This window comes from Silene latifolia, chromosome 3, assembly GCF_048544455.1.
Source record: "Silene latifolia isolate original U9 population chromosome 3, ASM4854445v1, whole genome shotgun sequence".
Classification (NCBI taxonomy): Eukaryota; Viridiplantae; Streptophyta; class Magnoliopsida; order Caryophyllales; family Caryophyllaceae; genus Silene; species Silene latifolia.
This window is the reverse complement of record NC_133528.1, coordinates 62,869,844-62,941,932: the sequence shown is the minus strand read 5'-3', so window position 1 is coordinate 62,941,932 and position 72,089 is coordinate 62,869,844. Positions and strand designations below refer to the sequence as shown.

The following is a 72,089-nucleotide window of genomic DNA, read 5'->3' as shown; positions in this document are numbered from 1 at the left end:
TTGACTAAACTAGGATTTAAACCGACTAAGTATACACCCCCGCCATCTTTGTGTTCGACCCCGATTAAATACTACTTTTTAGTTGGGTTTTATAAATTACTTTTGATTCGGAAATGACGAAAAATCCGACTATCAAAATGGCGCCGTTGCCGGGGATAGCGTTAGGTTATACTTAGTTAGTTAGAGTCTTAGCTTTAGTCTTAGTGTAGTTGTTTGCTTGTTTGCGTAGTTTGTGTGCTTCTTGTAGAGTGTGTGTGATTTTTGCCTTACCCTAGTGTGTAAAAAGCACTAGGAGACTTACGGTTTGTCAAGTTGCATGCCTAGGAGGAACCATAAAGCTTTGCTCTTTGACTCCGACCCCGAAAGGCTTTTTAGAGCGTTAAGGAATAGGACCATTGCAAGGGTTAGAACCTCTTCTCAAGCAACCATAAACCAAGCAAATTCACCCATCCAACCTCTCATTGAAAACACAACATAACAACAACCAAACAACACCATTGATCCTCTACTAGAAAATCCTTTCCACAATTTCCAACTCTCAAATACTCCACCCCAAACACTCCCTCATATACCAAACCCACCACCACAAATGGCTTTACGTGATCACAATCGTCCTGACCATAATGATGCTTGTAATCCAATTAATTTCGGCACCTTGGCTCCAAACAATTTCGAGATGCATCCCGCCCAAGTGGGCTTGATCGGAAAGGATTGTTTTGGTGGGCATATTGATGAAGAGGCTTATGCCCACCTAAGGAAGTTCAAGAACTAGGTGGCCATGATGAAAAAGAGTGGAGTGTCCGAAGAAACTTTAAGATTGATGCTATTCCCATTTTCTCTAACGGACAAGGCGGATCGTTAGTTAAATGTGCACCCTCCGAACACATTCACTTCATGGTATGCCTTAGACAAGGCATTCCTAGCTAAGTATTACCCGTCATCGAAGACCATTGATGCGTGCATTTTATATATACTTTTTGTACCATATTTGCACGTATCTCTATGCATTTTGTGTAGTGTTTAGCTACTAATGTCCCCGAATTGTCTACTTTGGTTTCTCTTGTATTATTTGCAGGAATGAACCGGACAGAAGCATAATCAAGCTTAATACATGTCCCTATTCATGCATTTACGAGATGAGTTGAATTGGAGCTTGGACACTACTATTTTGAGATGCGCAAAGAAGTAAGATAGCTAGGTGAGCAAAGGAAGAGCTTCATATCACTAATGCCTACTTTGAAGAGCCATATCTCGATTTCTACAACATATTTTCAGGTGATACTAGTTGGAGATGAAAGCTTGTCCTGTTACCTTTCCAACGCCACCAGAAATGCTCTGTTTTCCAAAGTAACAAAGAAATGGCGACCGTTTGAAGTTCAGTGCGTGAAGCAGGAATTGTGCGCTGGAAAGTACTCGATCGAGTACTATCTTATTCGATCGAGTCATTTTTCTACTCGATCAAGTGGTGCCTTTTTTATATTGTTCGATCGAGTACCTAAAGTCCTCGATCGAGAGGTTTTAGCTTGGATTTTTTCGATCGAGTGTTATGAAAGTGCTCGATCGAGTAACTTGCTATGGACACGGTCTTTTTAGCTTAATTTCGTGTTTTAGGTTTAATAATTGTCTTTCCTATAAATAGGAAAGACTTCATTAGGTTTAAACTCTCTTTTCTCTCTCTTTTTCTCCTTTTTGTAACCTGATAGTCTGATACTATTGAACGTTGCTTTGCTCTTCCTTCCGGATCTGAACTTTTGTAATCTCTCTTTCCCTTTATTCTAAGTATTATTTCTCTTCCTTTGATCTTTATATTATGTTTGCCATTTCTCTATCTCTCTCTATAGTTTTAATTACTATTATGCTTAGCTAATTCTCTAATGCTAGGATTAGGAGAGTCATGGTAGTATAGCAATGATGCGGATAGTTGGCTTAGAAGGTTTTGTTATGAGAATTGTTTCATTAACAATTTAATTATAATCATTTAGTTGAATGCATGCAACAAAATTAGTTAATCTGGTTAAATTCAAACCTAGATCGGAAGATTGGAATGAATGAATAGACCTGTTACGAACAATAGATTACACTAGTGAGGGTGGAAGCTAAGCTAGTTGTATTTTAGGGCGGATAGCGGACCGGAAGGACCTTTCCTATACCCTTCTCACATTAAATCGACTTACACACCTTTAGCTGATTTGTGTATTACCATGATAACCCGACATCCTGTTATCTTTCTCTCCCTTTATTTTCTCTCGATCCTTGCTTTTATTAGTTTAGTTTAAATACTCAAACCCCCATCTTGTGACCTTAGACAGACTGAATTAATGAGTAGATAGTGACCGCCTCCCTGTGGAGATCGACCCTACTTCTACTAGCTTCTGTTAGTTGTTTTAGGTATTTATTTTTGGTACTAAACGACAGGTATCAAATTTTGGTGACGTTGCCGGGGAGGCAACTATTTTATTTGCTTGTTTATTTTTGTTTGTCTAAATTGCTTGAGGCAGTTCTCATCTTTTTCTCTAGTGTTGTTTTGATAGGCCCTACAGGTCCTACCTAGACAGTTCTAGGTAAAAGATCATCAAAGGGAAGGCTTAAGTACCTTTGATTTTCCACCTATCTTCCATCCTATGGCGCAACAGGTGGTCTACTGTGAGAGATGTGGTGCTGCGGGGCACAATGCTGTTATATGTCTAGCGGGAAACGATGAAGTCTATGCGTTTAGGCAGCGTAGGCAAGCCACTCATTCATTTGCATATGTGCCACCACATCCGCTTCAGCAACGAGGTTATCAAAAGTCTCCGTTTATCTGGCCCCCGCAACAACAAACCCTTCCTCCCGTTAAAGAGAATGAAGAGGTTGCTGAATTGAAGTCCTTGGTGAAGGCACTTTCACTTCTAGTGCAAGAATCTGATAAAGCTAGGAAAGCTCGTGTCAAGCTATTTGAATCTCAAATAGCTCAATTAGCTACCGAGATGGACTATAGGCATTCAGAGGAGGTACTTGCTATTTGTACCGAGAGCGGTCCTTCCTTTGAAGGACCTGAGCTGCCTATTGATGATGAAGATTTGTATGACTCGAAAATTGAAGAAGCTGTTGAAAACGAAGCATTTCTCAAGCACCTGACTACGGTTCAGCATCAAACACTCGATCGAATGGCCCACCTTGTTCGATCGAGTGAATTCTATGAGGGGGAATTCGATCGAGCAGAACTTACCACTCGATCGAACGGTTTGTATGAGGAAGACCTCGATCGAACACCCCACACTGTTCGATCGAGTACTGCTGTGGAAGAGGATGTCGATCGAACACCCTACCTTGTTCGATCTAGTGAATTGTATGAAGAAACTCATCGATCGAGCACTATTTTTGCTCGATCGAGCGCTCTGACCATGAGCACTTTGCTGATTCGTCATTCTCACCTATTTCGGATGACGATGCGAATGAAGACAGTGGTTATGGTGAATCCCCCATTTGGAAAGCCGAGCTGGATGCTTTAGAGGCTGCTATATATGGGATAGAGTCCACAAAGGAAGGGAACAAGGAGGTAGATGAGTCAGTAACTGTTCCTAGCACTGTAGAGGTAATATACTCTTTTGCCAATGATACCGACGTTAGGTGCGACCAACCTGAGGTAGATATTAATAATTTCTTTATTATTGGTGTTAATGGTACACTATCGCATATGACTCCTGCTTTTTATTTTGATACTCGACCCCCTCCCGGTTGGACGAATAAGATAATAATTTTTCACCATATCTGTCATAGGAAATTCGTTAGGCTTAAACGGTTGTACATATCAATTTCTTATATTATTATTATTATTATATTATGGTGCTACTTACAGTTTTGTGTAGCGCATGCGCAGTTATTTGATCGGCTGCTGCGTGCTTTGAGCTGTTTTGACTGGGCTCGATTAGAATGGCTGCTGAAGAAAAGATGGTCGAGTTGGGACCTGTCTGAAACTAGTGCTGTCCGGGAGGCAACCCGGAGTTTGAATTTTTAGTTGATTTCTATTTTAGTTTTTGTTGTGTGTGTAATAATTGGTTTTCAAACCATAGACTGTGAACGATTTAGAGCTGGTTTTTGGTCGTCTTTCGTCTGCAGGTACCACTCAATCGAGCATTCTTTTTACTCAATCGAGTGCTTGAGCATTTCGATCGAACACTCCTCTTCCTCGATCGAGCACGTACAGAGACAGATATTTCAATCGAGTAACCAGTTCTCCTCGATCGAACACATTAGCAGCCAATTGTACTCGATCGAATACTAAATCCTCTAGATCGAGTACCATCGGGTAGATTTGGTTGATTAATTTCCAATGGCGCTGTTCTGGAGTTATTAGCGACCTCCCATGTTGCTGGCTGGTTTGGGGAGGTCCCTATCTCGTGTATTCTTGTGAGTTTTCCGCATCTCCACTCTCTCCTTTTTAGTTTGCATTTCCTTTCCCTATTTTTGAGTACAATGCGGGCATTGTACGGTTTGGTTTGGGGAGGTTGTGCATCCATATCTGTGTCTGCATTTATGTTTTTATTGCATTTCTGTTATCACGTTTAATTTCCGTATGCATTGTTATTTATTTTCATAAAATTCAAAAATCTCATAAAAATTTAAAATTTCAAAAATTCTAAAAAAAAATCACGTTTATTTTAGCATATAGGTTGAGTCGGAACGGTAGATTTCGATGATGAAATTGCACTATTATTTGTCCTTTTGCTTAAGCCTTGCATAAATTAATATCTTTAGCTTTGTCTTCTGCATATCTACGAGTTTATGTTAAAATTCAGTTGAAAAAATAGACTTGACCTAATAATTTTGGCAAACTACTTATAAAATCTAAGTTTTAGAGCCTTATAAACTGGTGTCATTTGTGACCGGTTTCATGTAGGATTGTGAGTAGTATACTCCTCGCATAACATGTTCATTAATTTGCACGTATATGAAATTCAATTGCTTTTTGCCTACATACATTCGAGTTGGTGGTTGGTGTCACATGCAGGGAGGCGCTTACATTCCCTTTTTCTTTCATTTTTACCCATAAACTCCACATTTAGCCAAATTTGCCTTTTAACCCTTAACTACATCCAAATTTAGCCTGCCTTGTCAAGCTAGTTTAGTGATTGTTTTGCGGTATATAATTTATTGTACCAAGTTTGGTTTGTATTAAGTTATCGGAGTTGGTAATTTATGGAGAATGGAAGATATGAAATGAAAAAAAAAAAGTTGAACATGAAAAAAGAGAAAAAAAACCGTGGAAAAGAAAAAGAAAGAGAAAAAGAAAAAAAGAGTTTGATTGTTGATGGTTTCTCCTATGCATTATTTCTATCTTATGAGGAGTATATTGTTAGTTAGTGAGCTGTTGTGCCAATTTAAGGGCATTATGCTTGAATTTTGAGATGGCTAAGAATCGGATATTGTTTAGTTTGGTTTTGATTAGGTTGCTAGCTTGACTATTAACCTCACATTTCCAAAAATGTTTTGCCTTTTCTTACCCGTTGCCTCACTTTCCCATACAATGTAAGCCCTCGGTTGTGACGGACCTTGTTTGGTTGGAATGTATGTGTACGGTAGTCAGAATTGTCTATCATATTAGTTGCATGCATGTTTATGTGGGTCGTAGTTTAGGTGAGCGACTATTTTTCTCCTTCTCTTACACTCATATGCTTACCCTTTGCTTCATTAGAGAAGAGTGAACCGTGAGAGTCCATTTTTAAAGGTCTTGCAAGGTCGATGGTTCAACTTTATTATAAACATCTTACAACTCGTTTGCACTTGACTGTTTTGCTATAAGTATTAGTTGTTTGCATTAAATCGGTTTAAGTGGACAATTAGTAGCTAGCTCTGAGTTTTCTTTTCTGTTCTATTAGTTTTGCATATAGTTTTCTTGAGGACAAGCAAATGTTTGGTTTGGATAAGTTTGATGCGTGCATTTTATATAGACTTTTTGTACCATATTTGCACGCATCTCTATGCATTTTGTGTAGTGTTTAGCTACAAATGTCCCCGAATTGTCTACTTTGGTTTCTCTTGTATTATTTGCAGGAATGAACTGGAGAGGAGCATAATCAAGCTTAATACATGTCCGTATGCATGCATTTACGAGATGAGTTGAGTCAGAGCTTGGAGACTACTACTTTGAGATGCGCAAAGAAGTAAGATAGCTAGGCGAGCAAAGGAAGAGCTTCATATCACTAATGCCTACTTTGAAGAGCCATATCTCGAGTTCTACAACTGATTTTCAGGTGATACAAATGGAGATGAAAGCTTGTCCTGTTAGGTTTCCAACGCCACCGGAAAGGCTCTGGTTGCCCAAGTAACAAAGAAATGGCGGCCGTTTGAAGTTCAGTGCGCGAAGCAGGAATTGTGCGCTGGAAAGTACTCGATCGAGTACTATCTTGTTCGATCGAGTCCTTTTTCTACTCGATCGAATGGTGCCTTTTTAATAGTGTTCGATCGAGTACCTAAATTCCTCGATCGAGAGGTTTTAGCTTAGTTTTGTTCGATCGAGTGTTATGAAAGTGCTCGATCGAGTAACTTGCTATGGACACGGGCTTTTTAGCTTAATTTCGTGTTTTAGGTTTAATAATTGTCTTTCCTATAAATAGGAAAGACGTCATTAGGTTTACACTCTCTTTTCTCTCTCTTTTTCTCCCTTTTGTAACATGATAGTCTGATACTATTGAACGTTGCTTTGCTCTTCCTTCCGGATATGGACTTTTGTAATCTCTCTTTCCCTTTATTCTAAGTATTATTTCTCTTCCTTTGATCTTTATATTATGTTTGCCATTTCTCTATCTCTCTCTATGGATTTAATTACTATTATGCTTAGCTAATTCTCTAATGCTAGGATTAGGGGAGTCATGGTAGTATAGCAATGATGCGATAGTTGGGTAGAAGGTTTTGTTGTGAGAATTGTTTCATTAACAATTTAATTATAATCGTTTAGTTGAATGCATGCAACTGAATTAGTTAATCTGGTTAAATTCAAACCTAGATCGGAAGATTGGAATGAATGAATACACCTGTTACGAGCAATAGATTACACTAGTGAGGGTGGAAGCTAAGCTAGTTGTATTTTAGGGCGGATAGCGGACCGGAAGGACCTTTCCTATACCCTTCTCACATTAAATCGACTGACCCACCTTTAGCTGATTTGTGTATTACCATGATAACCCGACATCCTGACATCCCTCTCCCCCTTTATTTTCTATCGACCCTTGCTTTTATTAGTTTATTTTAAATACTCAAACCCCCATCTTGTGACCTTAGACAGACTGAATTAATGAGTAGATAGTGACCGCCTCCCTGTGGAGATCGACCCTACTTTCACTAGCTTCTGTTAGTTATTTTAGGTATTTAGTTTTGGTACTAAATGACAGGTATCAACCGCCATGCTCCGAAACGAGATCCATACATTCCAACAAGAGGATGGAGAGTCCTTGGGAGAGGCATGGGATAGGTATCAAGACTTGATTGCTAGTTGTCCTCACCATGGAATACCGGGTTGGTATATCACTTAAACATTTTTCCAAACTCTATTGCCAAGAACAAAAGAAATGGTGAATGCCTCCACGGGAGGGGGATTCGATCATTTGGGTGATGAAAAGGGCACGACTCTAATCAAGAAAATGGTAGACTCTGTGGTAAGTTATGGCACAAGAGGGATTACCTTGAGAAGAAGTAAGCACCCTCTCTAATTATTAGTGAATGTGGAGACCAATGCTAAGCTTGATATGATCACTAAGAAGCTTGATGAGTTGAGTAAGAATAAGCAAGTGAACCAAGTAAATCAAACTACCACTTCTCATGGACCATCCATGGAGGAAGTGACGCAAAGATCTACATGTGAGTCATGTGGAGGGATGGGTCACGCTTATGAAGTGTGTGCAAATAACAATATAACAACTTTAATGGGAACAATGTACAATAGGTGAATGCTTTCCAAGAATTTAACAATTTCTCAACCGTCTACCTAGGCCCTCATTTAAAAACAACCAAGCATCCAACCAAAACTTTGCCAACCAACCTCAAGCATACCAAGATTATGGGAGTAACCAAGGGAACCAAGGTAATCAAAACTTTTGCCAAGGAAACCAAGCCAACCAAGGGTTTGGTCAAGGGTTCAATCAAGAATACAACAATAACCAAAGGTACAACCAAGGGCAAAATAACGGGTTTAACCAAGGTTACCAAGGGAACAACCAAACTTCTAACTTTAGAGATCAAGGATATGGCTTTTCTCTTCCAATTTCCAACCAACCTTTCAACCAAGAGCCACCACCCCAAGCAAGTAATATCATGGAAGATGCTAAATATGACAACTTGGTGAAGTTGATAGGGGATTTGGGAAGTAATACCCAACAACAAATCAAGAATCTTGAAGCTAAGGTGGCTTCTCAAGCTCTCATAAATCCTCAAAGACCACCGGGTGGATTTCTAAGACAAGGGCAAAATCCAAGGGACCCTATGAAGGAAAAGGAAGTTAATGCTATCATGGTGGGAATTGAAGAGGAAAGAGAAGAGTCATATGGTTTGCCAAGTCAAGATGAGTTATCATACACTACTCCCTTTTCCATGGCTATGGAAACATTCCAAGAAGTTGACCATGAGCCCGAAAGAGATAGCATGGGAGGCTATGTGCTTGAGAAAATAATGAAAATTCATGGTAAAAGCTTGGATGTTGAAGTCAACACGGATAAGGGAGAGATGGTTATGACTACACCAACCACTATGAATGAAGAATTTATGCTTGAGGAAATTGTGGAAGCACCAAATGTGAGGGTAGAAGTTGAGAGGAACCCGGAAAAAGAAGAGATGATCATGGTGGAAGAACACTCTTTGGCCAAGCAATATGAGACCAATGATACTTCAAGATATGACAAGTTTATGAACTTGGTAATGAAAATGGAGACCTCCAATCCACCTTTGGTGGAGATGCCTCATTACTCCGAATTTCTAGAGGAAGTCATTTCAATACGAGTGGACATTGGTGGCCATGAGCTTGATGCTTCAATTGAGGAGTACAATGTGGTCAAATCTAAAGAAATCTCCGTCAAACTTGATGACCCTGGGAGTTTCTCAATTCCATGTACCGTTGGTGACCAAAACGTGGATAGTGCTTTGTGTGACTTAGGGGCAAGTGTGAGTGTCATACCACTTGCCCTTGTGAAGAGGTTAAATGTTACAAGACCATCTCGCACTTCTGTTACAATCAAACTTGCCGACGGGACAATCAAATCTCCGATTGGGATTCTCAAGGATATCATGTTCAAATTGGCAAGCTTTCAATTCCTACCGATTTTGTTGTGTTGGACATCCCTATGGGAAGACGCTCTCGTATCATTCTTGGTAGGCCATTCTTGGCCATGGGAGGAGCCGTCATAGATGTCAAAGAGGGACGATTATTATTCAAAGTTGGGGAGGAAAAAGTTGAATTCAAGCTACCACATGTTTCGAAGAAAACCGTGATTCAAAACATGTTTGCCGTGGAAACATTAGAACTCCATGAGAATGAAGATGATAACATGGAACTCTTGACTGATCATGAGCCGATAGTTGATGATGAGTCCCCGGCTAAGTTCCTTGAAGAAGAAGTGAATGCTAGATATAAATGTGGGGAAAAGGGCAAGACTTGGAAAATGGAAGTCGATGAATTTGAACTTGCCATATTTGAGGAGTTGAGGAGCGGTGAGAAAAACTATGATGTTCATGGTTTTGACATAAGCTTGGATGAAATCGAAAATCTTCTCTTGGGAAATGATTCCATCCATATGGAGGATCAAGAAAGCAAGGACAAAAATTACAACATCATGAACCTCAATGTTGAGATGCTTGATGACCTCCTAACCCAAGAGACCCCAAAGAAGATTGATGCAACGATGATGATTGACGATGACAAAGGTGAGAAGGAGTTGGACCTCGGGGTTGGAGATACTCACCCCGATATCCTCCCTCCCGGGTTTGTTCCATGCACCGATTTTCCCCCGAAGAAAGTGCCCAAATCCGAAAAGAAGAAACCAAAAAGATGGAGGAAGAGATCGAAAGGAAAGAGGGTATGTGACCCTAGTGTTGACAACGACAAGAAGAAGCTTGAGGAAGAGGTGGACCGAAAATGGCAAGAGGTTCAACATGCCATGTGTAGGTTACATGATTTGATAACAAGGGTGAAAGGCTCTTGTTTTGTTGGTGGTGAAAATGGTGGAAGGTTGGTGGGATTTCGGGATGGTGATCCCGGTTGATTGAAGCCTCCTTAATGAAGAGGTTTGGTGGAGTTACTTAAGAACCACTGCAATGTATATATTCTCCTTCCCTTTACTTAAGTTTTTACCGCATTTTGCATTTAGTGGCATGATCCAAATAGGAGTTAATCTAAATTAGCTCTCTTTGCATTCATATAGTATAGTTGCATCATATTTCAATTTCGCATATAGAATAGATCATGCATTACATACCTATTTGAAAATCACAAAAAAATTGAAAACTTTCAAAAATTTCAAAAATATGTATTTACTTTTCGAATATCCTCCACTCATTTTTTCCATCAAGAATTATGTAAATAAATAAGTGTGGGAAGGACATTCTCAAATTTTAAATAAAATACAAAAACATGTTATTTATTTTCAAATATTTAAAATCAAAAAAATATGTTCTTTTAATTTCCTATTCTCTCCCTATACTTTGTTCCATTGAGGACAATGTAAATTTTAAGTGTGGGGAGGAAAATATCCACTTTGTGCATATTGTTTATATATGTATATATTTTCTTGTTAATTTGAAAAAATTACAAAAATGCCTAAAAATTGAAAAATTTCAAAAATATTGCATTGTTTATATTATATATATTGCATTTGTCCTCATCATTTTGATAGGCAACACATGAATCATCGGAGAAAACGCCTGGTAAAATTCTTCCATTCCTTTCTCCTTTATCCTTACTTTTCTTTTTTGTATATATAAGCATGGAGGAGGACGGGATATGTGATGTGGGTGTTCCTTTTGAGAACCGTTTTGGATATTCTTGTGTTGATGGTGTGTTGTTAAGACTAGATATTGTGTGCATTTAGACTAGAAATGTATATATGTGTTCACTCTTGCATTCACGTAGCTTGTTCATATGCTTAGTTGCGTTTCATACAAGTTGCATCTTGTTTGTAAATAGTTTCTTAGAGGGTCTAAATGTGGAGGGTATATGTCCTTAATGATGATAATTGTTTTGTCCGTGTCATTTCCCTCTTAATAGCTCGTGCCACTTGATGACACATGGTTACGATTTTTGCTTGCAAAAACCCGGAAGTCTAGCTTAACAACCAAGTTGCGACCACCTTGTGAGACCGTATTAGGCCCGAGACTTGACCTAGGTTCGACATAGCTACTAAAATGTGAGGATAGAGCCTCCATATGGCCGGTCCATCAAACCAGTCCCGTTTAGGTCATGAGAGTAGTTCTCCTTACGTGGTATGTTATGTCAAAACGCATAAGTATGGTGCTCATTCCCGTAGAAGTGTCGATGTGCATGTTGAGATAATTTTGTTCAAATAAAGTAGCCTCTCATAGCCAAATAAGCTTATTTTTCACCCATTTGATCATCTTTCCCTTTTGTTTACCCAATTTGTTCCTAAGCCTTGTCATTTCATTTGCTAATAAAATAACTACATTCCATAAACATCTCACCTTTGTTGAGTAGTTCGTCTTTGTAGTTGTTTTGAGGAGTATAATTGGGTATGAAATTTGATTTTTATTGAGGAGAACGGTCCTATATATCACAAAAGTGAAATGAAGCTTGATGGTTGACCAATTTTTGCATACTTAAGAGGTTTACAAGAAAAAGAAGAAAAGAAAAAAAAATGAAGAAGAAAAACAAATAGAAAAAGAGAAAAATGAAATGAAAAACAAAAAGAAAAGAATGTATATTTTGTGTCAAATAAAGGGTTAGCAATTTGCAAATTGAGATTGTTTTGTAAAGAATTGAATAATTTTTGATGGAGGCAACCTTGCCATATTTTGTGAAAGAGTTCATTTGCATGGGTTGAGTTTAGTGGATTAGTTAGATGTGGCGACTACTCGATCCTTAGCCCCACATGTCCTAAAATGGTGCTTGCACCAAACCCTTTTCACCTTACCCAAGCCCCGTTATAACCCGGTTGTCTCTCTTGTATGTGCATTATTTTGACATTTCTCTAGCGGATATTGGATATGGTACTATATTAGATTGCCGGCATGCTCTGTAAGTCGAGTTAGGAGCGTGATTTTGGTTACTTTTTGTCACAAAAATCACCCCGTTTTTTCATTTGAGTGACTAGTGAAATCCGTGAGAGTTGGGCTTTGGTCTCCTTTTGGTCAAGGGTTTGATATAAGGTCGAATCTTGCGTGTCGCGTTATTCTTGGGAGTAAGCAAAGTACCTCCCCTTTCCCGCCTAGAATTTGTTTCTTAGGCACCCCGTGTTGTCAATTTAGGTTACTTGAGCTAGAGCCAGGGGATAGACACCTTGGTAAGACCTTAAGACGACATCCTCCACTAAAGACTTTCTTTGTTCAGTTTTTGTAACAAAACGGCCCCTTAGATGAGGAAAGCGGTTTGACTTTTTGTGATACATATTATGTGCTATTTCGTGCTTAAATGTTCGGATGTGTCAAAACTTTCCGCAAGGCCGCACTTGCCTCGCAAGGAAGCACATATCTCATTGTGTTTCGTTGTGAGTTAAAGGGACGGAGATGGCCCGTTAATTGCCTTTCATAGGATATTACTAGTTTAGATGGTTGTTTTGGTATTTTTCTATCGAATTAGGTTAAGTAAGGTCAAAGTGGTCGTATTCATTGTATGTAATTTATATTGTTTATGTGAATGCTGAATATGGAAACTGAAGACGTAAATAAAGATTGACACAAGAGATTTGGTGATGCGGAAAACCCAATGTGGAAAACGACCGCGGGAGGGGACGATACCCTTCTAATGATTGCACTAGCTTTGAATATGAGGACGAGTACAAGAGAGATGGCGCGATAATATAGCTAGCACATAGTGTAGTATTTGTATGACGGTTCTGGAATGATCTTTTCTCCTTCTTCTCCTTGATTATTTATAGGACCCAAACCCTAGCAAGATGCGGGTTACTTCTGCGGCAAGGAGGCCCGTCTTTGAGTCCTATTGGACTTCTTTCCATAATTCGCAATTGTGAATTCTATTCTCCCTGATCTTTGTGAAATCTCCCTGACCATCTTCAGCCCGCGGGCTTCTTGTGGCCGTTAGTTTCCCTGGCCCAATTCATCATACAAGCTCTAATAGACTTAATCCTCTATTGGCCCAATATGCAGAAATTGGCCCAAACAGTTTGCCCCTAATTCCTTGTGAGACACGCCTGGAGATGTCGAGAAAGGAATTACTAATTTTAAAACCCGCGCCGTCTTTTGCACAGCTTTCCAAACACTCATCATTGCCCCTACTTCTCCCCCTCATTTCCCGGACCCTATCTCTCTCTCTTCCTTTATAATCTCAACCACTCCACCCACTTATTCTATTAACTTCAAAATTTAAAACCCTTACTCTCTCCTAAACCCTTCCTCTTCCTTCTGCTTACCCGCCGGACTTCCGTCATTTCCACCGGAGCTTCACTTCATCAGGTACTCCCATCTTTCTTGAAATTTCTTTCCCTTTCTTCTTTAACCATGGGCAAAACTCGCCACGCCGCCTCATCCTCCTGTAACACCCCCCCCCCCCATTTATTCAGGAGTCTTTAGCTAGACATCCCAAGTAAATGAGAGCGTTACCGTTTTGGTTTCCCAAGGTAGTGAATAACAAAGTAAAACAAACCAAAGCACTTTAATTAAAACTTTAGCGATTACATGCTTATTACAACTTAACCAACTAAAACTTAATATAAAATAATTACAACTCGCAGCGGAAATAAATAAAGTGATTAAATATTCTATGTGGTCTAGACTTCTAGGTAGAAAGGCCAAGTCCTCACGCATCCCATAGCTCCTAAGTCAGCTAATCTTTAGTACCTGCAAATCTGCTCCCCATTTATGGTTCATCACAGGTGTTCACGAATACACAGTCTACCACGAGGTTGAGTAGGAATAAACTAAACAACAATATTAATCCAACCAAAATAGATGTCCTTCAAATTTCATCACCTCATCCGTAAAACTCACTTACATCACTGGCAGTAGCACAACTCCCTTAACACCGTGCTATGCTCAACTGGCAGTAGTACTTGCGTACCATGCTCACCTGGCAGTAGTACCCTCCGTACTATGCTCAACTATCTGGCAGTAACAATTACTTGTTATAACTGGCAGTAACAATCACTTGTTATGCACAACTGGCAGTAACACACTCCGTGTTATGCTCAACTGAACAACCATCGCACCACACTATACATAACCAACAACAATGAACAATAAAAATCCAGTTATACGGCTCCGTCCACAATTAGCATACACATATACTCCGTCTCCAATACTCATTCATAATATTAACATTAACCTCGTCATGCATCGCAATTCAATATAGGTTCACATAATTATAACATAAGAGTTGAGTAGGAAATTCCTACCTGACAAGCAAATACTCCGTATACAACAACCCAATAAGTAGAAATCCAAATAAAGCTTCTCAACAATTCCGTCACCTAACATAAATAATTATAATGTAATTATTAATTATTCGATTCTTTAAGTAATTAAGTTAATTATAGTTTAATTACTTTAATTATATTTTCCGTATAATTAATTACTAATTACTCATTAATTACAATAATTCATTTACTACGTAAATTACCCATTAAAAACTCGTCTCAAACCATTAGTTAAATCCCGTCTTACAACAACCCAAACTATTATTTTATTAATTATAAATTAATTGTACAACTAATATTGAGTCATTATATTAAAAACCCGACTTTCCAAAACCCGTGTCAACACCCAAATAAACCCGTCTTAAACAAATATGGAAACCCGACTAACAATTCACGTGTACTACCCAAACCACCCATGTCCACACCCCCTCTCCTACTCCAACCCCGTGTACCATATCCCCCATAATCAGCCCCTTCAAAAACCACCATGGTCAGCCACCAAGCTCACCCTACTTGCCACGGTACCACCAGCCCAGACCAACACCAACCAACCACCACCCGAGCCCCTTAATCACCTGCCCTAACCCCGCAAAATAGAATACGAAACTGTCGCAACTTAAACAACTCACGGTTTTTACCACTATTCACGGCCACCACCAACATCCGCCACTACTACCACCACCATACCTAGACCCTACCGTACCCAGCACCACCAACAACCCAGTCACGGCCACCATACTGTCGTTTCTTGCCACCCACGACTCAACCAACAACAACAAACACCAACAATCAACTAACGTAAACAATCCGCCATACCACGCAGCAACCACGAGACACCACCACCTCCCACACCACCCTATACCGAACACCAGGTCAGGTCAAGGTCTAGGTTGAGCATGTAGGTCCCAACACCCATCAATTACACGGTTTCAATTAACAACCAACGACTCCCCTGTTTTCTTCTGTTTTTTGCGAAATCCGGCCAACCACCATCACCAAGGTCCCACCTTTGGGTCACCAACCACCCTAACATGGTCGACTCCTCCCCCCACGATCAACCAACCCAAACCCAGGTTACGATGGTCAAAGCTACGGGTTCAAATCCCTGTTTTAATTATACGGTTACACCTACTCAAACACCACGAACACCACCTAAAAACACTCCCAAAACTCCCTTTAACCGTGGTCCCTGGTGGTCAATGGTGGGTCCTGGTCAATCCCTGATGTTCCACGGTTACGGTCACGGTCCTAGCTAGTCTAGAGATGGTCTAATTTATGAGTTATTGTAATTATAAGATGCATACATTATATTGTGAGACGGTTGTATAAACTTACCTTGAGACGATAATAAAAGATGACTTCCTCCTTTTCTCCCTTCTAAATCTCCTCCTCTCTCTCCCTCCCTCTCTCTCCCTCTCTCTCTCTCTCTCTCTCTCTCTCTCTCTCTCTCTCTCTCTCTCTCTCTCTCTCTCTCTCTCTCTCTCTCTCTCTCTCTCTTTCTTGTGAATTATTTTCAGATTTAATGAATAATAAAGACTACTGTTGAGGTTTACCATCTATTTATATTGGTAGGTTAATGTTATAAGGAACCAATTAGGAAATATAAAATATATTATTATTATTATTATTATTATTATTATTATTATTATTATTATTATTATTATTATTATTATTATTATTATTATTATTATTATTATTATTATTATTATTATTATTATTATTATTATTATTATTATTATTATTATTATTATTATTATTATTATTATTATTATTATTATTATTATTATTATTATTATTATTATTATTATTATTATTATTATTATTATTATTATTATTATTATTATTATTATTATTATTAATTATTCCATCCCGACAATTACTCTATTAATTTACGCAACATACATGGCCGGCCCAAGCCCTATAGTACACGGCCCAACTCCGATTCCGTCTTTCTTTATTTTATTATTATATCTATCCCGTCTTATTTTCAATTATTAAATATAAATGCCTTTAATTAATTATTCGAATTACATAATTTTTTCTTATAAATACTTATCAAATTACGGGGTATTACAGTCTTCCCCCCTTAAAATGAACTTCGTCCCGAAGTTCGCTCATAACCACTACCACAACACTTATAAGCATCCACATAACTGAGCGCCACCTAACTTATGATAACACAATCACCCATTTACTATTATCAACTACACCAAATATTATCACAAGACGTCACAATAATAATCCAAACATTTGTAGTATCACATTCCGCCCCCCTAAAAATAAACTTCGTCCTCGAAGTTCGGAATAACAAACAACAAGAATAAACAAACCATTTATTGTAACCTCTCAAGAACACGTAATACACATAAGAAAACTATTATCTTTAACACAACATCAATTGATGAATAAATAAATAACAACAATCTTCGAATTAATAACTCTTTTTTTATTACTTGTGCGTTTATTTCTTACTAACGAAGTCTAACTTAAACATGGATGCAATTAATGTCATTATATATATATATATATATATATATATATATATATATATATATATATATATATATATATATATATATATATATATATATATATATATATATATATAGAAATTGAATCATGTGAGGCACCCTTTTTAGAGTGAGGCGGCTGAACCCTTTCTAAACCATTGGATCTAAAAATTAGAGACACACCAGATGTTGACACATGTCTCCTTAAATACCTCCTAACACTAACCAGCATATTTCCCCTCATACAATCATTTACTCCTCTCATTTTCTCTCTCTTCAACCAGTCTTCATCCGAGCTCCGGCTTCCCAATTCACTCAGATTTCAACACCATTTTTCGCTGAGCTTTCATCTGCCATTATCACTAAGCTTTTCGACCTCCTTTATCATCCGCAATTTAGATAATATCTGTCACCTAATTTTTTATTCAATTCGCTAAGCTTTTCGACCTCTATTATCATTCCGTAATTTTTACCTAATTTTCAATCGACTTATTTAATTCGTTAAATTTTCGCTGTTCTTATGCAGGTTTTGATTCTTTTCTGAGCATAATCAAGCACAGTAGGAACACTTACAATCTATTTAAGTCGATTCTCCGTTTCTTCGTATGTTCCTTTCCGTTTCTTTACTAGATTTTAATTTTGTTTCTTATTTAGTTAAATTTTTAGTTATAAACTTATTTAATTACTTTAATTACTCTCGCAATTTTTAGTTATAAACTTATTTAATTCGTTAAATTATCGCTGCTCTTGTTTTTCTATCTTCCTTCACTCGAATTCCATTGATTTCTATGCTTTCCTTTTCTGCGCGATTACTCTCGCAATTGAAGTTTCATTATTATTGTTCACTATTAGTTATGACCGATTTCAGGTAACTTAGGTTTGTCCTTAAAACCACATGTCACAAGGATACAGTTCTGCGTACCCGACTCTCCGTACTCTCCTAACAGGCAGGAATCATTGTTCATTGTTGGTTAATGTGTTGTTTGGTTTCTTCAGTTAGTCTCAGCTTAAGAAACTGTGTGATCCTCCATACCTGACTCTTCCTTATAACCTCCATACCTGAGGTTATAAGGAAGAGAGGGAGCTTTAAGTACTTCAATATGTGGGGGAGTGAGCCTACTTTTGGAGATGTGGTTAAACAGGTATGAGATTATCAGATTGAAGGTCATACCATGTTCCAAGTTGTTAAGAAATTGAAGTTGTTAAAACAGCCTCTGAAAGCTCTGAATGCTGCCAGTTTTGCCAATATTAAGACTGCTGCAAATGTGGCCCTGATCCACCTACATGATGTTCAGTCCCAGTTACACCTGGATCCCTCCAATGTTCTGTTACAACAAAATGAGAAGGTGGCTGCAGAAGTCTATCGTGAGTTGGATAAGGCTAGGGTGAGTTTCCTTAGCCAAAAAGCTAAGACCCAATGTTGTAGTGAGGGGGATAAGAATACTAGCTATTTTCATAGTACTCTGAAAGCTAGGAGGTTGCAGAATAGAGTCTTTTGTATTCTGGACAGATATGGAGTGTTGCAGAATACTAATGCTGGTATTGAGAAGGCTTTTGAGGATTATTACAAGAGTCTCCTAGGGACTAGTAAGTGGGTTGGTAATGTTCACATTCCCACTGTGAGACATGGGGTGACGGTTTCTGAGACACAGGCTTCTGAGTTAATCAGGGATGTGACTGATGCTGAAATCTATGAAGTATTGTGTTCTATCCCTCCCAACAAATCCCCAGGCCCTGATGGATATACTTCTCAGTTTTACAAAGATGCATAGTCAATTGTTGGTAAAGATATCATTAAGGCTGTCAAGGAGTTCTTTATTACTGGTGAGCTTCTAAAACAAGTGAACTCTACTACCTTGACTTTGATCCCCAAAAAAGAGAGACCTCTGAGTGTGGCTGACTTCAGGCCTATTGCCTGTTGTAACGTCCTCTACAAGATTATTTCCAAAGTTATTTGTAACAGAATGGCTAATGTCCTCCCTGAGATCATTAGTGCTAATCAGAGTGCCTTTATCAAAGGCAGAGAGATAGTTGATAATATCTTAATTTGTCAAGATCTAGTGCGGCTATACAATAGGAAATCTTGCTCTCCAAGGTGCATTATGAAGATAGACCTCAAAAAAGCGTATGACTCCATAGAATGGCAGTTCATTGAGCAGATGTTATTGGCCCTAAAGTTTCCTGCTAAGATGGTACAGTGGATTATGAAGTGTGTGTCCTCCCCATGGTTTACTCTCTCACTAAATGGGTCTACATTTGGGTATTTTCAAGGGAAACGTGGGATTAGACAAGGTGATCCAATGTCACCCTTGGTTTTTACCATTTGCATGGACTATTTGAGTAGGATTCTAAGGGTGGTTACTGAGCAATTGGAATTCAATTATCATTCCCTCTGCAGAACCTTGAAGCTTAGTCATTTGTGCTTTGCAGATGACCTTCTTATGTTCTGTAGGGGGGACAGGGTCTCTATTAAAGTGTTGTTGAGAGCCTTTGCAACCTTCTCCTCTGTTTCTGGGCTTGAAATGAATTGTGACAAATCTGAAATTTATTTCAATGGCATTCCTCAAGGAGAGATTGATTATATACTCAGTATATCTGGGTTCAAGGAGGGGAGCTTCCCCTTAAGGTACCTAGGAATCCCCATTTCTTATAAACGTATGGCAATTGGAGATTGTACTAGACTTGTTGAGAAAGTGGTTAGTAAACTCAGGGGATGGGGGGCAAAGAAGCTCAGCTATTCTGGGAGACTGGTCCTGATTCAGTCTGTCTTATCTCAACTTCATGTTTATTGGGCTCGAATTTTTGTGATCCCTGTTACAGTTTTTGATAGGGTCACTGCAATTTGTAGGAATTACCTCTGGAGTAGTAGTGATCAGTATGGGAAAGCTCCTTCGTGGCATGGGATGCACTTTGTCTTGAGAAAAATTTGGTGGTCTTGGTATAGTGAATTGTAGATTATGGAATCAAGCTTTAATTGGTAAATATACTTGGTGGCTCGCTTGTAAAAGTGATCATTTATGGATCAAGTGGGTGGATCATGTGTATATGAAAGGTAGGAATTGGCAGGATTATGTTCCTTCATTGCAATCAAGTTGGACATGGAGAAATATTTGTGCTGTTAAGGACATCTTTAAACCTGGCTATAATCTGAATCAGTGGTGTGATGGGAAGTATACTGTGGCTGCTGGTTACAGATGGTTGCAGGGTCCTCTGACTAAAGCTCAATGGGATCCTGTGGTATGGAATAGGCTTAATGTACCAAAGCATTCCTTCATTGCTTGGCTGTTTGCTAAGGAGAGGCTACTGACTAAAGATAGATCGAGGGCCTTTGGTCTACCTATTGATGGGGTCTGTGATCTTTGTGCTTTGCATACTGAGAATCACCATCATTTGTTCTACCAGTGTGAGTTCAGCATAAGGTGTTGGGATATATTAAGGCATTGGTTGAGTGTCTCACTTCCTACACAGGATATTCTGCAATGGTGTGTTAAGTGGAGATGCAGATCGCTGCTCAAGAAGCATCTGGTTTTTGCTGTAGTGGTGGCTGTCTTATATAATATTTGGCGGGTCAGAAATCTCTGCAGGTTAGATATGGTTGTTCATTCCCCTATTCAGGTGATGAAGGAGGTGAAAACATCAGTTCAAGCTCGGTTTCAAAGCAGGGCATCGCCGTCCAAATATCAGTCTCCCTGGTTATTTTAAGGCATTCTGATAATTTTTGATAAGAAATTTTTGTAGGTTTCATATATAGTATGATACTCAAAATTTGTATGTAATGGTGGCACGTTTTTGATATTAATATATATTCACATTCTACCAAAAAAGAAACTGTGTGATGATTGTTATGTGTTGTTTGCGTGTTAAGCAACTGATGTATTCATGATTTGTCCTGGTGGATGGTGTTCTTATTAATATGAACACAATATTGTTTCCTTTGCTGCACAAATTAGCAGACAGTGTGGTCATTTTCTTTTTTTGGATTTGACAGTGAATGGAAGATTGTTGTTGATGAGTTGGTTGCATCGACCCGAGATCTTGCAGGTGTAGATCTTTTTATTTGTCATTATTATGTATCGAAGACATGTTGATTCCAGACTTTCAGTTTCAGAGCTTGTATTATGATTAATTCTTTTGATTTCTTAATTTCTTGTGTAGAAAAAGGTACACCTGATTCTGTTAATCCATCCACGGTCGATAAAGAAGAAGGGCTTCCATCTCCTCCAATGTTGCTCATGATTATGTTTGTGAGGATAAACCTCACTTTTGTTGTTGTTGTTTCATACTTAATTTTAGTAGTTTCGCCTCAATTTTTCGAGTTTTTGGATGCTTGAGTACAGTATTTTGTGACTATCTTGTCATTCTTTGGATGCGTGTTTCATTTTTGGAGAGTCAATTTCCGTAGCTACTGTGTGTTTTTAAATGTGTTGTTGCTTGCGTGTTCCGTAGCTACACCTCATTTGCATTGTTCCGCCTAGCATTTTGCAGCTGCTGTATATACGTCGAAATCTATTGTATATACTTCGAAAATTAAATGTGTAGGAGACTTTTTGTATTTTTTTTAGCAGGAACTTGTTTTAAAACTAGAGCCATTCAATTTTTTGTTTTTAGCAGAACCTATTTTAAAACTAGAGCCATTCAAATTAAACTATGTGATCTTACTTAACAAAAGCAACGCCTAAAAATAGTTATTTCAGTCGGACTGATGATAATTTTGTTCACTTCTATGAGTTCCACTTCAATGCAAGCTACGTTCCATAGAGAGTTTCTTCACTCTTTTTGGAGATGCAATATCCTGAAATTTACATTGAACAAATTTTCTTGATAAATCTATGTTATGTCTGGTTCCTTTCTCTTCTGGAAAGGGCTCCTAATGGCGGTGTGTATCCAGTATAAAGCTCTTTCTTCGGTGACTATTTTTTTATGCCAATGTGTTTGACCAAATTATTTGCAACACAGCTAACAACTTACCTATGGGATACCCGGTTCTACATCCACCTCCAATGCCGGCTACTGGTCGTCTTGATTCTATGAGTCATGGATTATCCAGCTGTCATGTCGTGAACGGAGTCCCTGCTCCCAGTAATTTCCAACCTATGATTATGAATTCTGGGAATGAGTGAGTGCCTTCTCCACAATTACACTTTTTCATATCAGTAAGTCTCATAATAAGCCTATCATAAGACCGGCCCGCATTATGTCTACTTATTTCTTAATTTTAGGTCTACGAGCCTTCTCTTAAGAGAGTAATTGACAATCAATACATACAATTACTCTCTCTTATACTATGACTATTGTTGCAGTATGATGATGGAGAGTAACTCATTGGATCCTACACCTGTCATCCCACCTAGTAATGTCATGTCAGACATGCCGATTAGTCCAACATCAGTGGCATCGAGTGGCCATTTTCCATTCACTGCTTCGGATATCCTAGGGATGGGAGTAGATACTTCTGCGCTTGATACAGCTTTCCAGATCGACGTGGATCTTCGATTGGATTGCGATTTCAACTTTGATGGCGGGGACGGACATTCTAAAGATTCTCTTCGGTCTTTAGCTCAAATTCCGTGGAATTTTAGCCTATCTGATCTAACCGCAGATTTATCAAACTTGGGAGGTGAGTTTTTGTCCCTCGTCTCTTTGCATGTATTTAAACTGGATTTGCTGATTCAACTAACCGGGAAGTGCTGATTAAATGTGATTTATTAAAACTTAGGGAGTCTTAGTCATATATTCCCTTTTCTTTTCATTCTTTTACCTGTCACCGACCCTAAATCATTTTTGGATCAAGCTTGTGTTGTTGAAAAGATGAAAGATTAAATTGTTAAGAAATGACGGATGTGACGGGTCTAATGTATGAGAAACTTGTAGCTATCTAGAAATTCTTATACAGCATTGGCCAATGTGGTACTAGTTCTCTAATTCTTTTCGGGCATAATACTAATGCCGTCTACTGATATCTTCAGATCTTGGAGCATTGGGAAATTATCCTGGCTCACCCTTTTTGCATTCTGATTCTGATATACTTCTTGATTCACCAGAGCAAAATGATATAGGTAAGCAGTTTCTATGTAAAATATAGCATGTTTATTCACGTTCGTGCATTTTTGTTCCAAATACCTTAGTGACTTTACAAGCTGACTACCTTTACTTGCTTTTCTGGTCAGAGATATGTAACTTTGTATCTCACGAAAACATGTATGAGATGGTCGTCTATATGAGACTAACCCATTAACCCTATAGGGATCCTTGAATCCCGTACAAGACCCACTGGTTGTTAATGTAATTCTAATTTCTCCTTGTTTCAGTTGAGGAGTTCTTTGTCGATCAAATCCCTAGTCCACCAACTCACTCCAATGACGAGAAGCTGTGAGACAATTTTCGTCTTCCTCGTACATGTCCGCGATGATATGCTTACAAGGGAGCATAGATCGCATCAATGAGAAAAGTAAAGACGATAGTTATTTTATTACTACAAATATTCAAGCGCGGCTCTGAATGTCCTTTAGAGTGGTGATGGCCTAGGCCCTAAGTTTAAAAGAAGCCCAATCTTCTAGGTTCCTGCTAAAAAATTGAATTGATCTATTGAGCCAACTGCCGACACATTTAATCTTCGAAAATTAAATGATATGCTCTGAATGTCCTTTAGAGTGGTGATGGCCTAGGCCCTAAGTTTATTGATCTATTGAGCGAACTGCCGACAAGGAGGTACATGGAATTGCTTTATCTTTTTCTTAATTTTTTGTTTTCTTTTAACCTCACATATAATTACCCAAATGTATGCAATTGGATTGAATGGTGGGAGTATTGGGAAAACTCAGGGACTTTAGATTGTTGAAGGCTGGAACTTGATAATAAATTGGAAAAGATTCCAATTGCATAATTCAAGTGGGTATACTCAGATGGGAAAGCTAATCGGCTGTATGTTATCAGTGCATCTGATTCCACTCATATGGACTTGGTTCAGGTACGTAGATTCAGTTTTGAGTTTTTCAACCTCTTAAGCTATTTTGGGGTATTTTGTTGTTCCCTGCATCAACTGACCAATTTCCAAAGATCAGGTCATTAACAATTCTTCAGTTCAGCCTGCATTTTAGTGTTGGCAGGCTCTTTGATCCAATAACATGTCATTCTTTTTGGTCCACTCCCCTCTTTTTTCCCTATAAATTGTTTGGAAAACCGACTACTCCGTATCATTTATGGAGCGTTCAATGCAGGTGATCTTGTTGAGCGAAGATTCTGAAAATGCGTAGGTCGACATTAATGATTCGTCCACAGTTTCTCTACTCAAACCTTGACTATGTTAGTGTATGTCAATAGTTTTTTTCACAGTTTCTGTCATTCTAAAGTTTGATTATGTGAAACCTGAACTTTATTTATGTGAAAATGCGTAGGCTTGTGATATTTCTAGCCTGATTACCAACATGGATATACAAGAATCCTGTAAACCGGTTCCTGAAATTTGGCTCATTCCTCCAACAAATATTACTTGTTTCTCTGGGACAAGAATATTGGAGCTAAAACAGAAGGTAATATTGTGAAATTTGGTCACAAAATGGTCGAAATCACCTATTTTGCTCTTTTTATTATTTTGTGAATCATAGACCTTGTTTCGTGAATCCTAGGCCTTATATTGTGAAACTTGGTCGTAAATGGTCAAAATCGTCTATTTTCCTCTTTTTCTTATTTTGTGAATCATATACCTTATTTTGTGAATCTTAGAGCTTGTTTTGTGAAACTAGAAGGTAATATTGTGAAATTTGGTCATAAAATGGTAGAAATCACCTATTTTGCTCTTTTTCTTATTTTGTGAATCATAGACCTTGTTTCGTGAATCCTAGGCTTTATATTGTGAAACTTGGTCATAAATGGTCAAAATCGCCTATTTTCCTCTTTTTCTTAGTTTGTGAATCATATACCTTATTTTGTGAATCTTAGAGCTTGTTTTGTGAAACTAGAAGGTAATATTGTGAAATTTGGTCATAAAATGGTCGAAATCACCTATTTTGCTCTTTTTCTTATTTCGTGAGTCATAGACCTTGTTTCGTGAATCCTAGGCCTTATATTGTGAAACTTGATCATAAATGGTCAAAATTACCTATTTTGCTCCTTTTCTTTTTTTGTGAATCATAGACCTTGTTTCGTGAATCCTAGGCCTTATATTGTGAAACTTGGTCATAAATGGGTTTATTATTTTGTGAATCCTATACCTTATTTTGTGAATCTTAGAGCTTGTTTTGTGAAAATAGAAGGTAATATTGTGAAATTTGGTCACAAAATGGTCGAAATCACCTATTTTGCTCTTTTTATTATTTTGTGAATCATAGACCTTGTTTCGTGAATCCTAGGCCTTATATTGTGAAACTTGGTCATAAATGGTCAAAATCGCCTATTTTCCTCTTTTTCTTATTTTGTGAATCATATACCTTATTTTGTGAATCTTAGAGCTTGTTTTGTGAAACTAGAAGGTAATATTGTGAAATTTGGTCATAAAATGGTCGAAATCACCTATTTTGCTCTTTTTCTTATTTTGTGAATCATAGATCTTGTTTCGTGACTTCTAGGCCTTATATTGTGAAACTTGGTCATAAATGGTCAAAATCACCTATTTTGCTCCTTTTATTATTTTGTGAATCCTATACCTTATTTTGTAAATCTTAGAGCTTGTTTTGTGAAAATAGAAGGTAATATTGTGAAATTTGGTCACAAAATGGTCGCCTATTTTGCTCTTTTTATTATTTTGTGAATCATAGACCTTGTTTCATGAATCCTAGGCCTTATATTGTGAAACTTGGTCATAAATGGTCAAAATCGCCTATTTTTCTCTTTTTCTTATTTTGTGAATCATATACCTTATTTTGTGAATCTTAGAGCTTGTTTTGTGAAACTAGAAGGTAATATTGTGAAATTTGGTCATAAAATGGTCGAAATCACCTATTTTGCTCTTTTTCTTATTTTGTGAATCATAGACCTTGTATTTTCAGTGTTTGTGAATATTGGAGCTAATATTGTGAACCTTGAAGCTAGTTTTGTAAACTTAGTACCTGATAATGTGAAATCTCGACTTGATTTGTGAAGAATGATTTTGTGAAACCTGGATTTCATTTTGTGAAATCTAGATCTGATTTTGTGAAACCCAGACATGATTATGTGAACTCTAGACCTAATTTTGTGAAACTTGTTTATGTGAAACCTGGACCTGATTTGTGAAGTTTGTACCTTATTATGTGAAATCTCGACTTTATTTTGTGAAACTTCATTTTGTGAAATCTGGATTTTATTTTGTGAAACCTAGATCTGATTTTTTGAAACCTAGACATGATTACGTGAACTTTAGACCTAATTTTGTGAAACTTGTTTTGTGAAACCTGGACCTGATTTTGTGAAGGTAGGACTTAAATTGGTTAGTTTCATAGTAAGAAATACTTGTATAAGCCAATGTGTCATGTTTCACATGTACATGAAGTTACTAATGTTTTCATGTCTTTGTTACTTGTTGATGCATAATTTAATTTTGGTACAATATCATCTATTAGCTCAAAAGGTAGAGCATTGTGCTATTGCGCAAGGTGTGGGTTCGAGATCCACATAGATGAACAAATATAATATACGATTATTATATAATAATTACCATTGCCAATGTATATCTAAAATCACCTATTCAAGTCTTAGATTCACAAAATAAGGTCCAAGATTCACAAAAACATGCATAGGGTTAACAAAATCAGGTCCAAGCTTAGATAAATCAAGTAGTCTCACAAAAGTTAGGAATGACCCTCAGTTTCCAGCCCAATAAACATTGAAAATCAGTCCATGAAGGAATATGGTGAGGCCGGCCGCCTCGCCATAATTAGCGGCCTCACCGGATCCGACCTCTCTCTCTCTCTCTCTCTCTCTCTCTATATATATATATATATATATATATATATATATATATATATATATATATATATATATATATATATATATATATATATATATATATATATATGTATGTATATATATATGTAGGCTTAGGCAACACATTCCGCATATCACGTGACATGTTAATCTATTTGACATAATTTACAACATCAAAATATCAATGTGCAAAAGATAAGAAACAAAACTTACATTTTTCAAGGCTACGAAAACACGTTAAAACTTCCAAAAATCATTAATAAATAATAACATAATTACTTCTTATGAACTTGTACTTTTTAGAAAATACAGAGAGTTAACAATGCATGAGAGAAAGAATCAAGTCAAAAACTCATAAAGTCAATTTATAATGCATTTTACAAATTATTTGGTCGAAACAGAAATTTTACAGCACTTGTCAGAAACCTAGGTCAATTTGTAAAAATCACTATAAAATGTCAAAATATTTTCTTACAATGTGGCTTATCAATTTAGAAACATATACAAATCCTTTAAAAAGTGGCATTAGAATCATACCTAAATAATAAGTAACTTTTAAATGGCAATTTTTACAAAAACATGGGACAAAAAAAATCACTGTACAAGAATATTCTGACCACTGTCCACTAAAATATTTATTTCTCCTAAACCGTATATTATTTAAGTATGAGACCAGCGGCATATGAAAGCTAACTCGCAAAGCTACCACACTTAAAAATTTCGTGCAAGAATATTAAACAGCCAGTAAATGACAGCTAAAATAATCAAGGATAAAATTTCGAGAAATCAACCAAATCACATTCTTCACATTTCCACGCAATTTCCGTAATACTTCATATGTTAATCATAATTACACCTCCCACATACATGTCTACATAATTTTCTCATATCCACATGTTATAAACAGTGCTTAAAATCATATCACATCCCTTCTCCGTAAAAGCAAGGTTACGCCCCCGTAACCGCAATCATAAATGAAAACAATATGCAAACAAGGCAACAAAACTTCCAAGACAAAATAAACAATAATCATTTTAAATTACCCCACATTCCAATATCTCTCAAGGTAACCGGTTCAAAACTGGAAGGGCCAAGGTAAGAATTAGGCGCGCTTTCCTAACCGTACTAAGAGGGGCTCCTAACAGTTTCTACTCGGGGTTCAATTAGACACATCCTAAGTTCATTATTATTCATTGGTTTATACCTGAGGATCGTTTTGCTCTGATACCACTTTGTAACACCCCTATTTATTTAGGAGCCTTTAGCTTGACATCCCAAGTAAATGAGAGCGTTACCATCTCGGTTTCCCGAGGTAGTGAATAACAAAGTACAACAAACCAAAGTACTTTAATTAAAACTTTAGCGATTACATGTTTATTACAACTTAACCAACTAAAACTTAATATAAAATAATTACAACTCGCAGCGGAAATAAATAAAGTGATTAAATATTCTATGTGGTCTAGACTTTTAGGTAGACAGGCCAAGTCCTCACGCACCCCATAGCTCCCAAGTCAGCTAATCTTTAGTACCTGCAAATCTGCTCCCCATTTATGGTTCATCACAGGTGTTCACGATTACACAGTCAACCACGAGGTTGAGTAGGAATAAACTAAACAACAATATTAATCCAACCAAACTAGGCGTCCTTCAAATTTCATCACCTCATCCGTAAAACTCACTTACATCACTCGCAGTAGCACAACTCCCTTAACACCGTGCTATGCTTAACTGGCAGTAGTACTTGCGTACCATGCTCACCTGGCAATAATACCCTCCGTACTGTGCTCAACTATCTGGCAGTAGCAATTACTTGCTATGCGCAACTGGCAGTTACAATAACTTGTTATGCACAACTGGCAGTAACACACTCCGTGTTATGCTCAACTGAACAACCATTGCACCACACTATACATAACCAACAACAATGAATAGTAACAATCCAGTTATACGGCTCCATCCACAATTAGCATACACATATACTCCGTCTCCAATACTCATTCATAATATTAACATTAACCTCGTCATCCATCGCAATTCAATATACGTTCACATAATTATAACATACGAGTTGAGTAAGAAATTCCTCAGGTCATAAACCTGCTGCGCCTTTTCCCCAGCATGGTTCACAGCAGCTCTTGCTCTCAAGTCGTTATAAGTTCGTTATTGGCGGGCCCGGGCCCCACATTTCCCACTTTTCTGATATTTTCTCTAATACTTAAAAGTATATTTACTCCGTATATTTCCTTCGGGTGTATTTCTTCGCCCAGTTAGTCTACATTTTCCCCCAGCAAGAGGCAATTTTATTCCCCAGCGAGTGTTCATTGCCGTTATACAGCCCGTGTATTTCTCGGCCAAAGTACGATTCGCTTGAGACGACACAAGCAAATTCTTTAGGCGGTGCCCATAACTTTCCTGCCTTCTTCTCCAGTAGTGCCCATAACGTCCTGCTATTTACAGGGTTGATTGTTATTTTTTATCGTAGGTTCCACATAAAGTCCCGTCGTAGAAAATTGTTCTCTTGGCTTTTCTACCAACGTTCTGCTACCTACAAGCCTTTTTTCCCCAGCGGTTCTCAGAAAGTCATGCCTTTGTCCCGGCGGATCCTCAAGTATGGTTTCTTCTTATGGCTGGCGAGCTTTCCCATGTAGTCTAATGAACTTTAAACGACCCTCTCCGATAGTCGACAAACTCTAAAATTTTCCCACGATAGGTCATTAGCTTAGTCCCCTTGAGCCGCCTCGCGTCGCCATAGTCTTCAGGTTGTAATTTTCGATTGACACGAGGGCTATACTTTGAATTTTGCCTTGTCCAAGCCTCAGTCAAAGTGGGGGTGTAATACTCCGTATTTATAAGTCTTGGGGTACTCTATCGAGTAGCCCTTACTCTGTCGAGTAAGGGCAAGTTGCGAAATAAAATAGTTTCTGACCTGTTGGGTACTCGATCGAGTAGCTGGGGTACTCGATCGAGTAAGGGGGTACTCGATCGAGTACCTTGGGTACTCGATCGAGTGTCCGGTTTTACGGGGATTTTTCTCGGGTTTTGTTAATTATGCGATTAAGGTATTTAAACATAGCCGTCATTGTTTTAAATCACTTTTGCAAAACCTAAAACCCTGTTTAAGAGAGAAAGCAACCACTTCATCTTCCTAATCGCATTCTTAGCAATTCCCGGAGTTCAGACGGTCAGTTCTTGTCGTAATTCGTATCGTTGAGTTCCTTGCGTCGAGGGTAAGCTTTTAACATAATTTTTATAATGTTTCGTTAAGTTTGGTTAAACCCTAGTTTAGGGATTGGGGGTTTTATGAGTGGTATGTGATGTGTAGTCTTTATGTGATATGTGTTAGGAGGAGGATTCGTAGAAGAGGCGTTTTGATACAAAATTGTAGATACCGTCTGCTTGTTGTGCTTTCCAGGTAGGATTTCCTACTCAGTATTAGTCCCATAATGGGATATTGGTGATGTGCTGTAGTTAGTTGTTTGATATAATGATTGTACTGTGTTTGTGGTTGTGATTGCTGTGATGGTTCTCGAGATGCGTTCTCGGCTGAGTGGGGTCACTTGCGGGAGTGACTTCACGCCCTAGTTTCGCCCTTCGTGGAACCCGCCACGGAAGGGGATGTGCACATTAATGGACAGGGTTATCGCTCGTATGATGAGCGGGGCTTAGGTGGGAACGGCTGCGGTCCTCCACTGGCAGGGCTGGTCCAGTGGACAGTCAGTATTGAGATGATGGGTGTTGGTGGTGTTGTGTATGTGTGTGACAGTTCAACTGTCTGTTTGTCTTATTATTGTTATCTATATTGATTGTGTGATTAGTACTGACCCCGGTGTTGTTTTGTAAACCTGCGGTGATCCATTCGGGGATGGTGAGCAGATATTGAGCAGGTATTGAGATGAGTACTGGGATAGCTGGGATGCCACGACATGATGATATGAGTCTTCCGCTGTAGCCTTAGCTTATTTACATTTCAGTTAGAACAGTCATTTGAGAATATTGTATCGTACTTTGGTTTGATTTTGAGAATTGTATTTATTCATTAAATTATTTATAATAAACTTTGTTTCTGTTTTGTCTGTTTGATTATCATACCTCGGGCGACCGAGATGGTAATGTCTTCATACCTAAGTGGTCCTGGTAAGGCACTTGGAGTATGGGGGTGTTACAAATGGTATCAGAGCGACGATCCTGAAACCTGAAACCAATGAACTTAATGAACATAGGGAGTCAATTAAAATGAACCCGGGGTAAAAGTTGTAGGAGCTAGTGCAAAGGCTTGGGAGACGTCCTAAAGTCGCGGGGGTCGCCCTACAACTTTGAACCGGTCACATGGGAAAGTGTTTGTCGAGTCATATGTGTGCTTGGTTAACTTGTTAACAATGTGATGAAGCGTGTGATTGTTGGATGTTGAAGGAGAAGTTGAGAATGTGAAAGAAAATTAATATATGTGTAGACTTGATGTTGGAATAACATGTTGGATGTTTACAATGTGGCTTTAATAGCATGATGAATTGATCTTGTTGATAGTAGAATAGATGCGTAGCATATTTATTATGATATCATGTGGTTTTATAAAGTTTAGCATGTTAGTGTATGACGTAACATGCGGGTAGCTCTTACGAGTTAGTGTTACTTGATCGAGTGAGACTGACTCGATCGGGTGGGTTTTTGGCGATTTTGAGTCCAGAATCGAGTTTTGGGGTACTCGATCGAGTAACTAGGGGTACTCGATCGAGTAGGGGGTCACTCGATCGAGTAGCCTAGATACTCGATCGAGTAGGTAAGAGATCAGAAGGTCTGTTTGGTTCTGGAGTTTGGGTACTCGATCGAGTACGTGGGGCACTCGATCGAGTAGCCCGTTACTCGATCGAGTATGTTTGGGAACTCGATCGAGTGGGTTCTGGGCATCGTGTTTTCGTGTTTTGAGGTTTAGTACGTGTGTTTATGTTTACCCTTTCTTATATAGCTTCAAGATGCCGCCCAAGAGAACTGCTTTGTATGCGAGAGCTGAGCTTATGACCACGGATGACATCGTTAAGATGTTAGAGCACCAGGATGCTCTTACTGAGACCCTGAAGAGAGTGAATGAGGACAAGGATAAGAGTAAGGAGAAGGAGGTTTATCATTCTAAAATCAGCCTCTATATTGCGAGGTTTAACCCGAAAGAATACAAGGGAGTTGGGGAGCCTAATCTTCTTGATAGTTGGCTGAGAGAGATGGAGAACATCTTAGACTTGGTTCATTGTCCTGATGAGATGAGAGTGGAACAGGCTGCATCTATCTGAGGGAGGCAGCAGGCAAGTGGTGGGATTCAGTGAAGGTGAGTGCTAAGGAGATATACACCAACCAAGGCTTACCCGCTATACCTTGGGGGAGTTTCGTAGGGGGTGAGGAAGGAGTTCGTGTCGGAGCATGTGAGGAGTAAGTTGAGGGAAGAGTTTGATAAGTTTAAGATGACCGGCGAGATGTCGGTAGTAGAGTACTACGACAGTTCAATGAGAATTCCGGTATCTTTGAGGATATGGGTTTGAGTGAGGAGAACCTGTCATTGAGGTTTGAGAGAGGGTTGACTACCAAAATTATGGATAAGTTATCCGTGGGAATCCTTACCGATGTTAAGGAAGCTTATGAGAGGGCTGGGAGAGAGCCGAGAGGTTAGTGGAGATGGCTCAGGAGAGGTCCGGTGGTGAGAAGAGGAAGTCTGAGAGCGAGGGTGGTGGCCAATCTAATTACAAGAAAGGCAACTACAATCGATCTAAAGGATTTTCTTCTGGGTCCGGTTTAGTCTTTGGGACTTCCTTTGGGCGAGGTCGTGGGAGTGTGAGCAATAGCTGGGGAGTGACTGCTTTGGTTGTGGTGGCGTAGGCCACAAGAGACATGAGTGCACGAGTGCACCGGATCTTTCGAGACTGCGCAGAGCTTCGCGAGCAACGGACCGGGCCGGATCATGGCCAAACCGGGAAGTCAGAGTTACCAGAGTGGAGGCAACCGCAACGGCGGTAATTCTTATCAGAAGACACCGACGAACAACAACAACAATCAAGGGTCGGGTGCTAAGCCGACCGCATCAGCCAGTACTGTCCAGGGAGGTGGACAGAAGACCAGTGGCAAGTTATTCATGATGGAGAAGAAAGCAGCTGAGGAAGATGCGCATGTTATCACCGGTACATTCCTTGTTAATGGTATTCCTACGTTTGTTTTGTTTGATTCGGGGCTTCTCGGTCGTTTGTGTCTTGAGTCATGTAAAACAGTTGGGTTTGAGAGTATATGAGTCTGTTAGTGAGCAAGTTTTCATACCTTCGGGTGAGTCTGTATCGTGTGGGAGGTTGTTTAGAGATGTATCTTTGATAGTTGGGCAAGTCGATTTCCCTGTAGACTTGCTAGAGTTTCCTTTTAATGGTTTTGAGATGATAGTTGGGATGGATTGGTTAGGAAAGTATAAAGCTAAGATAGACTATCATCAAAAGAAAGTGTCCTTAAGAGGTCCAAAGGGTGTTAGTGTGTCTTACCGTGGGTTTCTAGTCAAACCCAGAGTTAAGTTGATTGCAGCTGTCACCTTGAAGTCGTATCTGAGGAAGGGATGTCCTCTGATTTTGTGCCATGTGAGAGATGACCGGATAGAGAGCCCGGCAGTGGAGGAGATACCAGTGGTGGGGGAGTTTGCAGATGTTTTTCCGGAGGAGATTCCGGGGTTGCCACCAAAGAGGGAGATAGACTTCACCGTTGAGTTGAAGCCAGGGACGGGGCCAATCTCTAAGGCACCGTACCGTATGGGTCCTAAGGAGATGGAGGAACTTAGGAAGCAGTTGGATGATTTGATAGAGAAGGGATACATTAGACCAAGTGTATCGCCTTGGGGAGCACCGATTACTGTTCGTGAAGAAGAAAGATGGGAGCTTGAGGTCAGTGCATAGATTACGGTGGAGCCGAACCGTGTGACGATAAAGAACAAGTATCCTTTGCCAAGGATAGATGACCTGTTTGATCAGTTGAGTGGTGCAACAGTCTTTTCTAAGATTGATTTGAGGTCGGGGTACCATCAGGTGAAGATTAGAGAGGTGGACATACCGAAGACAGCTTTCACGTCAAGGTATGGCCATTATGAGTATGTGGTGATGCCGTTTGGGTTGTCTAACGCGCCGGCGTGTTTATGGATTTGATGAATAGAATCTTCGAGACTTCTTGGACCAGTTTGTGGTGGTGTTTATCGATGACATCTTAGTCTACTCTAAGACTAAGGAGGAGCATGAGGAGCATCTGAGGATCGTGTTGCAGACTTTGAGGGATCATGAGTTGTATGCTAAGCTGTCCAAGTGTGAGTTCTGGTTAGAGAAAGTTGCTTTTAAGGGCATGTAATCTCTAAAGATGGGGTAGTGGGATCCGGCGAAGATTGAGGCGATGACAAAGTGGGAAGCACCAAAGAATGTTGCTGAGGTTAGGAGTTTCTTGGGTTTAGCTGGATACTACAGACGGTTCGTGAAAGATTTCTCCAAGATAGCTAGACCGATGACAGCGTTGATGAGGAAAGAGAACAGGTTTCGTTGGGATGAGAGTTGTGAGACGGTGTTCCAAACATTAAAGGAGCGTTTGACCACGCTCTGTCCTCGCATTACCTGAAGGGAGCGAGAATTTTGAGGTTTATACAGATGCCTCGAAGAATGGGTTGGGATGTGTGTTGATGCAGAATGGTAAAGTGATTGCCTATGCTTCTAGGCAGTTGAAGCCTTATGAGGAGAACTACCCTACTCATGATCTGGAGTTGGGTGCAGTGGTGTTTGCTCTCAAGATTTGGAGACATTACCTTTATGGAGCAATCTTTAAGGTATTTTCTGATCACAAGAGTCTTAAGTACATCTTCACGCAGAAGGAGTTGAACATGAGACAGAGGAGGTGGATGGAGTTGATTGGCGACTACGACATGGAAATCATCTACCATGAAGGGAAGGCCAATGTTGTTGCTGATGCTTTGAGTAGGAAGAGTGTACATTCCTTGTGTACAGCTCTATCTTTGATGAGGCTGAGGGATGAGATAGCGAGCGTGGGATACATATGATGCAGAAAGGAGATGCCATGGGTGATATGACAGTACATCTAGAGTTTTATGATGACATTCGGGATAAGCAGACTTTGGATCCTAAGATAGTTGAGTGGAGAGCTGGAGTAGAGAAAGGGACAGTGTCCCGGTTTTCTATTCATACAGATGGTAGTTTGAGGTTTGATGGTAGGTGGTGTGTCCCTAATGATGAGGAGTTGAAAAAGACGATCATGACAGAGGCGCATTGCACACCATATTCAGTTCATCCAGGTGGAGACAAGTTATACAAGGATTTGAAGAAAACGTTTTGGTGGCCTGGGATGAAGAAAGAGACAGCTGAGTTTGTGTCCCGTTGTTTGACATGCCAAAGAGTTAAAGGGGAACAGAGAAGACCACAAGGTAAGATTCAGTCTTTAGAGGTGCCTGAGTGGAAGTGGGAATCCATTTCCATGGATTTCATTGTGGGTTTGCCTAAGAGTCAACAAGGTAACAACATGATTTGGGTGATAGTAGATCGTCTGACCAAGTCAGCTCACTTTGTTCCAATGAAAGATACATGGACTAAGGCACAATTGGCTATGGCCTATCGAAAGAACGTGCTTAAGTTACATGGAGTCCCTAAGGACATAGTGTCTGACAGAGATGCGAGGTTTATATCGATGTTTTGGAAAGAGTTGCAGAATCGTTGGGAACACTTTGAAGATGAGTACAACATTTCATCCTGCGACGATGGGCGACGAGGAGCAATCAAGACTCTTGAGGATATGTTGCGAGCTTGTGTGATGGATTTTGGTGGTAGCTGGGAGCAGAGGTTGGACTTGATAGAGTTTTCTTACAACAACAGCTATCACACCAGTGTTGGTATGGCACCGTTTGAGGCTTTGTATGGGAGGAGATGTTGGAGTCCAATCTGTTGGGACGATAGTGCTGAGGCAGTGGTTTTAGGACCAGAGATGGTGCATGAGATGGTGGAACAGATTAAGATGATCAGGGAACGGATGAGAGCAGCCCAGGATCGACAAAAGAGTTATGCAGACCTACATCGTCGGGACATAGAGTTTCAAGTTGGGGACAAGGTTCTTCTGAAAGTGTCTCCGATGCGTGGAGTTATGAGGTTTGGGAAGAAAGGCAAGCTAAGTCAGAAGTTTATAGGGCCTTATGAGATCTTAGAGCGAGTTGGGGAAGTTGCTTATCGTCTGGCTTTACCAAATTGTTAGTTAGAGAGAGTGCATAATGTGTTTCATGTGTCGCAGCTGCGGAAGTATGTGAGTGACCCGTCACATGTGTTGGAGGCAGAGAGCTTAGAGCTAGATGAGTCTTTATCATACCTTGAGGTGCCTAAGCAGATTCTAGACCGAAAGGTTAGAAAGACCAGGAGTGGTGAGACAGTTTTGCTTAAGATCCTTTGGTCTAACCACGAGACTGAGGAAGCTACATGGGAGGCAGAGGAAGCTATGAAAGAGCGTTACCCTTTCCTTTTTGATCAGGTATGTATGGTTACGGGGACGTAACCTTGTTTCTTTTAGTGGGGTAGGAGATGATCGCGAGAGTTTTTAAGAGTTTTATACACCTTTTATATGTTATGTCGGGACGTTTGTCGGGATAAGTTGGGTTAGCATCATGTTTTATGTTTGGTTGCTGAGTCGGGAATGTTAGGGGAGTACCTTTGTTTAGTAGTGGTTTGAACTTCGGGGACGAAGTTCCTTTTACGGAGGGAAGACTGTAATACTCCGTATTTATAAGTCTTGGGGTACTCTATCGAGTAGCCCTTACTCTGTCGAGTAAGGGCAAGTTGCGAAATAAAATAGTTTCTGACCTGTTGGGTACTCGATCGAGTAGCTGGGGTACTCGATCGAGTAAGGGGGTACTCGATCGAGTACCTTGGGTACTCGATCGAGTGTCCGGTTTTACGGGGGTTTTTCTCGGGTTTTGTTAATTATGCGATTAAGGTATTTAAACATAGCCGTCATTGTTTTAAATCACTTTTGCAAAACCTAAAACCCTGTTTAAGAGAGAAAGCAACCACTTCATCTTCCTAATCGCATTCTTAGCAATTCCCGGAGTTCAGACGGTCAGTTCTTGTCGTAATTCGTATCGTTGAGTTCCTTGCGTCGAGGGTAAGCTTTTAACATAATTTTTATAATGTTTCGTTAAGTTTGGTTAAACCCTAGTTTAGGGATTGGGGGTTTTATGAGTGGTATGTGATGTGTAGTCTTTATGTGATATGTGTTAGGAGGAGGATTCGTAGAAGAGGCGTTTTGATACAGCTGTAGATACCGTCTGCTTGTTGTGCTTTCCAGGTAGGATTTCCTACTCAGTATTAGTCCCATAATGGGATATTGGTGATGTGCTGTAGTTAGTTGTTTGATATGATGATTGTATTGTGTTTGTGGTTGTGATTGCTGTTGATGGTTCTCGAGATGCGTTCTCGGCTGAGTGGGGTCACTTGCGGGAGTGACTTCACGCCCTAGTTTCGCCCTTCGTGGAACCCGCCACGGAAGGGGATGTGCACATTAATGGACAGGGTTATCGCTCGTATGATGAGCGGGGCTTAGGTGGGAACGGCTGCGGTCCCCCACTGGCAGGGCTGGTCCAGTGGACAGTCAGTATTGAGATGATGGGTGTTGGTGGTGTTGTGTGTGTGTGTGACAGTTCAGCTGTCTGTTTGTCTTATTATTGTTATCTATATTGATTGTGTGATTAGTATCGACCCGGTGTTGTTTTGTAAACCTGCGGTGATCCATTCGGGGATGGTGAGCAGATATTGAGCAGGTATTGAGATGAGTACTGGGATAACTGGGATGCCACGACATGATGATAGGAGTCTTCCGCTGTAGCCTTAGCTTATTTACATTTCAGTTAGAACAGTCATTTGAGAATATTGTATCGTACTTTGGTTTGGTTTTGAGGATTGTATTTATTCATTAAACTATTTATAATAAACGTTGTTTCTGTTTTGTCTGTTTGATTATCATACCTCGGGCGACCGAGATGGTAATGTCTTCATACCTAAGTGGTCCTGGTAAGGCACTTGGAGTATGGGGGTGTTACAGGGGGCTATGTAGATACCTCGTTTATACACCTTCCGCCAACCACCCAGTGATGGTTGGGCCGCATGTTTATCACGCAGAGCGATTTTTGACATTTCCTAAGTTCTTCGACAAGTGATAGCTCAAACCGTCAAGTCAACCTTATGCTCGTCATCTACGCGCCGATACGGTCGTTTTGACAGTAATTAGAGTACATTTGGAGTCCGGGCCAAAAACCGTTCCATTTTTCTAAAACCGTCTTAAGCCGAGTCGGAATGTTCTAGAATATTCTGAAGTTTTATTCCTAAATATTTATTTTTTATGATTTAAATATCGAAAATATTTTCTGTACGGAATAAGGAATTATACATCTTCCCTAATTCTTAATTTAAACCGCCAAAATCTTTCTTGCTGAGGAGGAAACTACCCGAGACAAAATGCAGCAGGAGCTGCGCCTCTTGGATAGGTCGCAGTTCCTGATGCGCCTCTTCCTGGGCTGCTTTTTTCCCAGTTTCTAGAATCTTTCCGGATTTCTTTCTTAATCCGACTTTTTCCTAAATTCCTCCTCGTGATTAGTTTAAATAGAGGCCTCCGCCTCACATATTTTTCACGCGAATGTCCGTCCTTCTCTTGTCCCTCTGCATTCTAAGACCCCGCTCTTACTTTTCGACGCCTACGTGCTTGCTCTTATGACCACGTAAGCTCAGATCATTCTGAGTACCAGTCACATTGCATAGACCGACCCACTTGACCAATAACTCCAATTAATTAACATAATCAATCGTTCTAAATCCTTTTTTCAAGGACACTTTCAATCATACATCGAGTCGAGCAATCAATAAACGACAACTTAATTAATCTCCCTGACAAGGGTAAAGTCGTATAACCTTAATCAAAGTAAACCTAACTTAGTACTAACTAATAGCCAGTGATAAGTAGGGTATCGTATCCACATGGACGCGGTAATAATCTAGTTTGCTAATTCTTTAGTCTGTCTTAAAGTAACAATTTTCTTGAAGGTTGGTTGATTTCTAAAACTAATTTCAAGGTAAATAAAGCCGAATTCAAATATAATAAAAGTGTCTAGGGATCGGGTTCACTAGGTTAGTTATTCAGGGGTAAGATTTAACTAAGTAACAGAGCAATTATGTTGTTTAAGGTCATATGTCCGGTCGGTACTATATACCCTTTAGATCTAAACTTAACATGCGGTCGCTACAATTAAGCTAGTCTATTCAATTGTCGTAGCCTGTATTAGTCTTAATCCGGTCGGCAATAATCCTAATATGCAAGACTAATTAATTAATCATGGCCAGTAATTAATTAACTAGATTTAAGACAACTATTGAATAACAACAAAAAAACAAGTTAATTTATTAATTCATTAATTAAATCCTCTTCTAACAACCTAGATCCCCTTTCAACCTAGATGAATAAATTAGCTACTCATACTAATAACAATAACAACAATAAGATAGATGGGAAACATAATTGAAAGCCTGCAAAAGATGAATAACAAAGCAATGACGAAACTAGAACTTGAATTAATAATTAATGAGGAAAGATTAATAGTTACCGTAAATTAAGAGCGTAGATCCGGAAAATAACAATAGCTAAACTAATCTAAGAGTTTTCTAAAAGTTTTGGATGTAAATAAGGCGTAACCTAATAATAATCTACAAACTTCCTATTTATTTTACAAATAAACCAACTTAAGAAAGTTTCGTGGAAAGCAGGAAATAAAGAAGCACTCGATCAAGTATAGCAACACCTGATCGAGTATTTAACCATCGCGACTCGATCTAGTCTTCAGACACTCGATTGAGTATTCTCAGTCTTTAGCCTTTCTTTGTGTCCTTTCTTCGTGTTTTCTTCTCGATCTTTGTGCTAATCCTTTTGTGCTCCATCTTGCCGACTCCGCAGTGCTCCATAATCGTCATTTGCTCTACGAATGCATCCAATCTACATTAAAACACCAAAATGCGGGAGTATCGACATTTCTAATATAAACGACATATAATTAACATATTATAGCAGAAAACTTTCTCAAAAGTAACTAAGGGGAGGCATATAAATGTATATAAATATGACTCATCAAACTGCCCCAAACCATCTCTTTGCTTGTCCATAAGCAAAGCAAACACACAATACACAAGGCAATCATACAAATGGTGAATAAATAACTTAGAGTTAATGTTTATGCACATACAAATCTCAAGCTATCCACATGTGTAACAATGTAGCGACCAAAATTATGCCAATAAAATAAATTCAAAGGCACGGGTAATAAAAAACGCAGATCAAGTCCCAAGATGTAACATGATACCGTAAAATAGACAATAGCCAAATACCTTTTAATCTTTCCAGACAAATTAGTCGGATTCTCGCGGATTCACTCATACACTCTTATATATGTAAGGGTAAGTTATATGTGAAGATAGAAAGAAATAGAACACTCACTCAACTTATGAAACATGCATGCAATCTAATGTGGTAGAAATTTCTCCAACCTAATACGCATCCACAACATAGATAAAAGCACATGTATCAAGGACAATAAAGGTGGTTAATGGGTGAAGGTATAGAAATGGATTGTGCCGAGGCACGTATGGGTATGTGAGGCTAAGACGGTAGTCGCAGCTAAACTTGTTAACCAAAACTAACTCTACAACATTAAGCATAAATTAACACCTACTAGAGAAATCATCTTAACTTTGACAATATATCAGAGACAAAAGAACTACTCTCCAACAATGCATTAGACTCTAGTACCATCCTTTTTGTTCCCTTAATACAAACAAATGAAGCATCTTATTTCTCTTTTCTTCTTCTTTTTTTTTTCTTTTTCGAATTCTTCTTCTTCTTTTTTTTTCATTTTTATTTTTGTTTTTGTTTTTCTTTTGCTTCATACTTTTCTCTTTCTCTTTTCAACTTAAGGAATACAACACAATTACTAATAAATTATACTACACCCACAATTGACAATAATAGTCTTAATCCCAACCATAGTAACAAAATAAACATGATAAACAAGCAACTACGACTGTTCCGATAAGGTAGCAAATTCTGGATTGTAGCTATTAGAAGTAGGATATGAAACGGCTACAAGGGTTCAAACAGACTAAACAAAAGGTAATGTAAGTCTTATTTTAACATTAAGAACCACATTTCCTCATGTACTTAATCATATGAACGCGTAAAAGTTAAGAAACTAATGTTACACTTATGCAGTTTGATATTACATATTCCACAAGGAGAACCACACTTAAGCCTAATTGACAATGAGACCAGTTTATTCATGTTCCTGGCCTAGGAAGCTCTATAGACCTCTGAATTTAAGTAGTTTACCAACATAATTTTGCCAAATTTAATCAACATAAGGTATCTCAAACACGGTAAAGACTTGAATTATGAGCTTTGTTTTCATGGATAACTAAATTGGGTCAAATGTAAAAATAATGCAAATTATCATCATTGATATTCGATTCACCAAGACTCGACCTAAAACAAAGAAAAAACATGTTTTTGGAGTTTGAAAATTTTTAATTTTTATGGATTTTTGTTTTAAATGCACACAACATAATATAAAGCACACAACAGGAATGTAAAGACCCTCCCCCAAACCCAAATGTCACAATATCCTCAATGTGACTCCTACAGTATAGCAATCACACATAACAAATCATCAGCAACCTAAAGGACACATTTAATAAAAGGAAAGGGAAAGACAAGAAACCTAAAAGATAATACAATAACAGAAAATACTAGGAAAGAGAGTACCAAGTGAGAGCATAGGAGCTCCCCCAAACCAACTGCAACAATGGGAGAAAATAGGGATCAACTACTGCGCAACTCCAACACTATCAACTCCGTTTCAGACCAAAAACCTAGACTACTCGATCGAGTCAGCCAACACTCGATTGAGTGTCTATAAGACAGACAGTTTTGTAGTCAATCAACACTCCATAATGGCATAATCAAGGCAACTAAGCGCCCTCAAGAGTAGATCAAAAATCTACGCATGTGCTACACAAAGGCATAAGTAGCACCAATGTACAATAAAAGCAAAGAAAATTAACGCTAAATAGTGTTTGGGCTCATCAAACTCAAAATATAGAATACAAGGTAGACATGATTGTTCACTACCTTCCACCTTGGCATCTATGGGAAAAGAATGTACTACCTCACCTACAAAAGGAGCAGTCACATCTTCATGTACCTCATGGATGAGTTCTTCTTTAAATATCTCAGCCTCCAGGGCATCAAGCTCAGCTTCCAAATCATCACCCTCCATCAAGGCTATAAACCGTCTTAGGATGAGGTTCATTTCCATAGATCAACTGTTCTATCTCATCCACTTCCTTACTCCATGGCCTTGACGCAATAACCGAAGCGTTAGGCGGATCCCTGTCCAAACATAAAGCAAAGCATTTATCAAAAGTAGGATCAACAATGTCAATCACATTACAAGTAGCTTCTAACTCAGGATGTCGCGATGCTTTGTCAAGCTTAAAGGTGATAATGTCATCCCTAACACTCAAGGTAAGACTCCCGTTCTTAACATCTATTAACGCCCCAGCTGTGTGTAGGAATGGTCGTCCTAAAATAATAGGAAATCGGGAATCCTCAACCATATCTATTACTACAAAGTCAACAGGAATAAAGAATTTCCCGACTCTAACTAGCACATCTTCTAAGACACACATAGGGAACTTAACAGATCTATCAGCCATTTACAGGGTCATATTAGTACATATAAGCTTAGTCATGTTAAGTTGTTTGAATATTTTATAAGGCATAACATTAACACTTGCCCCTAAATCGCATAGGGCATTATCAATAGCTAAAGGGCCAATATTACAAGGAATAGAAAAACTCCCTGGATCCTTAAGCTTAGGTAGAGAGCGAGATTGTAGCACATCACTGCATTCTTGATAGGTCCATTTTATATATAGTTTAACCCCCTATTTTAGCTCGGTTTTATTTGATTATTGCACTTCTATAAGTGTATTTGTGAGCTAATTCCGTGTTCTAGGTGTTTTTGCATGTATTTATTGCATTTTGTCAGAAATGAAGCACTCGGTAGCTTTTTCCTATCAAATTAACAAGCACTAAAGTTCACGAGGCTAAAAGAAACGAGACTTGACCATAGAAGGGCATTTTGGGAAGATTCGGAAAATTCGAGCACGAAACTAACTTGGGTTGATGCACAAGTAAAGAAATGAAAATGAGGCCCAAATAAGGTCCAAATGATCAAGTGGACTTGCAAGTTTTGGATTCCAAATTATGCATTTAGACGGAGGAATTAAGGAGCATTAAGACGAAGCTTTGGATTCCTCATGCAAACTAAAGATTAAATTAAGACAAAAACCAAAAACCAGACATCCCCAATCAGGGTGGGGTGTCCCCGATCGGGGTCACCTCTCTTTGACTCGTTTACATTTCACCCGTTGGTCCTATATAAGGGGTGTTGAATCCGACCATTTGGTGACACTTTGACACAACTCATACACCACTTTTACATGTTTTTCATACACTTTATTTCATGTTCTTAGTATAGTTTAGATTTCCTTTAAGCATTTCCATTATGTTATAAACAATTTCCTTTAAGCATTTATTCTTTATAATTCAAGCTTTCCATTTGTTATCTCGTTCTTCATTTCCAAGTTCTATTTCCATTGTCAAGGTAATCTTATTTCTAGTTTTACTTTTGGTATTCATTTGTCATTTCCATTACTAGTTAGTATGTTCATATTTACTACATCATTTGTCATTAGTTTAGTTTTCATTATGCAAGAGTAGTTCATTTGTCTAAGGAATAACGGAGCCATGCATAAATAGTTTGTTGTAATTGTTGAATTCGGATGCTATAATATCGATTAATAGTTTCTATCACATGCTTGTACTGAATTGTTAGTCTTTGATTTTTTGCCACTATCTTAGATTAAATTTGTTAATTCTCTCTATAAGTCCAGAGGCACGCAATTGAATCGGACTAAGCATGTTTTAGTAGACCGGTCTAGTCATAGAGAGAGCTCGCTAGAACCTGTTCTATGGTTGACAATAAGGCCGAGAGGTGGTTGTTTTTAAACCTAAACGAATATCGTAATTTAAAGCATTTCTAGTTTGACATAACCAATTACATATTTGCATGTGTGACCCGACTTCCCTAGGCTCTTTCTTTATTATTGATTTCTTTCATTACCAAAACAAACATTCAATCGATAACCGACCTTGATAGATTTCACTTCATGACAACTTGTTTAGCAACTCCCGTCTCCTTGTGTTCGACCTCTATTACTACATTCATTTGTGTTTAGGGTATTTGTGGACATGGGCCACTCGCACATCAAGCCAACATGTGGACACGCGGCGGTCGGAAAGCCACTCTCGGCGGCGTAATAAATGCTTTTGACCGGAACGTTTTAGATCGGTTGGTTTCGTCTCGGTAAGGGTCTCGAAACGATGCATAAATGTTTGGAGTCGCCACCAAGAAATTATGGGATTCCTGGAAATCGGTCAAATCCACTTTATAGCTAGGTCAATCAAGGCAAAAAGCGGTGATTGACATAGGTACTAAAGATAAGGAATCATCCCTCTTTAGCATCCTATCCCTAGAATTATTCTCGTTCGCCTTGGATAAGGTCGTCCACTATGCAAAGTTTCTGAGTAAGAGGTGAGGGTACGTATTGGGAAACCCTTTAATCAGACACCTAATCCCGCCCACGGTAGAGGCCTCTACTGATCGATCTTGGTTGGTTAAATGCAGAAACTGATAAAACGGGTAAATGCATGAATGCGCATCCACAAGTTTAGACCTAACATGTGAAATTTGTTATGTCGGTTGTTTATCCAAATATCAAGTAATTGATGTCGAGTTGGATTTAGTGTTGATTTGCATGCAAGACGGAAATTAAACATCCATTTACCGAGTTAGATTTATGGTGCATAACTGTAATACTACTCAAATTTTCAATTTATTTTTATTTTTAAAATCGAAGTTCGGGGACGAAGTTCCTTTTAAGAGGGGAAGATTGTAATATCTCGAATTTTAGTAAATTTATTTATAATTTTAATCTCGGTAAAAGAAGCTTTGTTTGATAATTTAGTTTTAAATCTTATAGTAAAACTAGTTCTATTTTTAGCCGTAAGTGTTAACATTGATTTTGGTCTGGGCCATAATTGTGTCATATTGCTAGTGAAATAAAACCCATCTTCCCATGATCACTTATACAAGGACTTGAGAATAAAACCCTTGCTTTCACTTCCTCTTTTACCATTCGTACTCTTTACGGCTGATCTCTTATTTACCTAATCATTATCATGAATTCATTGCTTGTAACATCTTTAGCGGCACCAAAGTGACTATTTACCTCTGTCCAATTCATAGCCTTATCGTATTCATATCCTTTCTTACTGTCAAGCCTTACCCGAGCACACTTATGGTGGACCATCATCTGCTCTTTTCACTATCGTATATTAATGGGTTGTTATTCCGGGCAGTCTAGGAAATCTTGAGGTAACACGATTCTACTGATCCTAATATTATTACTATTGTTCGAGGTTGTTTGTTTATATGATAATTGTTTTGTTTGTTAAGATGTGTAATGAAAGTTTTGAACTTTAAGGTGTTATTATATACAAGTGGTAATTATATTATTTTCATTATATAATTCATCGTTTGTGAGACGGGTTAATAACAGTGGCATAATAGCCATATAGTTTTTCTCATTTGTGACGCGGGTTCGTGAGATTGTTTGAGTAAGGCTTGTGGTTGTAGACTATTGAGCAGGTGGTCCATTTTATTTAAATGGCATTATTGGTGAAATTGTTTACGAGGTGTAAATCATTAACTTGTCAATGAGATTCGTTTGTTGGAGCAGGGGCATAATGATAATACAGCAAGTCTCTCTTGTGACGGACATATCCGTCACAAGCTTGTGACGGGTCAAGTAATACCCATGTGGGTAGATAAGACAAAACAAATTGCTACTCCCTCGGCATTCTGCTTTTGTCTTATCTACCTCACATGGGTAATACTTGACCCGTCGTAAGCTTGCGACGGATATGCCCGTCACAAGCTTGCGACGGATATGCCCGTCACAAATGAGAATTTGTGATGATAATAATGCTCATAAACTTTGGAAAGGAATAATGTTCATTAGTATTGAACATGAATGGATTTAGCGTCTTGAATTAGTTTACTCATGGCGATAGATAGATCTGGTAAATTATTCGAGTTGTCATTTCCTCTCTCTTTGGTAAGTGGGTGAGTAGCTTAGAGATATATACTCTAAGTATTGAGCACGGTTCTTTGAACCTTTGACGATATTCGAGTTGTCGTTTCCTCTCTCTTTGGTAAGTGGAGCCTATGTGTCGAGTTATGTTTACAGTCCAGAGTGACCAAGGTTATTAAGTTATATGTTATGAGATTGGAATTGATATTGAGATGGAAATATTGTTTCGCGGTCTTACCACCAGTTCACTCACCCCTTGTACTTGGCTTAGGGACGACGATGAAAATATGATATTGGTTAGTTGGAGTATTATATTATGAGACGGAGTAATATTTAAGACGAGTAGTGAGTTCATATCTGTTTAGTTATGGAGGTGAGATATGAGTATTGTATTAAATGAATAGTATGGAGTAAGTTTGAGTTTGAGACTAGTTATCGGGGTGTGTTTTCATTATTCTGTGTTTATTTTTATTTTTACATGTCTCTGTTTCCAGGCCATGACTAAAATTAAGCTGCTTCTATTGAGGTATTATCTATTACTCAGCTCCCCGACTGACGTGTTTTCTCCCTTCTGGGCTACTCATCATGGGGGTAGTTCCTTTCTGCCTAATAGTTTCTTTTTCAGGTTGCTTCCGCTGCAGTTCAAAATAATTTTATTTCAAGACAAGATTTTATTTAAATACTTTATAAATTTTAGTTCGTTTTATATATTTTATTTAAAGAGACATTTTGTAATAAAAACTTTGTATATTGATTATAATATCCCTGTATTTTGGCCAGTTGATGTTGAGATATGACATGTGAACAATAGCGAGATTAAACTGTTGCTTTATTATTATTATGATGTATTTTATCCTGGTCAACCTCGTGGTTGACAGTGTATTCGTGAACACCTATGATGAACCGTAACTGGGGAGCATATTTGACAGGTACTTGAAACTGATAAGCTGGGAGCATGGGTGCGTGAGGATTGGACAATGGCTTAGGCATCTAGATCATTTAATTAGATAGTCTCACTTTATTTATTAGACTTATTTATTTAATTCCGCCACAGGTTTTTAATTATTCATTATGCAGTTGGACTAATGTAATAAAGCCATTGATTTGATTTAAAGTTTACTAAAGTACTTTGGGTTGTTTAGTTTGTATCATTTACCTCGGGCAACCGAGATGGTAACAGTCCTATTTATCTAGGAATGTCTTGCTAAAGGCTCTTAGATAAATGGGGGTGTTACAAAGTGGTATCAGAGAAAAACGATCCTCAGGCCTAACCAATGAATATAATAATGAATTTAGGACGTGTCTAATAAAATGAACCCGAGTAGAGACTGTTAGGAGCCCTTTTAGCTTAGGATGAGAAGGTACTCTCACTCCGAACCCCGGCCCTTTCAGTTTTGAACCGGTTACCTTGAGAGATGTTGAAGAGTAGGGAAATTTAAAATGAATATTGTTTATTTTCTTAGGAGTCATTGTTGCCTTGGATGTGTATTGTTTTCGTTGATGACCGAGGTTACGGGACGTAACCTTGATTTTAAGGAGAGTGAGATGGATGAAATAAGGATTTGATGTTTAATTATTTTGATCATGAGCATGAAAGTAATTGTCGAATTGGTATTGATTATGTGATTGGATGATTATAGTAGTATCATGTCTAGCGGTATGCGGTTATGTGAATCCCGAAACCATGCTATTTACAATATTATGAAATGATTAAACTTGTGCTAGGAATGCTTTAGAGTATATGCTAGTCGTGTGTGAAGTATGATGACCAAATTGTGTTACTAAAAGTATAGGAGGGTGTTAATAAGGGTTTATGATCTAGTAAAAAGGAATGTAGAAGCTGAACCTTATTTGTCAGATTTTACCCCTATTTGATTTAGTTGCCGTTTGATCTCTGTTAATCGTCTAAGGTTGAAATTTTATGAGAGATAACCCAGTGATTTAGATTTCCAATGATGTTGGTCTCATGTATAAAAGTTTTACGGTTTGGGAGAAATAAATAATTTAGTGGATAGTGGTCAGAATATTCCTGTACAGTTAAGTTTTCGACAAACGATTTTCTAAAATTTCTCATTTAATTTGTACTTAATATTTTTAACTAATTCTAACTGAAATGTTTAAAAGATTCATTTATGTTTTCAAATTCATAAGCCATGTTGCAAGATAATATTTTGACATTTAATAGTGATTTTTACAATTTGACCCAAGTTTTTGACAAATTGTTGATCAGTTTCTGTTTGGACCAACTGGATTGTAAAAATCTTTATAAATTTTTTATTCGATATTTGAATTCGTTTCTTTTTCTCATGTTTTTAAAACTCTTTATATATTTTGTAAAGTATAAAAACTCCACGTAGAATGTAACGGTTATTTAATTGTGTGTTTTGAAAGTTACAGCTTGATTTTGATTTCTGAAAACGCGAGTTTTACCAAAGTTCATTGTAAATGCTTTATCGATTCTTAACCTATAATAGTTGAGAGATAGGAATAACGATAGGGGGACCAAAGTAGGGGTAAGATAGGGTACAGTTTACTACACCTTGTTTTGAATGTGGATGCATATTGTTTTAAAATGTTAAGCCATCTTTCCTCGGGTAGAAACTTATGTTGTCTTGTTTTACTTTTATAGAACCATCCCTCCAAAGAGATCTACACCTACACCCTCTACCATATCCCAAGAGCATATTGACCATTTGATATCTATGAATGAGGCTTTGACTGCGGCACTGAAGGCTAAGGGGTCAGTTCAGGATCCAACAAAGATGAGTGTTAGTATCGTAAGACACAACCCGACGAAATATGACAGATTAGGTGAACCATCTTTACTTGGGGATTGGCATAGAGAGTTTGACAACCTTTTTGAGTTGTTGGGTTATTCTGCGGAGTTGCAAGTAGATCAAGCTGCTTACTATTTGAGGGGAAAAGCGGGTTTGTGGTGGAATCGTAGTAAAGAGGGCATAAGGGAAGCTTGGAGGGAGAGTGATGTAACCTTTTATCATTTGGAAGGGTTTCAAGGAGAATATGAGAGCTGTATTTGTACCAGAACATATTAGGAGTAAAATGAGAGCTGAATTTGATTCTTTCAAGATGACTGAGGAGATGACAGTAGAGACTTATTATAACAAGTTTATGGAATTGTCAGAATATGTAGCTGATTTTAATTTTAGTGATGAGATGTTGGCACTCAGATTTAAAAACGGATTAACAACCAGTATTAAGAAGAGGCTTGCAGATGGTCAGCCAAGTACCATGGATGTTGTTTATCAGCGAGCTGGACACGCAGAGAGGATTGCAGATATGTTTAGGGAAGAGAGGAGGGAGAAAGAGGAGAAGAAGGGAAAGAGTGAGAAGAGAAAGGATGAGTCTTCTAGTGAGAATGTTGGGAGTAAGAAACAAAATTCTAACCAATATCACTCTTACTTTGCTAATAGTGCACCGATGGGAGGAGTGAGTCGTGAAAGTGATGGTTAGTCGGTGGTTAGTAGAGATTTTGTTGGTAGTTGTTTCAGGTGTGGTAAGTTGGGACATAAGATCATAGATTGTAGAGTAAATTTGGGCAAGCAAGGCTGCAAGGGGGTGGCAATGGAAATGGAGGTTATGGGAATGAAAACTAAAGGAACTACCAAACTCCAGTACAGAGTGTAGGGAGCAATAGAAATGCAGGGCAATGGAGTACCCAGAGGAGCTACAACAATAAGCAAGGCAATGGAGGTGATCAGAGTAATGGTGGGAAGACATTTGGAATAGCTAGTACAGTACAAGGGAATGGGGAGAAGGGTAACTAGTATTGGTTGAGATGATTAGAGTCTTATCATTTATGTAAGTATTTACGTTGTTAGTAGTTTTAATAAAGTAGTAGTCGTTCCGAAACATTGGGACGAAGTTTATTTTTAGGGGGTAGAATGTGACACCTCATGTTTTGAGTTAATTTTGTGATACATTTTCGTGTTTTAAGTTTATTTTGTGATACATTTTGATAAGTATGATATGATTTGATAATGATTAAGTAAGTTAATTGTGTTGCAATGATAATGAGTTGAAATGGCAGTCAGATGTGTTGATGGTTTCATGAGACTTTTGTAGCATTTTTGGGTGCTTCGGGACGAAGTTCATTTTAAGGGGGGAAGACTGTAATACCCCGTAATTTAATGAAATCCATGTAACTAATTTACGTAATTCTAATAATTAATTAAATATGTTATAATTAATAATTGTATACAAGACGGTAATTAAATAATAAAATAATAAAGCAAGCCGGGAATTGGATTGGGTCGCAAATATGACTTAGGCCGTATGTACCCGTGATTTTAATAGTAGTAATAATAAGAATCGTATTTGTATAATAATAATAATAATAATAATAACAACAACAACAACAACAACAACAACAACAACAACAACAACAACAACAACAACAACAACAACAACAACAACAACAACAACAACAACAACAACAACAACAACAACAACAACAACAACAACAACAACAACAACAACAACAACAACAACAACAACAACAACAACAACAACAACAACAACAACAACAACAACAACAACAACAACAACAACAACAACAACAACAACAACAACAACAACAACAACAACAACAACAACAACAACAACAACAACAACAACAACAACAACAACAACAACAACAACAACAACAACAACAATAACAATAATAATAGTAGTAGTAGTAGTAGTAGTAGTAGTAATAATAGGAATAATAATAATAATAATAATAATAATAATAATAATAGTAATAATAGTAATAATAGTAATAACAATAGTCACAATAGTAACAATAGTAATAATAGTAACAATAACAACAATAACAATAGTAACAATAACAATAGTAACAATAGTAATAACAACAGTAATAATAATAATAACAACAAATAATAATAATAATAATAATAATAATAATAATAATAATAATAATAATAATAATAATAATAATAATAATAATAATAAGTTGAGAAAGGAGTAATATAATAATAATAATAATAATAATAATAATAATAATAATAGTAATAATAATAATAATAGTAATAACAATAGTAATAATAGTAATAACAATAGTAATAATAATAACAATAATAATAATAATAATAATAATAATAATAATAATAATAATAATAATAATAATAATAATAATAATAATAATAATAAAAATTATTATTATTATTATTATTATTATTATTATTATTATTATTATTATTATTATTATTATTATTATTATTATTATTATTATTATTATTATTATTATTATTATTACTACTACTACTACTACTACTACTATTATTATTATTATTTGGTGGAATGTGAATGGGTATCCTTTGGTTTTCAAGCAGTGGTCTCCTACTGTTGCTGAAGAGCTAGATGTTGTTTCCTCACTCCTGTTTGGGTGCTCTTCCCTAACCTGGACCCTTACTTTTGGTCCAAAGCTGCCCTAAGCAAGATTGCAAGTTATGTTGGAAAGCCTATCTGTGCTGATGAGCTTACCACTTCTAAAAGCAAAATTGCTTTTGCTAGAATTTTGGTTGAGGTAGATCTATCCAAAGAACTGCCTAAAGGGATGAAACTTCAAACTCCTTATAGGGGGACAATCCTTCAGAAAATTGATTATGAATGGTTACCATATTTTTGTCACACCTGCAAGAAAATTGGGCATACTAAGGATAGGTGTGCCAAAAACAAGGTTAAGCAAGCTTATAAACCCAAACAACAGGAAGTAGCCCCTGTTGCTCCCCCCCCCCAGAGTGATAAACCTACCTCTCCTGTGCTGGTTACAACAATAGTGAGTCCTCCAACTCAGCCTAGAAGGAAATCAGGTGGACTTGTGGCTGACCCAGTTATTTCCTGTCTGGAAAATAAGTATTCTGCCCTGGCTGACTCAGAGGAACCTGTGCTGGTTCAACTTGATGTAGATCAGGGGAGGGTGCATTTGGAATTTTTACAAGTACAAGTTGTGGAGATAGATCTAGGTGGTCTTCCTCCCCCTCTATCACCTTAATGATTATTACCTCCTAGAATGTGAGAGGGATAAATGACCCCCTAAAACAGCAGGAGGTTTTAGGCTTCTTGCATAAGGAGAATGTTGACTGTGGTGCTCTTATTGAAACTCATGTCAGAGCTGATAAATTCCAAGCTATTTATAGAAGGAAGTTTGCTCATTTTTGTTTGATTACTAATTACCTTTCTCATCCTGGAGGAAGGATTTGGGTTCTCTGGATACCTGCTACTGTGTATCTAGAGGTCCTTAAACAAGGAAAGCAGTTCATTCACTATTCTTTACTTCATATTGCTACTCAGAGGAAGGTCCTTATTACTTTTGTTTATGCTTTCAATAGGGGAATTAAAAGGATTGAATTGTGGGAGATGTTAAAAACTCTTTCTGGTGGGACTAACTCTCCCATGGATTTGTTTAGGTGACTTTAATATTACTCTTAATTCTGATGAAAAACTAGGGTGTGTCATTCATGAAAGGGAGATTCAAGAATTTAGGGATTGCTTAGACATCTGTGGTTTATCTGACCATTTTTATACTGGTGGAAATTATACTTGGCATTATAAGCAAGCTAGCTCTCCTAGATGGGCTAAATTGGACAGATTGTTGGTCAACTCTCAATGGTCTCTCAATATACCTACTTCTACTGTGGTTTTTCTCCCTGCTGGGGTTTCAGACCATGCTCCTATGGTTATGAAAATCCCTTCTGCTGGTTCTCCTCCTAGACCCTTCAAATACTTAAATTGTTGGGCTCTCTCCAACGGTTTTCATTCTATGGTCTCTCAGAATTGGAATATTGGTACTAATGGAGGCAGGATATATTCTCTCTTTTCCAAACTAAGAAGTCTTCGTAGGCATCTCAAAGCTCTGCATATTGGTGAATTCTCTGGAATAACTAGGAGAGTGACTGAAGCCAAAGCTAAGCTCCTTGCCTGTCAGCTGGATCTTCAGCTTTCTCCTCTAGATTGTTCACTGTTGATTCAAGAGAAGGAGCTGCTTAACTCTTATGTGAAGTTGAAAGCTGCTGAGATATAAGTTCTTGCCCATCGAGCTAAGATCTAGCATCTTGACCTGAATGATATTAATGCTAAATTCTTCTACGCAAGCATTACAGCTAGGAAAACTAGTAACACCATTGGTACTATTAAGGATGCTCAGAGGAATTGGTGTACTCGGCAGCAGGAGGTTTCCACTGCTTTCCTTAGTTATTATCAGACTCTGCTTGGGGCCTCTGAGAAAGTGGGGAAGCTCTCCCCAAATCTCTTCACTACTCACACTTTGGTTGATGTCTCTCATTTGGAAGCACCTGTTATAAGCCAGGAAATTGAAGCTGCTTTGTTTTCTATTGATAGGCACAAAAGTCCAGGAGTGGACGGCTACTCTTCTGGGTTTTTCAGGGATATTTGGGACATAATAGGTACTGATTTCCAGGATGCTGTGCAAGAAGTTTTTAGGAGTGGTCATATTCCAAGGGCAGCTAACTCCACTCTCATAGCTCTTATCCCTAAGGTGTCTTCCTCTAGTTCTGTAACTGAGTTTAGGCCAATCTCTTGTTGCACAGTATTCTATAAAACTGTGAGCAAGATATTGGCTAATAGAATGAAGACTGTTCTCTCAACTATTGTGGGTCTGGAGCAGGCAGCTTTCATTGAAGGGAGGGACTTATTTGACTACTCCATGTTGGCTCATGAGTTAGCCTCCAAATATAATAGAAGCCTTATTACTCCCAGGTGCCTCCTTAAAGTGGATATCAAGAAGGCTTTTGATTCTGTTAATTTGGACTTCCTAGCGAGCTGTCTTAATATGTTTGGATTTCCTCCCAAATTTGCCAAATGGGTGCTTGCTTGTGTGACCTCCTCTCACTTTTCTTTAAGCATTAATGGATTCTCTACTGGTTTTTTCCCTGGTAAACAAGGGCTTAGGCAAGGGGACCCCCTCACTCCTTACCTATTTGTCCTTTGTATGGAAGTTCTCTCTAGATTGCTTCGAAAGCTACCTTCTCATCCTGGGTTCTCTTACCACCCCAAGTGCGTACAGGTCAATTTAACACACCTTGTTTTTGCTGATGACCTCCTAGTCTTCACTAGGGGAGATTTGCCTTCTGTCCTTGCTGTTGCAAACTGCCTGAAGACTTTTTCTATTATTTCTGTACTACAAGTTAATCCCATGAAGTCTAACTTGTATTTTGGAGGGGTCTCTAAGTCAGTAAAAGACATGATCCTAACTTCCACTGGGCTTGTTGAGGGGGACCTACCAGTTCGTTACCTTGGCATCCCTCTTTTCAGTTCCAGGCTTACCCACAAGATGTTTCAACCTATGCTGGATAAGATTAAGGACAAAATTTCCTACTGGGCTAATCACATGCTGAGCTATGCAGGTAAAGTTACTCTCATAAACTCTGTGATTTTTGGTCTTCATAATTTTTGGGGTGCTAGTGTTCTTTTACCTAAGGGTGTGGCTAAGAGAATTAACCAAATGTGCAAGGATTTTTTATGGGGTATTAAAGATGGGGATAGAAGGCTTGTTTTTAAAAGTTGGGTAAGCTTTTGTAGGCCACATAATGAAGGAGGGATTAACATTAAGGAAGTTCTCAGTTGGAATAAATCTCAAATGCTGGTATGGATGAGAAAAATTGTTACTGATGCTCCAAATATTTGGGTTAAGTGGGTTAAAGCTTATATCCTTAAGGGGGTCACAATCTGGGACTTCCAGCTAACTGCCGCTTATTCATGGTCTCGAGACATTTTGATACAAGCTACAGGGGATAGGGATGTTGCCTACTCTCTTCTGCAATGTCCTGATTATAAGCAACAATTCTATGATTTAATAAGAGAGAAGGGTCCTGCCTATTCCCAGTATAAGACTCCGTGGGATACATTTAACTATCCTAAGAACACTGTTATTGGTCTCCTTGCTGTGGAGAATAAGCTTTCAACGCTTGATAATCTTTGTGGGAGGGGAATGGTCCTAGTGAGTAGGTGTGCCTTGTGTGAGAGACATGCTGAGACTGCCCAGCATCTTTTCTTTGAGTGTGATTATTCTGCATCTATTTGGTTGGCTATCTCTGATTGGCTTGGTATTACTTATAGCTTCAAGCTCCATGCCATTTTCTCTTGGTTTAGAACCCATAACAGAGGTAGAAGCCTGTTGAAGTAGCAAAGGAGATGTGCCCTTCTCTGTGTTATCTACCTCATTTGGGTTGAACGCAATATGAGGACTTTCCAGAATGCTGCTCATACTGCTCAGTCATTGTTCAGAAAGATACAGTACCCGGTGTTTGTCCATTCACGGTTTCATGATGAGCTTTAGTAGTTTGGTTGGCTATTTGTATGTCTATTTATATATGGTTTAAGGTGGTCATCCTGGCCTTCCTTGTAGAGATATGTAGGATCTGTACTCACCAAAGTGTTATGCTTAATGCAAGATCAGCTAATATTTCTGCAAAAAAAAAATAATAATAATAATTAGTTTCCTTATAACCTTAATCTACCAATATAAATAGATGGTAAACCTTAATAATAGTCTTTATTATTTATCAAATCTGAAAATAATTCACAAAAGAGAGAGAGGGAGAATAAGAAGGAGAATAGCAAGGAATTTATCGTCTTCTATCGTCTCAAGGTAATGTTCTAAGACCGTCTCATGTATACACCTTTTCTTTGTTATAACTCGTTAACTAGACCATCGTTTGACAAAATAAGACCGTCACCATGACCGTGAACCACCAGGGAGTAGCCGGACCCACGTCACACCGCCGTTGACTGTCATGGAAGGGGGGTTTGACTGGCGTTTATATTGGTGTTTGTTGAAGTTAAACCATGATTGTTACACGGTTTTGACCTCTGTTTCGTCTGACCCATACTTGACTTGGGCTAGGGTTGACTCATGGGTGGTGAGTTGACCAAGGTGGTGGTGTTGGAGTGGTCAAGGGTGGTGGTTGCCGGAATTTCGAAGGGTTGAAGGATGTTGACGGTTTATTAAGGGAACTGTGTATGAATTTCTTAGCTGAACACCTTGCACTCGGTTTGGCCTTGACCAGGGTACGGGGACGCTGCTATTGGGCCTACCGTGGGCCAGAGGAGGCCACAGTGGTGGTCAGTGGTGGCGTGTGGTGTTGTCATTGGGTTTTATTTGGTCTCGTCATGTATATGATAGTTGTTAGTGTCGATTATGTTGGTTGTTGCCGTTGCTTGTTGCTGTCGCGTAGGACATGGGTGTTGGTGGTTCTCTAGGGGCAGTCAGGGACACCTTGCATTGAGTGGGAGATGTAATAGGACAAGAGAATTGGTGACGCACACTTGTCTCAGACAAGAGGGAGATTGTTGGAGTATGTGTCCTCAACATTAGTGCGATCACATATTTAAATCTCATAATAAGAATAAATAAGGGATGATACATTATATAGTCAACTGATCAACATTTATCGGTAACGATTGGCTGACTAGAGTTTGACGTTATTACTGTCGTTTGACAGTGGTGATCAGTTGATCCCTTGAGGTCACACCTATAGGATGGAACTCAAATTATTAACTGATCAAGTATATTTGATACATGTTGATCGATCGCTTATATATATATATATATATATATATATATATATATATATATATATATATATATATATATATATATATATATATATATATATATATATATATAAGTCGATCCTCAAATTGAGAACCACTAAGATAATGAGAACCGTGAGAACCATCATTAAATCTCTACCAAATCTCGATTTGAAAGTTTAGGTGAATCATTTAGCCTTAAGTTAGTTTGTTCAAACACATTATTTGGTATAACTAAACAAAATTTATTGATTTTATTAACAAAATATAAACATAATGTACAAAAATACAATTAGGTATACTAAAATGACTATAGATGCACCAAAACGAATACTGGGTGCATGAAAATTTTTACATGCATGAAATTGATTACTAGGTGCATGAAAATAATGGGCTCTACATGCACGAAAACGAGTTCTAGGTGCATAAAATTGTTAGATACGAGAAAATGGGTAGTCGGTATATGAAAATTAATAAAATGTATTTCGCCTCGATTTGCGTCAATAATTTATAATGTTTGGACCAAGAAATATGTTTTCTAGCCATAAAATTCAATGCCGAATCCAAATATGTCATTATGTTTTTAAAAAAAATTCCGTAAGATGGAGTTCTCACGGTTCTCATTATCTTGATGGTTCTCATAGGATCCCAATTATATATATATATATATATATATATATATATATATATATATATATATATATATATATATATATATATATATATATATATATATATATATATATATATAGAAATTGAATCATGTGAGGCACCCTCCATAGGATGAGGCAGCTGAACCCTTACTAAACCACTGGATCTAAAAACTAATGACGCACTAGATGATTCCACGTGTCCCGTACAAAACCCAATCTAACAAACACAATTCGCCTCATACTCCATCATTTACTTCACTGACTCCACACTCTTCACTTTCTCTCTCTTCATCCCGTCTTCGTCTACAGCTCCGTCTTCACCATTCACTCACATTTCGATCGCCATTTTATCACTCAACCTTTGATCGCCATTATCAACCTAATTTCTTCTCGGAATTAGGTAATTTTGATAAACTAATTTTCAGTTCGATTCATCCCGATTTCATTCCGCTTCCATAACACTAATTTTCGATCAACTTAATTAATCTGTTAAACTTTCGATCAACTAGTTTAATTACTTATTTCCGTTCTTCTTTTGTAGCTTTTGATTGGTTTTTCCACGTTTTCGTATGTACCTTTCCCTTTATTTACTATTTAATGCTTAGATTTCGATTTTTGTTGCTTAATCTGTTAACTTTTGGTCAGAAACTTCTTTTATTAGTTTAATTACTTTGTTTCGCTCTTGTTTTACTATTTTCCTTCACTCGATTTCCATGTATTTCTATGTGTTTCTATTGTGTTCCATTATGCTCGCAATTGAAGCTTCGTTGTTATTGTTCAGTGTTAGTTAGGATCGATTTCATGTAACCTAGGTTTGTGATGAAACACTCATTACAAAATATTGAATAATACCTAAGTTCGTTAGCTTAAATTAGTCTATGCTGTTGTTTCATAGTTAATTTTAGTAGCTTCACCTATATTTTGCGAGTTTTTGGATGCTTGAGTACAAATTTTTGTGTATGTCAATAGAGACAGAGAATAAAGAATTATTGACTCAGGCTGGAAAATATAACACAAGTACACAAGCAAGGCAACTAAGCTAGAAAAACTCACTGGAATAGGCTCAATAACTTTACACGAGTTTGTGCTTGCAGTCTCCCCTTCTACAAAGAGGAAGAAGTCGCTAACACCGATAACTTTATGATAGAAGATCCATGGTAGATCGAAGTTTGTCCAGGCTAGCTGCAGTTGTTGATGTAATACATATCTGTCCAAATTATGGTCATTTAACATAAGCTTATACCTTGTTCAGAGCAAATAAAATCATGTTTGGACTAAAATGTGATGTCTATGTATCGTGTCAATTTGACTCGTAAAGTGCAGCCGGCCAAAGTGAAGTGTCGAAGTAACACGAGCTCAAACTGCAACTAAGTATATCTAATGTTCTTAATTGAGTCATTAGTCAACTGAAACTAGCTGTCATTCAAAAGTCAAAGGCATCTCAAATATGTCAAAGGCATCTCAAACATGTTGTGTTTGCCACTTGATTCAACATTCAGGGAGGCCTTTATCAGATTTCATGGTTCCAGTTTCTCCCTAGCGATTCTGATGTAACCTCTTTACCCGACATTAGGTTTGCGCTACCTCTTGACATATGTTGCAGTCCTTCTCAAAATGTTGTTACCCTACTCTTGTTAACAATACTTATTATCGCAATTGCCACTGCAAGGCCAGGACAGCGAGATGCTTCTACGCATTAAGTGCTTTCTTCACATCTTCAGTTACAAAAGGAAGGATTTCTCAGCTCGTGGACCAACTCTTTTGTGGGTCCTTGGGATCCTTCTCAAGGGACACACAACCCTGGTAAGGCATAACCTCCCTCCATGCCTGCCTTGTATTAGTTGTATACAATACAGGTTGTTTTCTTCTGGACCGCTCTTTACTAGTCATTTCATGTGCACAGATGAGAAAATTAAACTATGGCTTTTTCTTCTTGGCCGATATTTGTCCATTCCTGAGACTGCTCAAACTGTTGTTTCTGGATTAAGAGGTACCTCCCATTTTTGGCTTATGTTTTCTTTTTCTTCCTTCTCTCTTATCTGTTTTTTCTACTGCTGCCGGTTGCTTTTATTTTGATCTCTAGTGGACTCCCAAAAATTCACAATCCTGTAACTATCGAGTATGATGAAATAAAGTGGAATGGCTCATGATATTGATTGCGCTTCTTATAATATGTGTTTCGTTGTAACACAAGCTATTCTTCATACAATTTATCAATTATGGTAACACAGGCAGGAACCTCGAGCCATTGGGCTAATGTCGTTGTTTGTATTAGCTTTATTTTACCGGTGCAGCTGTCATAACAATTTCCTTACAATGTTTCTTGTTTAAGTTATTGCCTCCGGGCTTTGGGTGTCTCCGGGTGACTCTGAAGAGGTTGCAACTGCTTTATCTCAAGCTCTAAAAAACCGGCTAGAAAGGTTGTTATCCTCACAGTCTGTCTTTCGATTTTTGTTACATTTCATGTCAAGAGCCAAATTTTTTCCTTAATGTCCGTTAGTTTTAATGTTCTTAGTGGATAGTGGATACTCTTATATCCACATCTAACGTTTTTCTTCTACTCCAGAGCTCTTATGGAACTCTCTTATGTGAGGTTCAGAAATGTATTTTTAAGGTATCGATCGTCCTCACACAGTGAAGAATTATTCAGGTTTGTTGCAAGTTTCAAACAAGTTTGTTGGCTTTATTTCATGCCACTGCATATATGCTGGATTAAATTAAAGGTCAAGGTTACCTATTTGATCAATAATTCTTGTAAACGGAGGGGATGCTACATTTGTAGGAAAATTTCAATTGAATTCATGTGGTATTCTTATGTTTGTAGGAAAGGCCAGCCAACAATTTAGTTTGTCTTTGCTGCAAGTGAAGATGCTATCTTTGTGCATGCTGTATTATCAGCAAAGTATGTGATGCCATCCTTTCTTAATTCATATTTATATTTACGATACGTGAATGTAATTTTTTTCAACTTAGAGCTAATGTCATCATATATACTGTGTGAGGGTGCATTATACCATACTTTTTTTTGACGTTTCGCAAGCATGTACGAACTCTGTCTGGTGGAGATATTGAAAAAGTGATGAGGCTCTCTTCAAATAATACTAGTCAGAGATTTCCTGGTTGGTGCTCCTTGAGTCCTTGTTAAACTGCTCATTTCGTAGGTTGTCTTGCTGAAAGAAGTTTCACTGTTTGATTCAGACTTTTTTGTTTTCCCATAAATACCAGCATCGGGTAATCACCTCTTTGACTCCTCAATACTTAGCAGTTGGAAGTTAGAACCTAGATTCACACCTATAGAAATACTTCAGTTTTCCCATAAACTTGTGGCATATTCCTAGTGTCAGATACTTGTGGCGTAGTCCTAGTGACATAGGTTATAGTATGCTCTAATCTGACAACTATTGCAGGATTGTCATTGCTTTTGTCTTTTAGTTTTATTCTATGTACTGATGATCTAATATTGCATTTCCCTGGTCTACCAGTACATATCTCTTATGTCCTAGCAATTCTTTTCACAGATTAAACTGGGGAAGCATTCCTTGCAGGGATTATAGGGAATGTTTTTTGTTCCTGTTTCTTGTTCAGATTTATGATTGCATACTCTGCAGTTAATACACTTAAATACTATGGTTGGTATGTTTTGAAGTTGGATGAGTTTGCTACATGACCTGCCATCGTTTTGAACCAATCATGTATATGCACACAACAAAATTTTAGTCCCAACATGATCTGGGATTGGTTAAATTGAATACAAAGGCTTCAGTCACAAGATTAGGTCTAGGGTTCACAAAATTAGGTTCAGGATTCACAAGATTAGCTCCAAGATTCACATGATTAGGTTCAAGATTCACAAAATTGGGTTCAGAGTTCACAAGATTAGACCCGAGATTCACAAGATTAGGTCCAAGGTTCACAAAATAAGGTTCAAACATAGACCTGATTTTGTGAAACCTGGACTTGATTTTGTGAAGCTTGGAGTATATTATGTGAACCCTAGGCCTGATCCTGTGAAACCTGATTTTTGCAAACATAGACCTGATTTTGTGAAACCTGGACTTGATTTTGTGAAGCTTGGACTAGATTATGTGAACCCTAGACCTGATTTTGTGAAACTTGATTTTGTCAAACTTAGGCTTGATTTTGTGAAATCTAGACTTGACTTTGTGAAGCTTGGACCCGGTTATGTGAACTTAAGACTTAAATTGGTTAATTTCCTAGTAAGAAATAACTATATGAGGTTGATGTGTCATGTTTCATGTGTTTGTTATTTGTACTGCACTGTTTGTACTTATCATCTATTAGCTCAAAAGGTAGAGCATTGTGCTATTGCGCAAGGTGTGGGTTCGAGTCCCACATAGATGAATAAATATAAATATACGATTATAATATATTGGGTTTTTTGATAACTGCTACCACAAGTAAACCATTTTTTGAGAACTGCTACCAAGGTAAAAAAAAGTTTAAAAAATGCTACCATAATTCTTGCTTCGTTAAAAATCCAGTACCAATTCATACCAAAGCTCAGTTTTTGAGATGAAAAGACAAAAATACCCCTCTTTTTTACCTTCCCTCTTCTTAACAATCAGAAACAAACTTCCTTCATAAGCTTACTCTTTCATCTTCCTCACCTTATGAGTTCATCCATTTACTCTTTCATTTTTCTCAAATTAATCTACTCATTTTCCAGAATTTAACCTAACATTAACCTTCATCACTTTACATTATTAACCTGGAGGAGCCCCTTGTCGATATTTTCTACTCTTCATTCTCAGGTTCGCATTCCTTCTTTACTCTTTACCTTCAATTTTTTTATTAATTTCCCTTAGTTATTTGTTTATTAGATTTGCCTGATTGAATTGTTTATTAGATTCCTGAATTGAATTGTTTGTTAGATTCCATAAAACCGTAAACCCTAATTTTCGAATTTTCAATTGCTTGAAATTTGTTCCATTGATTAGTTTAATTCAACTTTTGTCTTTGTTATCACTTTAAACCTGATTGATTAAATAAATTTGTCTAATTTAATGGGTATTCTTCTAGAAAGTTGATAGCTTTATTTAATATCCTACTGTTTAATTTTAGGATGGATACCCCTTTGTATATTGATGTCAGACTTCATGTTGGTGGGCGTTTTGAGTCTATTTCTGGAAAAACCCAGTATGTTGGTGGTATCCTTGTTTTGATGACTGGTATTTTGAGTACCAAACTCACTTACTGCATGATAGTTGATGAAGCAAAAAAAAAAAGGTGGGCCAGGATGTGAGTGTCTTTATATGGTTTAGGAGACATGGTTTGACTTTGAATTTTGGGAGAACACTAGTATTAACTGATAGGGATATTCCTGATGTGCTCAAGTCAAGGGATAAGGACAACAGGGTGGACTTTTATGTCACCACAAGGGTTATTCCCTTTGCAACTCCAAACATGAGTTCCCCTCATAAATACAGAACAAAATTGGTAAATGAGCTAGATAAGATTGATGAGCTCATTGGACAAAAAGCTGGGCCTTCCAAAAAGCCATCACCTAAAAAAAAGCCCACTTCTAGCAGCCCATTTAGAAGGAGCCCTAGGTTTACCAACCACATCTATATTCATGATTCAGATTAGGACATCCCTCTTGACATACCACCATTACAGGTTATTTACCCAACAACATCAAATACACCATTCAAGATACCCTCTAAAATACCATTTCAAATACCCTCAAAAACAGCATCAAAAATACCCTTTAGAAGACCTGTGACACCTACTGTTTAGGTTCAAGGTGTTGGTTTTGCGTCTGGTTTAGGTGGGGTTAAATTTGTTGATGTTGGTGGATCTGGTGTTGGTGAACAGGGTGTACAAAGATATACTGTAGGTGGTGCTGGTTTTGGAGTGACTGAGCAGGTGAAGAGTAGTGTGCCAGTTAGAGGACCTAAAAAGGTGAAGGTTAGTGAGGCAGTGAAGGGTAGAGGACCTGAGAAGGTAAATGCTAGTGAGGCAGTGAAGGGTACTGAGGCAGTGAAGAGTACTGAGCAAGTGAAGTTCACTGAGAATGTGAAGGGTAAGAAACAGGTGGCTGGGAAGGAGAAGGGTAAAAAGGAGGTGACTTTGAAGGTGACTGAGAAGGGGAAGGGAAAACAACAAGTGGTTGGTAAAAAAAATCTTAAAAAATGCAAAGCTGCAAGGAAACCTGTACTTAGTGAAGATGATGATGAGGAACAATTTGTAGTAAGTGAAGAGGAATCTGACCTTGCAGATTCAGATTTTGAGGTTCAGGAAGAAGACCTTGTTGCCGAAGATCTATTTCAAAAGACAGAGGATAAGAGAAAAGGGGATAAAGGGAAAAGTAAAGCTGAATTTTTAGAAGAGTTAGAGGAGGAAGTTTTTGAATCTGATGATGATTTGAGAAGCCTTCAGGGTTCAGATGATGAGGGGGGTGGTGGTGTTGTTTTCAATCCTGCCACTGACTTTAAGAAAAAGGTGAAGTTGGACACTAATTTGCAGTTCACTAGTGTTGAGGTATTGAGGCAAGCACTGAGGGCTCATGCCATTGAAAATAGGTACGACTATTATTTTTTACATAATGGTAAAGCAAAAGTAATAATCTACTGTAAGTACAAATGCAAGTGTCCATGGGACAAGGTAAGAAGTAAGATTAGGTGTGTGTGTCACAATTTTCTGTGTCCATTTAAAGTATATGCCACAGCATCAAATAATAAGGAGTTTATGGTGATTAGAACAATGAATTTGACCCATAAATGTTCATTTAAAGGAGTTACTAGGAAACTCTCTTCAGAATATTTAGCTGAAAAATATCTTGAGGATTGGAGAGAAAATCCTGGTTGGGATTTGTCTAAATTTGTGAAAAATGTTTATAGGACAATGGGGGTAAAAATTAGTTATTCCCAAGCATGGTTAACTAGGGCTAGGGCAAAACTAATGATTAATGGTGATGGGGCTGATGAATATGGTAGAGTGTGGGATTATGCACATGCCTTGATCACCTATAATCCAGGAACAACAGCCATTGTTGTTGTCGACAATGTGGAAACCCCCCCCCCCCCCTCAATTTCAAAGAATGTATGTGTGTTTGAAGGCTTGCAAGGTGGGTTTTTTGGCTGGTTGTAGGCCACTGATTGGTGTTGATGGTTGCCATCTTAAGGGCCCATACCCAGGCATGTGTTTAGTTGCTGTCAGTATGGATGGTAATAACAACATCTATCCTATGGCATGGGCTGTGGTTGAGGTTGAAAATACCCAGACTTGTACTTGGTTCTTGAGCTTATTGATGGAAGATATAGAGAAGGTGGATGGAGAAGGGCTGACTATAATGTCAGACAGACAAAAGGTTTGTACACTTTAATTTAATTTCTACATTTTTCTTGAGCTTATTTATGCAATTTATTATCTACATTTTTTGTATTTTGATAACAATGCTTTATATTTTGGACAGGGGTTGTTGGAGGCTTTTAATACTGTCACTCCAAAGGCAGAAATAAGGTTTTGTGCAAGACACATATGGGCTAATTTTAAGTTGCAATGGCCTGGTACACTGATGAAGGAGTCATTTTGGGCTGCAGCTAGGGCATGTTCAAGGGGTGAGTTCCAAAAGGAAATGGAAGGAATCAAGTTCTTGAATAAGGATGCACATGCATACCTATCTGCCATACCAGCCAAGCACTGGTCAAGACATGCATTCTCAACTACAAGTAATTCCAACATGTTGTTGAACAACATATGTGAGTCATTCAATGCAGCCTTAAAAGAAGCCAGAGATAAGCCTATTATTAGCCTTATGGAATGGATAAGAAGATATGTCATGAAAAGGCATTATGATAAAAGGACAGGAGCTGCAGGGTTTGAGGATAGGGTAATGCCCTTTGTAACAAAGTATTTGAAGTGGGTTGATAATGAAACCAGATTTTGCACTTTGATCCCTGCATTTGGTGAAGAGTTTGAGGTGGTTCATAGAGGGAAACAAAAGGTTGTTAATCTCACAAATAGGACATGTACTTGTAAGACTTGGGAGCTAACAGGAATTCCATGTCCACATGCAATGATGTGCATAACAGACCAAAGACATGAGGTCCTAGACTATGTTGATGAGGCTTACACCAAAGCCACTTATTTGAGAGCATTTCAGCATCCCATAGCAGCCATACCTGGATATGAAGACTGGGAGAAAGTTGGAGTCACATCTCCTACACCACCACCATTCAAAAAGCTGCCTGGCAGACCTAAGCTAAAAAAGAGGAGAAGAGAGGTAGGAGAGGGAACTAGTGAACAGCCCAAGAAAATGAGGCAGATTAAAACTTGTGGCAAGTGTGGCTTGAATGGCCATAATATGAAGACTTGTAAGAACCCTCCAATGAGTCAAGAAAAGGAGAAGGTGACAGCAACAAGAGGGATGAGTAAATCAGCCTGGAGTGCCAAGGTAAGAGATGGTGTTGCAAGAAGGAAGGCAAAAAAGCTACAAGATGCTGCAATGGTGGCTGCACTTTCTGGCCCTTCATTTAGCCAGCAACCAAGTGTCCAGGAGAGTCAAGCTAGTGTCAATCATGGAGCACCTACTGCAAATTCAAAGAGGAAGCTAGCTTTTGAGGACTGATGATGGACTTGTAATGCTTTTAGTTATGTTTTGGTTTTTGTTGAACAATTATGTCAAACAATTAAGTGTTATTTCATCATGGGTTTGTAAGACAATTTAACAATCTACTTCAATGTTACTTGGTTTAATTGTCTCTTCTCCAAAAGCTTTTCCAATTTATTTGTTACTTGAACAAGGACATCAAAAGAAGTCAAAATTGAATCAACATGTCTATTTTGAGCAACATTTGAACAGAATATGCAACCCTCCTTTATTGATGATAGGTTTTTCATGTTACATTAGAAAATTGCCCAAATGATTTTATTTGAGCTGCTAAACCTATCAAGTACCATTTGCCTTATAAGCTATCTAAGTTACAAGCTTACAATTTTAATAGAAGGCTAAGTAAAACTACTGAAAGGCAAACAACAACAACAATCCATTTCAACAATGTTCCACTGCTCTTCATATTGTTGTTTTGATTAACCACGACCTCATCATCATATGCCTTAATTTGCCTAAGAATGGCAGTGGCTTCCTTGAGCTTCTGATTCTGCTCCAACAAGTGTGCATTCTCACACTTAATCATCATCAAATCACATTCTAGTACCTTCTTCTCCAATATCAACTGATTAATTGTGTTTCTTTGCCACTCTATTTGTTCTTCATCATACCATCTAAAATACCCACATCCATGAGTTGAATTAGGGTTTGAAAACTTGCACTTAATGAATCTTCTTCCAGGGTTCTCTTGTGTCCATGACTTCAATAAGGCTACTGTAACCCCACATCTACACTTAATAGCCCTGTAATTGGACTCGGAATAGGAAGCCCTAGACATTGCTGCTGCTGTAAGAATAAAATAACATAAACCCAGATTTCGCAAAACCCTAATTTCAGAACGAGATTTAAAAGTAATAATTAATGGAGTAGAAGGAGAGAGAATGAATGAATTGAAAGGAATTATTACCTGATAATTGATTAAAAGAGAAAGATTCAATGAATAGCTTCAATTGAGGAAATACGAATTAGGGAAGAACAAAGGGTATGAGAAATTGAAGAAGAATTAATGGAGTTGAAGTAATTGAAGTGTAAGGAAGTGAAGAAGTGAGTATGTTATAAAGATGGGGGGAAGGGTATAATAGGTATGGGAAATATAACTTAAACTAAACATTTGAAATGAGTGGCTGAGATTGATTCAAGTAGGCTCGTTTAATGAATTGGTACTGGATTTTTAACGAAGCAAGAATTATGGTAGCATTTTTTAAACTTTTTTTTACCTTGGTAGCAGTTCTCAAAAAATGGTTTACTTGTGGTAGCAGTTATCAAAAAACCCTAATATATTTATCAATGTTAAAATATGTCCAATCTCACTTGTTTATGTGTTAGATTCACAAAATCGGGTCTAGGATTCACGAAATTAAGTCCAGGTTTCACAAAACCATGAAGTAATTTGGTGAGGCCGGTCGCCTCGCCATAATTAACGGCCTCACCGGATCCGGCCTCTCTCTCTCTCTCTCTCTCTATATATATATATATATATATATATATATATATATATATATATATATATATATATATATATATATATATATATATATATATTGACAAGTTCTCCTAAGTCCTTAATATCTTTTGAGTCCCTAAGTCTTTATTAGGGCCCTTGGATTAGGAGAATGGAGAATGGAGATTTGCCTACTTTAATCCCACTATAGGCGTGAAAAAAAAAGGAAATAGGTTGAGGAGGAGAGAGGATGTGTGTGTAAGTACTATTGCCTATTACCCACTGTGCACACACAAACACATGCATAATCATTCAACAACCTTCCTCAACACAATTCTAAACAAACTCCACCAAAACACAATTTGAAAAAAAACTCATCTTCCTGGCGATAATTTAGAGCAAATCCTACTTTCTTCATTTATCATCTTCCTTTATTATCCTCGATTCTCAGAAACAAACAACAAGACCAACGTCCAACGTAAAAAATGACGGATTTGCAAATGATTCCATTTGGCCATGGTAATTTTTGGATTGTTTATTTATTTTCTTCATTCAAAGTTAGGTTATATATTATTTTTTTATCAAAACATTAGGTTAAATATGAACAGTTGCTTAAATATGAGGAGGAAGTGTATTTTAGGTTATTTTTGAAGCTTGTTTTTTATTATTTGAAATCTGTAAATCCACTCTTTTAACATGAACTCCATCATTATAGAGTTCAACATCAACTCTGTGAATAAGAAGTTAAACTTCTCGACGTTGGAGTTATTTATCTGGTAGAGTTCAACATCATATTTCAGTTTCTTATTTGTAACAGTGAATATAGTATCTGCAACGTGTCTGTAAGAAGACGAATAAAGTGTAACTGTAACATTAAAAAGTGTAATTATAATGGTCGTAAATGTAATTTTAACTAAAAATGGTGTGATTTTAAGCAACAAAAGTATTATTGTAATTATTATGGTAGATTTGAAATTCAAAAGTGTAATATTTGTACCTTTAATTGAAATTTTAAAAATTGTAATTATAACAGATAAAAGTGTAATTTTAACAGCTAAAATTGTTATTATAACAGACAAAAGTTCTAAATTTGTAAACAGTAATTCTAATAAGAAAACATATAATTTTAACAGAGAAACGTGTAATTTTGACGAGTAAAAGTGTTATTGTAACAGACAAAATCTGTAAGTTTTAAAACTGTAATTCTAATAATAACAAGTATAATTGTAACAGATAAAAGTGTAATTTTAACAACCAAAGGGTTTATTGTAATGTAAAAGTCAAAAGTTTTTAAACTGTAATTGTAATAGTAGAAAGTATAATTCTAACAGATAAAAGTGTAATTTTAACACTAAAATTGTTATTATAACGCATAAAAAGTTCTAAATTTGTAAACAGTAATTCTAATAGGAAAACGTATAATTTTAACAGAGAAACGTGTAATTTTGACCAGTAAAAGTGTTATTGTAAAAGACAAAATCTGTAAGTTTTTAAACTGTAATTCTAATATTAACAAGTATAATTGTAACAGACAAAAGTGTAATTTTAACAGCCAAAGGGTTTATTGTAACAGAAAAGCTGTAAGTTTTTAAACTGTAATTGTAATAGTAGAAAGTATAATTCTAACAGACAAAAGTGTAATGATAACAACAAAAAGTGTAATTTTAAGAAAGATATAATTTTAACAAATATATGGGTTACTTTAAGTTGTTATGAAAACAATTGATAATAATTACACTATTGTCAGATAATATTGAGCACAATGGAAAACGAAAGCCGAACGAATAAGAATTTTGCAAAGACGTTGAAGCTAAGTTCACCCCCTATGTTGGTCAGGAATTTCCGGAAATAGAGGAAGTAGTGACATTTTATAGAATTTATGTTGTTGCTTGTGGTTTTGATGTGCGTAAGTACACGACTAAGAGATGGCGTGGAGGGGAAATCAAATCTAAACTGTTGGTTTGCAACCGGGAGGGGTTCAAACATAAGGGACAATTGGAGTGTAGTGGTCGCCAGGACTCAGGTAGGAGACACAAAGTCAGGCGCGTTGGCTGCAAAGCAAGGATTAGGCTATTCATGATGAATGGGGAATTAAAAATTGACAGATTCCACAGTGGCCACAACCATGAACTCGTATCAGCCAGAGATAGAGAGTTTCAAAAGTTGGCATGCAACATAACAGGCTATCACAAAATGATAATCCTTTATAATTCAAGGGTGAGTTGATTAAAATTACACTTTTCTTGATTAAAATTACACTTGTTTATGTTATAATTTCACTTTATTTTGTTAGAATTACACTTTTGTCAACTAAAATTATACTTTTTGCTACTACAATTACATTTTTTCTTGTTAAAACAACACTTTTCTTTTTTGAACTTATACATTTGTATCTGTTTTAATTACGTTTTTGTTGATTAAAATACATACATCTAAAAGATTGTCAATAATCAACAGCTGAAGATAGGAGCTACGGAGACTTACAAAATTTTGAAGGAACATGTTAATGGGTTTGAAAACATCGGAGCTAGTTTGAATGATTTTAAGAACTTTCACAGAGATGTGAAATGCTACATTCATGAACGGGACGGTCAGATGTTCGTGGACCACTTTAAGGAATTGGCTGTTAATAGACCAGGGTTCTTCTTTGACTATGATGTTGATTTTGACGGTAGCCTTAGTAAAGTTATATGGGCCGACGGAATCGCTAGAAGGAACTACTCAGTTTTTGGGGATGCAGTGTCGTTCGATCCGACGTATTCCACCAATAAGTATGACATGTCCTTCACACCTTTCACCGGGGTTGATAATCATAAACGATCAGTCACTTTCTGTGGAGCGCTTGTTGCTCATGAAGATGCAGACTCGTTTAAATGGGTTTTCACCCGTTTTCTGGCTGCGGTGGGTGGCAAAGAGCCTAAGTACATTATCACCGATCAGGATCCTGGTATTCTTAAAGCGGTGCCATTGGTGTTCAAGACAAATGCGCACCGATATTGTATGTGGCATATCATGAACAAGGTGCCAAGCAAGTATGGAATGACGAGAGACGATTATTCAGTCTTTGTAAAGAAATTGAATGCCATAATATGGGATGAAGACATTGAAGCGGCAGAGTTCGATGCAAAATGGGAAGAAATTGGCAGGGAACACAATGTTAATAACATTGACTGGTTCCAAGAAATGTACGCTAAAAGGAAGCAGTGGGTTATGGCTCATTTTAGGGACCTAGATATGGGGGGTGTTATGAGGACAACCCAAAGATCAGAGAGCGAAAATAGTTTTTTTAAGAGATTTGAGAGTAAGTCAGGAACATTAGTTGAGTTTTCGATGCGTTTTGACAAATAGCGATGGACAAACAAAGACACACACAAAAAACAGTTGACAATCGTAATGAGACACACTTTCCCTATAATATCAACGTATCTAGCTATCGAAGTGCACGGGGCGCAAGTGTACAGTCATAAAGTATTCGAGGAATTTCAAGAAGAGGCCAAGTGCTCAATCGGTACTTGTAAAAGCAGAGGATTTACTGAGTGTGGCTCTTTAGAGGTGACCACTGTAAGAGATGCAAATAGGGACATAAATTATGAGGTCACATACTGCCCAGGTATCATTCTGTAGCATTTGTTTGTTAAAATTATATTTTTGTTGATTAAAATTACACTTAGGGTTGTTAAAATTATACTCTGGGTTGTTAAAATTATACTTTGGGTTGTTAAAGTTATACTTTTATCCGTTAAAATTACACTTTTGTTGATTAAAATTACACTTTGGGTTGTTAAAATTACAAATTAGGTTGTTAAAATTATACCTTGGGTTGTTAAAGTTATATTTTTATCCGTTAAAATCACACTTTTGTTGATTAAAATTACACTTTTGTGTATTACAATCACACTTTCTTCTGACTGATTTAACTAACATATTACTCTATATTGTTGAACTAGATACATTGCAAGCCACTTGTAGCTGCAGAATGCTTGAGAGGAAAGGCATTCTTTGCCGGCATGTCATATGGATTTACTCATCAAACGGAGTGAAGATTATTCCAGAACAATGTGTTGTTAAAAGATGGTGTAAAGATGCAAGGTTGTCTAAAATGTTCGATTGTAATGGTGAAGCAACTGAGGACGTTGATATAATAGATGGAAAACAGATTGCGATGTCAGTAATGTGGTCAGAGATTCATTAGACAATTGGTATGCTCATGGGCAAATTGAAGAATGATGTCGACAACTTTTCTAGTCTAATTAGACAGTTTAAGGAGAAACTTTCACCATTAGGATCACCATTGAATAAACAACAACAGTTGGAGAAAATTCTTGGTTGTTCTCTTAGTCAGGAGATAACCATTTTGCCGCCCAAGAAATCCAAGAACAAGGGAAGCGGAAATAGAATGTTGTCGATGAAGGAAAAAGCAGTTGCTTTGGCAAGGAAGCCAAAACGTATGTGTAAAAATTACAAGCGATTAGCTAACCATGATAAAAAGAACTGCCCTAATCCTTTCGCA

At 37.8% G+C, this 72,089-nt stretch overlaps 3 protein-coding genes, 1 long non-coding RNA gene and 1 other non-coding gene across 5 annotated transcripts; 3 read left to right on the top strand and 2 right to left on the bottom strand.

Annotated features, from left to right (window-relative positions):
• Positions 1 to 7,382: 7,382 nt before the first annotated feature.
• Positions 7,383 to 7,489, bottom strand: LOC141650045 (small nucleolar RNA R71). Its single transcript, XR_012546108.1, has one exon. It is a non-coding gene; the product is annotated as a small nucleolar RNA R71 (small nucleolar RNA).
• Positions 7,490 to 42,324: 34,835 nt separating this feature from the next.
• On the bottom strand, positions 42,325 to 42,774 carry LOC141649146 (uncharacterized). The gene has a single exon (XM_074457842.1). It carries the CDS (start codon positions 42,772 to 42,774, stop codon positions 42,325 to 42,327), a length of 450 nt encoding a protein of 149 aa, XP_074313943.1.
• Positions 42,775 to 46,248: 3,474 nt separating this feature from the next.
• On the top strand, positions 46,249 to 55,444 carry LOC141649145 (uncharacterized). The gene is made up of 7 exons (XM_074457841.1): positions 46,249 to 46,302; positions 46,773 to 46,804; positions 49,467 to 49,744; positions 49,912 to 50,055; positions 51,726 to 52,265; positions 52,710 to 53,301; positions 53,395 to 55,444. The coding sequence occupies exons 1-7, from the start codon at positions 46,249 to 46,251 to the stop codon at positions 55,442 to 55,444; spliced, it is 3,690 nt and encodes a 1,229-aa protein (XP_074313942.1).
• A 4,404-nt stretch (positions 55,445 to 59,848) lies between these two features.
• On the top strand, positions 59,849 to 60,414 carry LOC141646115 (uncharacterized). The gene is made up of 3 exons (XR_012545351.1): positions 59,849 to 59,926; positions 60,073 to 60,156; positions 60,331 to 60,414. It is a non-coding gene; the product is annotated as an uncharacterized LOC141646115 (long non-coding RNA).
• A 4,134-nt stretch (positions 60,415 to 64,548) lies between these two features.
• Positions 64,549 to 66,241, top strand: LOC141646114 (uncharacterized). The gene is made up of 2 exons (XM_074454164.1): positions 64,549 to 64,836; positions 64,942 to 66,241. The coding sequence occupies exons 1-2, from the start codon at positions 64,567 to 64,569 to the stop codon at positions 66,094 to 66,096; spliced, it is 1,425 nt and encodes a 474-aa protein (XP_074310265.1). The 5' UTR covers positions 64,549 to 64,566; the 3' UTR covers positions 66,097 to 66,241.
• The last annotated feature ends 5,848 nt before the right edge of the window (positions 66,242 to 72,089 follow it).

Bases quoted from the DNA above. Each gene is read 5' to 3' on its own strand.
- LOC141649145 (XM_074457841.1), top strand. From the start codon at position 46,249: ATGGCGATAGATAGATCTGGTAAATTATTCGAGTTGTCATTTCCTCTC. The intron at 52,266-52,709 runs GTGGTCTTCCTC...GGATTTGTTTAG, and splicing joins AGTTGTGGAGATAGATCTAG to GTGACTTTAATATTACTCTT. The intron at 53,302-53,394 runs GTTGAAAGCTGC...CTTCTACGCAAG, and splicing joins CTGCTTAACTCTTATGTGAA to CATTACAGCTAGGAAAACTA.
- LOC141646114 (XM_074454164.1), top strand. From the start codon at position 64,567: ATGTATGTGTGTTTGAAGGCTTGCAAGGTGGGTTTTTTGGCTGGTTGT. The intron at 64,837-64,941 runs GTTTGTACACTT...TATTTTGGACAG, and splicing joins TAATGTCAGACAGACAAAAG to GGGTTGTTGGAGGCTTTTAA.
- LOC141649146 (XM_074457842.1), bottom strand. From the start codon at position 42,774: ATGGCTGATAGATCTGTTAAGTTCCCTATGTGTGTCTTAGAAGATGTG.